Raw genomic sequence first — 72,089 nt, forward strand, 5'->3', positions numbered from 1 at the left:
TATTAGACTATTAGTAGCCAATAGCCATTTATCTCCATTCACTAGTATTCATTGAGGACAAATTTGACGACTCCTGTTCACTTCCAGCCAATTTCAGTACAATGGTGCTAATAAAAAGTACACTCGGTGTAGACAGGCGCCAGTGAAACCAAAACCTGCTCAAGTGTGATTTATCAGCAGAACTCCAACTACAAACAGTACAAGAAGAAATCAAAAAACGTAGGTATCAAAAATCATTGTCATTACATACAGATTCCCCATATTTATAATTGACCACCCAACCAAACAACTCCATTGCTTACCTGTTTCACCTTGGATTGCTTTTATAACTGCAAGCAAACAAAACAAATGTTTAACCTTTGACTTTTAAGGACATTAAATATGTACATAATCAAATGTCTGCTATCTATCTGGAGTAAAAACAAGATAATTTGATAATAACTAGTATTTTATATAGCTTATATATTCTGTGTTATTAGAAATATATATATTGTTGTCAATAAGGAAGTTGGATATATATTAACTGACAACTAATAGAAAAGCAGTGGGATTAAATAAGTGTGCACTTTTCCCATGTTTAATGTATACTTTAGTTTTTTCTCTTTTATTCCTAAACAACTTTCTATATATTGTTTATAAATAAACAATTCTGTGTATTTGTGAATTACAATTATGAAATACATTGAAAAATACAGAATCTATCTATCTATCTATCTATCTATCTATCTATCTATCTATCTATCTATCTATCTATCTATCTATCTATCTATCTATCTATCTATCTATCTATCTATCTATCTATGTCTGGATTTGTGTTATAATTGCAAGTAAACAAAAGAAACACTCAACAGTCATTATAAACCCACCCACAGCTGCCACTGGGACCTCCATTAAGCCCAGTGTTCCTGAGATGCTCTGGTCTTATCTGATTCATCAACAAGACGTTGGCTGGCATGATTTATCTATGCCACTTACTTGTTTTCATTTTGCCCGAGGGCTGCTGCCAGCATCAGGGGCTTCTTTTTACAATGTGACAGCTCCATCTCAAGAGAAAAGACTCCCCATGCAAAAACAGTGCATCAAAACAAATAAGGCCCGAGCCACTTAAGAGAAGTGGCTGCGTTCGGGCCCCATTTTCGCTGCATGTCAACCAAATGATGCAACGGCACGCACAAATCTGCATTACTTCTGTGCTTGTGCCTTTTGTCTGGAAATTACACGTAGGAGCCTAAACACAGAGTTTGAATAGTGTTTCCACTTGAATCTGAAAAGAATTTACCCCAAAATGATTTAAATTGATTTCATTATTGATTATCTGTATTTTTCCACTGTGGGGCTCGATTTACCCACACCCTGTGAATTCTGTACCTCCTAGTTTACATCTCCCTTCCCTTTGCTACTCCCCAAATCTACAGGCAACGGGACGCTCTTGTACATTAAATAAGAACTGTCACCCTGGGCAACTTGCAGCAATGAAGCATTTATTCTGCCTCACATTTCCTGGCACTTGGAATTATTTCCTTCATGCCTGATAACCAAATTACAATATGGCAGGTCTCCCTGGAGCCACAGGATTGTTAGTGCCAGCTCACAACATACTTTCAACTGATGTGGCATTTCATGTACAGCTGCCAATCAAAGCCAGCAGAAGGCTGAGATGTAAATGAGGGCGGGCCCGACGGTGTTCAATTACTGCTCTGAGCTCTGCATAATCCCCCTTCCCACTGACTGACTGACTGACAGCTCCACATTCCTCCTCATCCCCAGCTTTCTCCCCTAATTTCACCACCTTGGTTTTTTCTCACACTGGGACACGGAACCAGACGTTGGAGGGAATTTCTGTCGTTTCCATTTCCATTTAGAATAGCGCCTAAAAATGTATTATCTGACATCTGTAAGGAAAAGGCGTCCGTATTCCGAAAGTAAATTATCGCTAACAACAATTTCCCTAAAATTTGTGACCCAGAGCTCCAAGCTAAGCAAAGTCTCCTATATGTTATGTCAGTGTCTTTCCCTCTGTTGAATATAATTTTCCTTTTCCCATTACAAAACAATGGGAATTTCAACAGCCGAGTGGGCCGAGATACTCTCAGCTGCCTACTCAGCATCAACCTTTGGTAAATACTCAGATTAAAAAGATCCATGAATAGCGGCGGTATCTTTTGCTCTTTCTGTCATAAAGACGCCTTTAGATTCCTCTTAATCCTCGTGTTAAAGGTACGCCAGCCGAATGGCTTAAGCAATGTTCTGCTTGAGACTGAGAAATGATGCCATTAGACCTGCAGGATTCAAAATGCTATGTTTTGTGCAGGAGCGCTTTAATACCGCAATGTATCATCGGACATAATTCCATATAGCTCGCCTGGCTTCATTTAATTTTAAAATATCAAATTGTTTTCCTCCACAGTCACCTGATTTCGCCTGCCATCGTCTTCGTCATTTTCCCCTCTCGTCTGTCTAAAACTGGCACTTTTGTTGCATTCCGAGAGGTTGATAAATCAATCCATCAAAAAATTCTTTGCGGTGAAACTCAATCAAGAAAGGTCATGTCGGCGGGAAAAGAACAGATTAAATTAGCATTGAATTAGACATGGAAAGTGAGCTCTGTCAAAACCATCACTGTGCTCAGCACAATTAGAATATGTTAATTATGCATTTCATTAAGGGGCCTCAGCGCTCTTTGAATGTGAAATGAAATGTCACTGGTGTAGGCAGCCGAAAAATGGAAGATTGCCAGGCACAACTTTCTTTGTGCAATGTGTGACACCTTCATTAACATCAGGGATTGCTAGTCTGATTAGACTTTTTGTATTAGTTTAAGCCTTTAGGCTTTCAAATGCTATGCTGCGTTTTTTTTTTCTCCATTTTGATGTGGCAGCTAAGACCCTTCTCTATTTCCAAGCAGATATTGTCTGTGGTTCAATTCTTTGTTGAAATTCTCCAACATAATGCCGTGACATTGGACGTAACATCTCATTGTCTTTGTGTGGATGACGCCATTTACCGCGTCTTTGTTTCACGTAATCTCGGGTCACTTTCAGCAATGCGAGACTTGAAGAGCCAAATTCCCACACAGCGAGCCCATAATTAGGACATTCAGGGAAGCCTTTGAATTAAAGCACTCACGATGTTGACATTAAATTGCGTAGCTGCAGTCCCAATATAAACACTGTGTACGGTTTTAGTTTATATCATCCTGTATGGTCACGCTTTATTCTTTTGATTAACGTAGGTACATGGACGCGGTATTATTTTTAATAAATAGAAAGAAGAGGTGGGCACTTACAGCCCGATACCAATATGGCTCTTCATCATAGCAAAGAAACTCCAGGACAGACTTATTTCTCCGCACTAGTGATTAACTTCTGAGTGAACTCGGGAATATCCCACACACAGTGTAATGGTTGACAGGTCATCATATTGTATTCTGTGGCAATCACGCGGAGAACAGATGATAGGTAAGTGAGAGTTGGATCGTAGCAGCAGCTTACATTACAGATCAGCCAAGTTTTAAAACTTCATTAAAACAAAATGAAAGCACTTCCCGGCACACTTAAATTAAATCGAAATGCTTTGGGAAGAGATGATGAAAGCCAGAAGTGGGAGCTGTCTGACAATTTCAGCGCTCACATACTTTCATCACATAAGATGATTCTTGTGTGTTGGAAGTGAATCGTAGGAATGATTGTCTCTGGAAGACCCTATCTCGCAGATGTAATATAGATGTCTTGAATGAGTGACTACCTGCTGGTCTATCTTTGTACCCATAACTGAGAATATACAATACCTGTAGAATACAGCTCCCACCTGACTAACTACACCACAAGATTACCTTCCTTTGCCCACCACTGGAGGGTTAAGGAGGGGTGGAGGGGATCCATTTCTTTACGTCTTTATGGGTTGCTGTATAAGAGTCATTAATATAAAATCAATCACTGGTTTGATATTGTAGTTTAATATCAAGATTTCATTTTCCATCAAGGACTTTAACAAGTAGAGCATCTTCTTCAGAGTCCTTTATCTTTGCCTGAAAGGATGTATTACACTGCAAGGCTGTTCATATTTTCTGTGGCTACTTTTCACTTTATCCACCTCGCACGGTCAGCATTACGTTCCAGATGAGAGATGGTTCGGAGAAATCCACAAGGATGAGGGTCCTGTAAACGATGAAGTCCGATCATTCACTGTCTCAGCTCGGTTTCAGGTTTTGGTTTATGGGGATCCTGCGGTTGCACTGAAGGCTCTGACATGTGCGGGACTGACTGCTCAGGTGGGAGAAATTTAGTTTGTTCACAACTTTGCCACAGGTGTGTCATTTGCCTTTCTTGTCTCGCTGTCAACCGTTCGTCACGTTAAAACCTCGGCAGCTCTGACGGTTGCGCTCCTAAGAGAAGTGGAGTAATTAAAATGTATCAATCACTTGTTTTAGCTCGCCGAGCTATTTTTCACGAGTTTGATCCGATATAGGCAGCAATAACAAAACGAACAATGAAAGCGTCATGTTGGAAAATAATCTACTTACGGGTCCAGCACTGGAGGGAAGCACTCAATCAAACGTGAAAAATGGAGGACTGTGTCCAAGGCCTAAATGTATTCCATGGCCGGAGAATGAACTTGCTGCCCATGTGACACATGATTTACACAGGAAAAGGCCTGTGACTCTCTACAATGATAGATCTATGCCTAAGCCTGCCTGGGCTTACTCTATGACATATAATCCTTCTCTTTTAAGTTGTAAGATAGAGATAGATAACAAAATGCTGTATTGATTTCCCTGTCTGCACAGCGGCTGGGTTTTTAAGACTGCACATGTGCATGTCTGAATCTGGACTACAGTGACAGCTGTCTGTCTGCACCTCATTGTATCCCTGCTTCTTACATTTGCATTGTTAGATTTAAGTTAATCTCAGTGCATCTTCCACATAAAAATAAAAAGATCTTTCATAGAACTGTTTATTCACACATGACTCTAGCATATTTGATATGTTGCAGGCTGTTTGAGACATATATCTTGCAGTGTTTTCAACTGATCATCACAGTGCATGCTATTCACGCTTGGTAAGGCGTCTTCTTCATTGATTCAGAAACTGTTATGATATTAGTTAGCAGCGGGATTAGTTTGCATACTTCAAAAATGCAGAGAAAGGAGGATATTCTTAAAACCGCTGACTTGTTTAAATAAATGTAAAGTAAGATTATTTAAATACTTTATTTGATGCACTACTGCTGTGTGTCCACAACCAAATCTAAGGTGGTTTTTATGCCAGTGAAAGCAACAAAGTGTGTTGCACGTTCACAGTTTTTCTTGCAAAAATATTCACTTCACTTGTAAACACTATGAAGTGTCACACAATGTGTGACCTGCCAACCAATGTTCCATTATATACGTGATATTTTTGACAATCTGATTTTCTTACATTAGACAGTAAAAAAAAAAGGTTTACAGCAATGACCAGTGTGAGAATGTTGGTTAGGTCAACAAAAAAAAAAAAGACCAGCAGCTAGGAAATAATAAACCCACATTGGATTTCAGAGATACCTAGAAATACGCTGCACTGTTAGTAATTTGCAGAGTACCGATTTTTTATATAGCGATGGGAAATTTACTCTGAAAGCATAGTTTTGCAACCTACTAATGTCCTGACCTTGATTATTGAGCATGCATCATGACAAGCTACCAATTATTCCTTACTTTGAGGATGAGAATTACAACGAGAGTACTGTGATAGGAACTCTAATTTGATTAACTGACACTACTTGGAAAAGCTGGCTTCTTGCAAAATGAATGAATTGACAATGTGCATATGAAAACACACAAAAATACACACATACACAAAACCAATTAGAATATCATATACCTGCAGACAAAATGAAAAACAGAAAACCAGTCAGATAAGCTTGTTCAAAAAGTGACCAGTTGCTGACAGGTTACATAAAACAAACAGTAATAATGATCAAGTCAAATAAATAATAACTGGGTGTTTGAACCAAATCAATAGCATGCTACTACTTCCTTAGCTTTTCTTAATAAATAGCCAAAATCAATACTGACTAAAGCTAGTCAGGTTTACATTCAGATACATTCACTGGTGGGCTGACATACAATTTACTGAAAGACCCCTAACGCTTAAACCTGTCCCAAACAAAACAACCCCACTCTTTGCAAGAAATGTTACATTATGACTGAAAGAAATCTGGATTTTGTATTATGTGAACCATAAAAGTGTCAGTTATATCAGACAGGCAGCAGTTATCTAAACCAGCTGTCCCCAACCTCTTTTACACCACGGACCGGTTTATGTCCAACAATATTTTCACGGACCAGCCTATAAGGTGTCGCGGATAAATACAACAAAATAAAACCAGTACTGATACCAAAAAAATATTTATTCATAACCAGTGATGGGAATAACGGCGTTACTTTTTTCAGTAACAAGTGTGAATGTGTGTGTGAATGTGTGGATGACTGGATATGTAAAGCGCTTTGGGGTCCTTAGGGACTAGTAAAGCGCTATATAAATACAGGCCATTTACCATTTTAATCTAACTAATTACTATTCCTATCGTTACAACGCCGTTACAGTTACTAACAAGAAAATGCGGTCCGTTACTGTTTTTCAACAAACAGATGGTTGAAGCTGTGTTCAGCTTACAGCATCTTATATCAGTTGCACGGAAGTAGCTAACTACGTAAGTAATCTGAGCGCTACAGCTTTAAGCAGCTGCGCGCGCTCCCGCGGACGGTAATCACGATCACTTTCTAGCACAACACCTGGAGCGAAGGGGCAAAACAATCACATGAGTGCTGAGGAAGAATAAAGTAGGCGTGGTAAGCCAATCACATGGCCACTTAAAGACGAAGCTGGTATTTTGGCCCATTCCTCCATGCAGATCTTCTCGAGAGCAGTGATGTTTTGGGGCTGTCGCCGAGCAACACGGACTTTCAACTCCCGCCACAGATTTTCTATGGGGTTGAGGTCTGGAGACTGGCTAGGCCACTCCAGGACTTCCAAATGCTTCTTACGGAGCCACTCCTTTGTTGCCCGGGCGGTGTGTTTTGGATCATTGTCATGTTGGAAGACCCAGCCTCGTTTCATCTTCAAAGTTCTCACTGATGGAAGGAGGTTTTGGCTCAAAATCTCACGATACATGGCCCCATTCATTCTGTCCTTAACACGGATCAGTCGTCCTGTCCCCTTGGCAGAAAAACAGCCCCATAGCATGATGTTTCCACCCCCATGCTTCACAGTAGGTATGGTGTTCTTGGGATGCAACTCAGTATTCTTCTTCCTCCAAACACGACGAGTTGAGTTTATACCAAAAAGTTCTACTTTGGTTTCATCTGACCACATGACATTCTCCCAATCCTCTGCTGTATCATCCATGTGCTCTCTGGCAAACTTCAGACGGGCCTGGACATGCACTGGCTTCAGCAGTGGAACACGTCTGGCACTGCGGGATGTGATTCCCTGCCGTTGTAGTGTGTTACTGATGGTGACCTTTGTTACTTTGGTCCCAGCTCTCTGCAGGTCATTCACCAGGTCCCCCCGTGTGGTTCTGGGATCTTTGCTCACCGTTCTCATGATCATTTTGACCCCATGGGATGAGATCTTGCGTGGAGCCCCAGATCAAGGGAGATTATCAGTGGTCTTGTATGTCTTCCATTTTCTGATGATTGCTCCCACAGTTGATTTTTTCACACCAAGCTGCTTGCCTATTGTAGATTCACTCTTCCCAGTCTGGTGCAGGTCTACAATACTTTTCCTGGTGTCCTTCGAAAGCTCTTTGGTCTTGGCCATGGCGGAGTTTGGAGTCTGACTGTTTGAGGCTGTGGACAGGTGTCTTTTATACAGATGATGAGTTCAAACAGGTGCCATTCATACAGGTAACGAGTGGGGGACAGAAAAGCTTCTTACAGAAGACGTTACAGGTCTGTGAGAGCCAGAGATTTTCCTTGTTTGAGGTGACCAAATACTTATTTTCCACCCTAATTTACGAATAAATTCTTTACAAATCCTACCATGTGAATTCATGGATTTTTTTTTTCACATTCTGTCTCTCACAGTTGAAGTGTACCTCTGGTGCAAATTACTGACCTCTGTCATCATTTTAAGTGGGGGAACTTGCACAATCGGTGGCTGACTAAATACTTTTTTGCCCCACTGTATACACTCACCACCGCTTAATTAGGTGCATCTGTGTTGGACCGCGCTTTGCCTTCAGAGCTGCCTTATTTCTTCAGGTCATAGATTCAACAAGGTGTCTGTATTGACTAAGAGTGTCACACAGTTGCTGCAAATTGGTTGGCTGCACATCCATGATATGACTCTCCTGTTCCACCACATCCCAAAGGTGTTCGACTGGATTAAAATCTACTGGCTGTGGTTTATTTGACTACACTGATCTCGTTGTCATGTTAAAAAAACAGCTTGAGATGATTTGAGATTTATGGCACGGCACATTATCCTGCCAGAAGAACCCATAAGTCTCTGTGCAGAAGTCTCTTTATTTTCCTCCTCTGACCAGCATTAACAAGGTATTTTTATCCAAAGAACTGCCGGTCACTAGGTAATTTCTGTCTTTCGGACCATTTTCTGGAAACTTCACAAATACTTATTACGAAAAAACTCGTCGTAGACTGTTTATTTGTTTATTATTTTATTCATTTATTGTGTTATTTGTTTACAGGGTCATTTAATTTCATGGCCGTAATCTCCATTGTTTTAAAAAACTAAAATCAGAGAAGCATTAACATGTGCTTTACATCTGACTCAGTATCTCAAAAGAAACTCACTAAAAACATTTCATTTTGAAGAAATCTGCCATACATTATCAAACCGCAGCGTGTCGGGTTGATGGGAGATTTACTGCTACAACAATGTGTTTTCTCAGTCTAAAACTGTGCCCTAATCTGGGCCAGGAAAAGTGAGTTGCAGCAGCACATCACGTCACATTAACACAACCTGATTGTCACATCATATTTAATTCGAGTTATATGACAGAAAAAAAAAAAACATGTCTAACCATATTCTTATGCATGCTCTCTCATGCTCTTATGGGTCATTAGACAACATTCAGTAGTTTTTGGATAGGTGGTGAAGGGTGTTTTATTTATTATTTTCAAACTTTGCTTGAGGCCCATGAACCCAGGCTGTGTTTACAGGCTGAGAGAAATAGCTTAAATCTGCTGGCGTCAATGCTGATTCATGTCAAATTGAGTGGCAGGTGACCCGAGAGCCGGCAGCCAGACAGTGAGACGGATTACAAGTGAGCAAAACGCCAACAACCTCTGGCCTGCTGTGGGGCAACAGATGACAGCAGAGGAGGGCAAGAGGTGGAGAGCTCTGTGTGCAACCCCCCCCCAAGCTCTCCATCTATCCATCAACCCATCCCCCTCTTGGCCACTATCCATTCAAGCTTACTGATAGACAAGGGGAAATGAGAGCATTCACTTGTTAAAATAATACAGCTATGTCAGATGTTGAAGTAACTTGTTACAGATTCGTTGTTTTACTTTTTAAGTGTCACTTCTACCAAGACTATAGTGCATCTGGGTAGAGTTAGACTCCGTAATGTTACAGCACACGTACAAATCACCAGATTTTAAAATTGCTTGTCAATCAAAAAGGTCATTGTAGTTACATTATGCGGTCGTAGCAGCAGAAATTACATTGTAGCCAAATACAAGTGAGGAATAAGTGTTTGTGGCTTCAGGACTAACAAGGCTGCAAGTCAGGAAGCGGTCCATTAATAGAAAGGTGTGAACACTATATGCTCCTAGTGAAAAATGTGGACAAGAAGAGAGAGGGAATGAAAATGCTCCTGCTCGCCTACAAATGTGCAGTGGCAAAACGTAAGCATGCATGTGCCCTTGTTGACGGCTGGTTGCAGCAGAGCCAACAAACCCCGAATTCTCCTGACAGCGTCTGAGGGGCCCGAATCCAATCCCCTCCAATTCCGGTTGTTAGTTTACAGCGAGGACGACCTTGCACGGTGCTGACAGTCAAATTCTTTCCAGGCTGTTTCCTTGGATTTTATAAATGTTATATCTCGCTGTGCCACGATGTTACAAAAAACTGCATTAAATCGTTTGCAGCTGAAAGTCGATAAACTGAAACGATTAAAAGCATCAATATTCTATAATGTCTGATTAAAAAAATCAGCTTTCGAAAAATTTATATTAGTAAAAATAAGTAATAGTAATTTCGCACCCAAAATGTCCCCATCTGGACCAATCAGCAACAAATGTGTCACTTTGTTTTGAAATGTAATTTCCCCTCGGACCAATCAGTGTAATTCTGATTGCCGAAAAGCAGCGGCGATATGAATCATTTTCCACATTTTGTCAAAGTGAGATCAGTCATGTCTGATGTTTTGTGTCTGACACATAAATGAGCAAACAGATGTTGCGCTGTTTCTATTGGGCTCATATGTGTAATTCGGAAAATCTAAAAACACAGCTGTTAGTTTCATCATTTTCAAGATTTAGCTCGATATGAAAAGAAGTGGCTTCACGACTCTTATGTTGCATTAAACTTACCTTTAACATATTTAAAAGAGCATCTTCACCCTGGCCCCATGTTACTGTCAGGCCAGCAGAGCATTTTAGTGTCCATCAGCTCATTGTGCTTTCTGTTTTGGTTTTCTCTGACCGTTTCCATCAAATTTATTTAAAGCTGCAAGCAGTTGCTTATAAACCCAGGCTGTAGCTCTTATCAGCAACAAACTGGTGAACCTTGGCATCTAAAGATCCTGATAACTTATTCCCACAAGCTTATAACCTTGAACAAATGCAGCTGTCGTCTCCTGGATGTGCAAATAGGCAACTGCTTGTTCACAAATGCGCCTTATCAACTTTATAGGGAAATGATAACAAGGTGTGATCCTAAAGTCCTGCACCTCCAACTATAAAATAATAAAAATAAATGAACTACCTGGCCCCTCCAAAGTTATGTCTTTGTGGACGTTTGGACCACCTCCAGCCTAGCTTCTGTTTTTAGAGCTCTCCTTGGAAACGCAGCTCTGACCTCTCGCATGTGCTCGGCTGCAGTTTCGCTACACGCGTCAAATATGAGCAGAGAGCAAACATCGACTTCTGTGTGAAATGGGTTCGACTTTCAGGTTGAGAATCATCCCTGGTGGATGAGCTCCGGCTATCATCCAGAGCCCAAACAGGAGTTTTGGGCTTTAGGTGGAGCATCAGGTCAAGAGTATAACCAGGAGAACGGCTGTGCACTGTGAATTCATCTCCCACAGTCAGACTGTCAGTGCAGAGTGTTGCTGTCATTCAGTAAAAACTCAGTAGAAGCAACTTCATCTGTAAGGCACACGGCGACTTCATCACAGCGCAAGACGTTGTTCAACTATCAGCTGACTGCCTTTTCTCAAAGTTTAGTCTTGTTAAAAGTGAACTCAACACATTTGTTTGGATTTTTAGCAAGATGACATCTGTGTACAAGAACGGTTTTATTGTATCCTTTTATTTCTTAGAAGATAATTAAATCAACAAAACAACAAATGGAGAGAAGAAAAATGTAAATTTGGCCACCCACAGTCAGTCTTTTTAACCAATAAGATAAATAATCTGTATGCTACTTCACTCACACCATTGGTAATGCTGATATTAGATGGTAGTAAGTTCACCAGGCAATAAATGAGACATAATTAACTGATAGATAAGAATAAGTATCATAGATATGTTGTAAATAATTATAACAGGAGGTCCAATAATACTGCTGGCCACTACATGGCTGTCGGTGCAGCACCGTTTATTAACCAAATAAGCTGTCAATCAATTTCTGTGGTTCTGGTTTTGCTTTAGATCAATTTAGACTGAAGTAAAATTGTCATTTCAACCATGTTTGCTTGATGGCCACGCCAACATAACCTTTTCTTATTCTCCACCATGCTCACCTGATTTAAATCCTTGCTGAAAGGCCACCATGACATAGTGGACGTGATACTGCACGCATCAGGGATGCACAAGTCCACAAGACCTCCAAGTGGCAATCTAAAAATAGCAGCTAAAGTGGGGCAGAGCTGCCCAAAGAGCCTTCAAGTGAAGACCAGCCAAATTTATCTCAGGTATGTTTATTGCACCAAGTTTAAGACTTTTTGCATCGTCCCTAAGCAGACAAATCAGTGAAGTCTCGACTTTCCTCTCAGTTTTTCAAGTCCTCACGTGACCACAACAGCTAGCGCAACAAACTAGCCAATTTTCTTCCAAAGGAGCTGCTTTATTTTCTGAATACTTTTACCATATCATTACAAATATGTCACGTATTGATGGGTAAGTTACAGTAAAAGTCAAAGTCTGCCCGGTTGACAGCAGGCTCTGGGCTGTTTACAGGTGTGAGTCGTCATATAAGCTGCTGTTTTTTCACTGTAGCTAACATCAAGCTGGAAATTACTGCAACAATACATCTGTGGGTGCTTAGTGCTACAGGAAGCTGTAGTCATTTGTAATCTTTCTCCTTCTGGCACTGACTGTTTAGTTCAGTTTATCTTTGAAATCCCCTTGTCACACACACTAGCACTCTCTGGTATCAGAGCCTTACAAAAAAAAGAAAAGGTTTCTGTTGGCTGGAATGTGACAAAAAGTGACTGAATTTCTGCTTGCTCCCAGCGAAATCTTCATATCTCCTGCTAGGATATGTTTTGTTCTTAACCCGAGTGTCTGTTATCGGCATTAAAGCTCAGGATGTACTTGGGAAGCTCAGTTTCACATCTCTGGACCCGGTAACCATTTATCTTCATTAACTTGTAGTTTCATGCATTTTTATTTGACAACATTAAGATTTGATCTGAATAAGCTTAAAACTTTGCTTCACAGTTTAAGCACTGCACTTAATGCACATGAATTTAAGAAATGGGTTGGGCAGTTTTAAGTTTTAAGACCACAGCTGATGCAACACAATAGAGATAAACTGTACCAAGCAGTTCATTACTGTTGTTATATAAATGGCTGCCTATATTGCCTACAATTCCTAAGCAGATATGAGGACCTGCTATAAATATCTGATAAGCTGACTTCTTCTGTATCTACACTCAGAGATGTTCTAGCTTGCAGTCCGATTTTAAGCTGATTTAAGTGACAGAATCAATGGGCACAACTCCACCTCTCTCTCAGGTCACACCAAAGACTGTAAATAGAAGATAGAAGCTGCCACCAACTTACTATGTTGATTTAAGAAAATTTAAGCCTCGTGTTTTTAACATTGTAGCCACAGTCATTGTTTTTTATGGATCCAGGTGGGACTATATTTAGACAAGATGGAGAGTTCAGTTATCAGCTAATGCTAGCAAGCTTGGTTAGTAAGGTGCAAAGTTATGGTTCAATAACCTCAGTTAGTTAATGCAACACCTACCAGCGGGCTTGTCAGCACCCGCCTGTCACTTAAAGTGCCCATTCCCCTGGTAATGAATACACTGATCCTTAGTGCAATTTAAATGGGTGAATAAGAAAGAAATTCACTCCCTGTACAGCCTCAGAAATCAAAAAGTTACATTTGTTTCTGCTGCAAAAGTGGACTTTTTAAAATGGGAGCTGACAAGTCTATGTGGACTTGAGCTATGACATTTGTACAGTGAACACTGTTCAATTTGTGTATAGTCTCAGTTGCTAGTTTCATATTGTGTTGATTACTATATGACAGCAGTCCCCAACCCCCGGGCCATGGGTCGGTACTGGTTCATGAGTCGTTTGATACTGGGCCACGACAGTTGAGACTCAGGTGTGAAATTTAAGGTTTTCAGGGTTTTCAATTGGCTTTTATCTTTTTCTTTTTTTAGCGTTAACTCAGTTTCCCTGGGTCTATTCCCGTGTGTTATGAATAAATCTTTTTATTGGTACCAGTACTGGTTTTATTTTGTTGTATTTATCTGCGATACCTTAAAGGCCGGTCCGTGAAAATATTGTCGGACATAAGCCGGCCCGTTGCGCAAAAAAGGTTGGGGACCGCTGCAATATGATATTTATTTTGTAAACTGAGGTCCTTGTTAGAGTGAAAAAGGCCCTGCTTTAGGGCGGGGCCAAAGCAGACAAATGAGCATGTAGTCTTTTCAAAACTCCAAGATGGCGGCATTCAAAATAAATGGTTGTAGCCATCATTTATGTACAGTCTATGCAGTGTTCAAATGAGGAACCTTCAAAGTCCATTCACAAATGTCTTTGCATGGTGTAAATCATTAATGAGGTTACACTGAAGTGAAAAACAAACAAACACAAAAACATTTGGGATTCATAGTCTTAAAAGAGTGCATCAGACCTGTTTCTGTATCATTATTTTCAGAAAGAAACACTTTTTTCATCATCAACATCTGGATTTTTATATTGCTTTCAGTTACACTTTTATGTGGGTTCAGAAAAAGGCACCTGCTGTTAAAATTCCAGACTAGACAATTTTTGCCTCCAAAAATTTTGCTGCATTGACATTAATTTTATTACCAGTGCCCTGGTTTTACTTCCAGTCATCCTTTTTTTTTTTTTTTTTAAATTGTAGTTGCATTCCCTGTAACCTTTTTTTTTTTTTTTTTTACACAACTGAATAATCCACTGAGTCAAATTTGGAAATTCCCTTTTCATTTGTCACAAGAATCAATATGACGTGTTTCCAGATATAATTTCTATTTACAGCTGAACCACAGATTACTCAAAGCACAATCCTGTTAGATGAGTTGCACACATTCCTACCGCCATATTAAAGCCTCCTAATAAGCCTAGGTGTCACCCCTGTCTCTGGTGTCTGGCCACTTTCTTCCTTTACTCTGCGAGTCCAGAGATGCTTGGGAGGCACAAGCAGCCAGTCGGCAAGAATTAGAGCAGCGTCCGTGATTGTGCTGACGTCTGCAAGGGGCTAGGCTGGAGATTAAGCCCAATAAAAATGTGTGATTTGTTGCTTTCATATTTGGAAGATGTCAGCTTCAATTTGAGCTAGCACGCTGCCTTGAGGCAGGCTGGGTGAAAAATATGAAGGATGCGCTGATGAACTGCTGGCAATCAAGTGTTAGTTCTCTCATCCACTATATGATGGCAGTGAAAACCTCCACACATTGTTACACAGCGGCTTGGCAAAATACTGATGGCATCATTTTGTTTATTATAATACATTTCAGTTTAAAATGAAGGGGATTTAATGTATTTAATAATCTTTTGTTCAGTCATCCATTTACACTTTTGCCAAAGGCTTCTCGTGCTCCCACAACTACCCCAATTTGGCAACTTTAAGCCGCCCTGTTCAGCGTTCGCAAGCAACATGCAAACATTTGCTGGTTCGTTTTTGCCATTTTTGTCGTCCACATTTATATTATTATGACTATCCCCGCTCTTATACATTTCTGTAAACATCTATTAAATGTTTACTTCTTATAAATTCTAATTGTGTTTTTAGGTAAAGTACTACTTAAATTTGACATTTATATTGGAATACAAATGTAAAAACTAATGAATTATTTACATGCTAAAGTACAGCCCTAAATATCCTGAATGAAGCCCGTCTCACTGACAATGACTCAAACATAACAACGTTAGTCACCCATCCTTTTTGGAGCACTGGCAGTAGTGGTGTCTAAAAGACAGAGGGGGGGGAGAAATAATTAAAAAGCCAAATGTGCAAAGATTTAAGATCGCTTGAGCATTATCAGGAGCGTGGCTGGACCGACTGTTTAAGATTCTGAAAGTTTCAGAATATCTCATGCATTATAACTGAAGCACCACCCTGAGTTCCCTGAGTTTAATCCTTTTTGCAAGTGCTTCATCAACCTTCAGCTTTTTTGACAAGACAGAAGTTTCAGCATGTATGATTAATAAGATACAAATGTGCAACTGATATTTGATAAATGACTTTGGTTTCATATTCATGATGTACAATGAATATGCAGCACCAGGGGCTTAGGCCTACTTGATTGATCAAATGTATTCCATTCATCACTTATTTTTGCTTAATTAGCATATTTGAAGCAACACCATTAACAGTGGAGGACTATGGGCTATTTGGAAGATATGATGTATGTAAGGGAGCAGACATACGTGCATAACTCTTTGTCTTGCAGTGCTCATATTCTCAGGAGGTAGAATTCATTAGAAGGCAGATTTTAGAGCTTATTATTAACCACAAAAAGGAGGAAATAAAGATGGAAGGCAGGGGTGTAGCATTAGGATACGTTGTTTTTATCCCTCTACTACTTTTATATTTAGAGTATGTTCTTCGCCATATTTAAAACTAATATCATGTCACCGTGTCTTCAATAGTACATTGTAGGGCAATAAAATGTTCTGATATGTAATATGTGATAGGAATAGAGCAATGCGACGCTCTTTGTTGGAGATTTCTCCGAGGGACGTAATAACCTGAGGACTTTGGGGAGAATAAATGGGAGTAAAGGGAGTTAGGATGTGGGTCATTATAGCTATAAGTTCTAAAGCCCTTCATTAAACACATGAGCTCGTCATTACGCTGCTGCTGCTGCTGCTGCTGCTGTGTGATGAACATTTTGAACCCTCCTCCCTCCCCGCCACCTCCGGTTTACAGGCCAGATGATGCAAGTGAATCCATGCTTGTCTGGCACGGGGCGAAGCAAAGTCAAGCACAGTGTAAATGTTTTGTGTGTATCCAAGCAGGCAAATTCTGATGCACATTTGCCCTATTACAGCACATCAGCATCAGAGAGACGCACGCCAGTGCAAGCAAGGAGCGCACACTTATCATTATTTGATAGCATGTTTAATGACAGATTGACAAAGGATTCGTAGATGCGAGCTGGCGTCAATTTTGCTAAGGTCGCTTATCACTGCATCTGCGACGCAAGTATACTTATGTGCATAATTTGATTTTTCAGCCAAGCCATTAGGACTATTTTAGAAAGTATCTTCAAGGAGAGAATAATAGAAGCACTTTTGGTATTTGGACACTGAGACATTTGCAAAGCCTTAAAACATTTCAAAACAATTTCACAGCTGAACTTTTGTAAAAATCAATGTTATTAATAGTGAAAATAACATAATAAATTGGCTTCATTCCATTTAGGGCGAGGTGTGACCGCATCCACTGTTCACTACATGTTTTCTTAATTCTATTTCTTTTTTCATTAAGAGCAACATGAACGGAGTCATGCTTCATCACTGGGCCATCTACCCAGCGCTAATGTGGAACTGCAACAAATAAAAGCTTATATTGTGTTTATATTAGGTCCACGTATGAGCGCGTTAGCGTCACTGATACGTATGACAACCAGGTTTTTTGTTTTTTTTCCACCGTGCATGTGTCTGTGGGTGTGTCTGTGTTCAGTAATTAGCCATGACATGTTGCATGTAGAATGCAATTAACAGCGTTAATGTATGCAAACACTCAAAATGAATATAAAGCACCCAAAGAATAATGGGGTTATTTCACCTAATTATGATGATTATGGTACCTAAAGAATGTAGGTATTTAATAAATCACGCATTAGAAAGAATAATGTGTATTTGAAAACAGCGGATATGTATTTTGATTTGCACCTTTAAATTATTTCACGATAAGAATCTTATTAACCTTAAAAAATGCACATCCATACGAGCTTTTTGTGTACCAACAATAAATCCCACATTGACTTTGACTTATTAGGGCAAATTATAGCCAGAGACAACTAATTTCCTTCTGTGGCTGCACTGATGACAGCATTTTTCTTTAGTTAGCCTTGGGTAAGTCTCTACTAGGTTGTGCTGATTCTTCAAAATGCACTTGTAGACTAAATATGCTCTGAATAACTGCTGTGGATAGAATTACGGCAAATCAACGTGCATTTGAGATAAAAATGGAAAAAGTATGTGCTGCAAAATGCACAGCCTCGCTTTAATGAACAAAAAAAAACCCAATAGTATTCTCATTGTTTCTCTGCAGAGCATTCTGCTGCAGCTTAAGGACAATGCTTGCTTCAAAAAAAAAAAAAAAGAAGTAAGTTGCTCCTTTAAAACATAATGGCCCCACAGACAAATCAGAGATCCATCGGCGAAGAAAGGCACTAAATAATTTATAGCTTTAATCTGCTCACTGAGGTGTGTGGTCTTTGACAGTAATTATAAATGCAGGGAGAAATTATAGCTGAATACTTTAACTGCATTAGGAGTCATCTGATGAACAACGTGATTGCCTGCTCATTTCCAACAATAGGGGGCAAGTTGGTGTCACAGCATTCAAATCACCACAGTGCCCATGTGCTTTTTCCCATTTACCATCAAATGTCAGTTGCCTGTTATAAAATAGAGATTTGATGGGTGGAGGTAATTGAGGACTTGATTGCTTGAAAAAAAAAGATGAATTGCATAAAATGTTTATGAATTTAGGAGGCAATTATTTTTAATAGCCTTGAAATAATAGAGCTGGAGGAAATATGTTTAATTGTTATGATACCATCTTGCGGCAGCATTCACAGGAAAGCAATAAAGTCTGACAACAAGATCTTTGAAGTGTATCTAAAAGTCATAAGGTAACAAATGAGTGTGGCGTGCTCTATAGTGTCGTGATGTTGTTCTTTGTCGTGTATAGGTTCTGTGTGGCCTGCGAAGATTTCAATGAATGTTTCACAGTATTTTACAGGTCCACACATTCAGCTGATACAGTATGAATAACCGGAAAGGCTTTATTGTGTGAATTATATTATTATTGTGAATCATATCAGCTGATTATTATGTGTAAAAGTAGGAAAATAATCAAATTAAGGGAGCCAAAAAATACAAGGCAATCAAATGTTAACTCTTTATTTGAATAAGTAAAAAAAGGTGCAGGTATCACAGGTATCATCTGCCTTTTTGTTATCCTTGTTGCATGAAACACGTTTTTTTTTTTCCTTCTAAAATATATTTACATGTGAAAGAGCCTTATTTTGAAACTGTCTAATTTATTTTTGAGTCATGTACAGGATCCGAGTCTAAACTGGTGATTAAATTTTTATTAAAGTGCTTTTCCCCCCCTCGTCTATCGTTGCAACACGAAACATCTTTACATAGCAATACACTGTACAGGTCTGCATGAGTGTGATCGCGTTATCAGGCTACCTGCTTCAACAACTGCACGTCTGTGCGGCTGCACTGTATCACAGAGGTTGTAAAGTACAGTTAGTCATTATTTTGTCTTTGAAATACAATTGAAACTTGACATATCATACAAATAAATAGTAGTCATAGCCAGGGCTATTGCATGCAAACATCAGCAATAATGTTTCTTCAAGCAGTAATACATTTCATTACTGGTGATGCATTTGAGCAGGGTGCAAAAGTATCTCTTAGTGTTTCCTTACACAAATTCTAACCAGTGTGTCTTTGCTGTAATCCATTAATTTTTTTTTAAGTCGTTACAATGCACACTACACAATGATAATTGAAAAATGGTTGAAATATCTGACCCGTGTATTGAAATAAAAAGGCAAGAAAAAGGAAAAAAAAAGGTGATGGTAATATGAAAAACTACTCCTTGTCCATTTCCACATATTGTGAATGGTTGTCAGGGGATTTGCTGTGAGTTTTACTCAAATGGAGTTTGACTGCATGATTACTTGCAAATGTCCGACAGCAGAGCTTGCATTTGAATTTTGAGTCAATGTCCTCCTCCGCGACTAGAGCCTCTGTGGCTCTGACGCTGAGGGCCTTCGACAGTTCTGGCTCCTCTACCTTCGTCTGATGCTCTACCGGCATTTTGCACATGTCTTTGATTTGGAACCCGAGATGGGATTCCAGATGGGAAATGAATGTGGTGGGTGACCTAAACTGGGAAGCGCAGTCATTGCAGTAGAAGACTGGGTGGCCCGTGTCCATGTTCTTCAGGAATTTGGTCCCTCCCGTTTTCCGCAGCTGGTACTTTACATTTGCTAACCAATGGCTTATGGTAGTCATGGACAGGCCAGTGAATTTGGAGATGTGCATCCGCTCCTGAGGGCCGAGGTCCGAGAGCAAATACTTTCCTTCAGAGGTCTGGAAGAGGCTGGAGGCAAACTGAGCTTGCAGGATGAGAAGATGGCGCGGATTCCAGTTTGACTGTCTACCTTTACGCTTGTGGACGGAGTACACCTCCGCTGAGACATCTTCGAAGCGCCTGACATCCGATTCCAGTTTCATAGATGGAATCCTTGATGGTATTGATGGTTTTGGAGTGGTGGCTTTCGGAAGCACTTTAACCATATCGGCGATATCAGACAGAGCATATTTCTGTGGCATCGGTGCGGAGGGCTGCATTAGCAGGGAGCTCGCCTTGTTGTGTTTAGATTTCGTCAGATCTATTGGCTGGTCATCGTTAACAAAGAGAAAGGGGTTATCAGGCTTATTTCTTACAGGATTTCTGAGCATTAAAGCCGACTTCTCGCTGCTACGATTAATGTCTGCAAACATAGACTGTGTGTGAGCCGATAGTTTATCTACTCTTGAGTTATTGGGCTTATTTGCTTTCCCCAGATGATTGTTCAGAACTGACTGCAGTGCACTAAGAGGGTTTATGCCAAGTATATCCAGAGTGTCACTGAGAGGCTCTGAAGTAGTGCTGCGTCCATTGCTGGCAGTGGGGCTCGGTGTCTTGCCTCTGTCGGAGAAATCTGGGCTCAACTTTCCTTTGATCGCTTCACTCCCTTCATTCACACAGTCTGTATCAAGCTTTGAAGAGGAAGAGGAATCGTCCTGACAATCGCTGTCATCATTCTCCACCAGATCAAACTTAATATTCTGACTTTCTTTACCATCGCTAATGCCAACCTTTTCTTTTTTGATGTCCACAGTTTGATGCTGTCCCTGGGGAGCCTCAACTCCCACAGCACTGTGGTATAACTTCCCCTTTGGGGCAATCGGTCTCAGCTTGTGGTTGAACGTCTGCTTTAGCTGAGTAGGTGGAGATGCTGAGAGAGGGGCGCTTTTGATGATGCCAGAGAGCTGATAGGCAGCATGAATGCTTGGGTAGGCACTCCAGCTCGGTGTCCCTGTTTGAGCTTTATTTATGGCAGAGGCCACTGTGTTGGCTAAAGATTTAAGAATGTCCCCTCCTCCACCAGAGTCCTGTTCAAGATCCTCCTCACGTAGATAAGGGTACTTAAAAGTCCCATTGCTGGCCTTTTGATCCTCACTCTCTTGCTTGTCATCTTTAGTATCACTTTCTTCCATTTTGTCTGAAGTACCTTCCCCCTGGCTATCCTTCTCACAGTTCCCTGGGGAAGGATTTTTTGGAGACGCTTTTTCTCCTTCAGTGTCACTGACAGCAGGCTCAGCCAAACCCTGGATCTTCTCTATGGCCAAGGGGTCAAGGGCTAACTGTTTGCCCTTTTTAGAAGCTGAGTTTGTAACTTTGATGAAGTGTCCAGTAACCATCATATGTGTGGTCAGTTGCTGAAGGGTGTCATGGGAGCTTCCACACTCCATGCATTTCAGAATCTGAGATTTGCACGTCTCAAACTGCCAGGTGTAACTCGCTCCATTCTGATATCCATATCGATTGTTGTTGGCGTTTGCAATGCTGGCAGCTCGTTGTGCCTCAGTGTAGCCAGACACACCAGTCGTGGAGTCAGGGGAGCAGGGCCTCGTTTCGAAAGCCCGTTTCTTTGCTGGTGGCAGTAATTTGGGTGTGATTACTGGGATCGGCTCTTTTAAAGGCACTTTTTGGTAATGCTTAGTTTTAATCATATGGACGCTCAAATCCTGGAGCGAGTCAAAAGAATGGCCACAAAACATGCACTTCAAAACTTTCTGCGCATCCTCCTTCCCTTCCATGTCTTGCAAATTTCGTTTCCTAGATTTGGAGGACGAGGCAGAGGAATTACTCTGTTTGCTGTGGTTGTTGTCTTGGTAGTGCCCGCTCTTGTTCATGTGAACTGTCAGCTCAACCAGAGTGTCATAAGCAGCGCTGCAGTCCTTGCAGCGAAATCGGCTGGCTCCCGTGAACACCGAGCCACAAGGTTTGGTGGTTTGCCTGTAGAGGTGCACAGAGCTAAAGAGGTTGGGTTTGGCTGCAGGCTTTGGGGAGAGTGTCTGCTGCAAGGTCTTAGAGAGCGCGTCCTGGTGCCAGTCGAACTCACTCTTGGTGCTTCCATTGGTGCTGTCACAGTTGGCTTTGCTGGTGTTTTTGCCAATTTTCAAGTCCATTCCTATCCCCGTCCAATAAGAATCCGCGAGAAAGTTTGCATAGGCCGCCCTCATTTTCTCTAAGCTGCTGCCCGTCTCTTCTTTATGCTTGGAGGTGCTGCTTTCTTCGTCTCGCTGGCTCTCAGGTGGCGATGAGGTTTTGAAGTCTGAGAGCCTGTCACTGCTGTCGCTAAGGCGCGATTCCAACTCTGCCTCTTGATTGGAAAGGACACTAATGGGAGAGTTCTGGTTGCTGTAAGTGTTAGTGCTCTTGTTGTCGAGCTCTCTGTCCTCAGACACTTTGGGGCTGGTCTTCTCCGAGCATTCCTCTTCAGTCTGAGTGTCGTTATCTCCGTCTTCTTCAGCGATGGAATCCTGAAGAGCGGCATCTTCATCGGGCACGTACACTAAAAAAGCAAGAGAGATATAACATTAAAAACACACTGTGAAACAACAGTTTCGTTAATTTGTAATTTCTAAACAATCTATACAGTGAAAGCAAAAGTCATTCCAGAAAGCATAATGGCGATTGCCTTGTGCCTTGGGAGGCGGCTGAGTATAGGTGGACATAATGTTTCTGCTAACAGACTGCTGCTGGTGTAACAGCACCATTTGATTCACGACAGGCCATTGACTTAGCGCTGTGTCCAAGCTTTCCCTGGCCTCAAGTTGAGATGTTTACAACAATCATTGGCCACTGAGTGACAAAAGGAAATTGATTCTTCTGGGGCTTGTTGAGTGTTATTGCAAATGACCTATTCCACGGTGATTATAGATGCCTCAAAACTGCAATGAAAATGTAAGCCTGCTGTTCTGGATAACATCTTAGACTCCCTGAAGCCACTTGTGAGGAATGGCTTAACATAAACTGAGATATTATAACATCCCTCAGTGATTTAGAAATAAATTAAAAGCCATAGCTGAGAAAAATGAGACTATTCGGAATATTCTTTCAGCATTCTGTAATTTGACATCGGGCAACTGATTTTGTTGATAGCAAAAATAAAAGTATATTGTAAATACGGACACTGGTCCCGATGCAAATGTTGATCACGCTGGTGGAAAAAGTGATTCAATTATCAGTGCTAAAACCAGACAATTATACAAAATTTCAAAAGATTACTGGCAATCTGTCAAGTCATTATATTTTCCCTGACAGTCTCATAAACAGCAATTACTTCTTTCATTATTCACCTGTTCATTCTCTCAACTCATAGAGCACAAACATTATTGCTTCAATTAACAGATAATTAAACAACAGTATTTCTAATTGACACATTTCCCATCATCCAATTAGTGGAAACTCTGACTCAGCACAGAGCCGTGGCTGCAGGGTCTGCGTGGCATATGAAGACGGCTACAGAAGATTATTACAACCTTTCTGACAATAACTGTTTCTGATTATTTTAAATCTAACTACCCGGCAACCCACGCCAACAATATCGCAAACAAAGTTTGCATATCTGTTGAAGACATCCTGCAGTAAATGCAGTTTGTCAGAGTTGTCACACATCTGAGATATTTTCCGCCTCGTAGTCGTGCTGGAAAATGTGCATTTTGGGAGAGACGCGGCAGATGTGCTCCGAGTTAAATATGAATAGGACATAACAGCCCTGTCCAGGCACTTATGCATTTCATGTGGTTAATATTTCTGTTCTGAATAAAGGGGCACTCCATGAGGGGATGACTGAAGCCGAGCACTCAGAAGTCCCACACTGGGCAGCCCATAGAATGTCTTCGTCTTCTCTGCCTTCTGAAAGTACGACTTTTTTATTATCAATATTTCACAAGTGCCTCAAGAGAAACCCGGGAGATGAACTGCTTGCTAGCTAATGGATGGAGATGGAGATGGGATTCGGACTTTCAAAACAAACATCGAGCACAGGGCCTGGCGAACAAGAGCCTGTACACACACACACACACACAGACTCAAGAGCCCCTATGTGCTGTGACCTTGATCTACCGCAAGAGAAATGTTTTGATTGGCCAGCCGAGGTCTGTGATGGCCTCCGAAACACCCTTGATGCTAAGGGAGAGAGTTGTCAAGAGCACAGAGGTATGTTTTATTTATAGTCTTATATATAGTATTCACAGTGAAGGAGAACACCAATGGCTTTGACAAGCAGCCAGTTGATGTCATCTCTCTTCAAAGTCATCACTAAAGCTGAAAGTATAGCAAGAATGTTCACCAAAGTGGGGAGAACAGTATTTTCCAGTCTGGTGGTGGTTAAAGGAAAATTGTTCACTCCTTGATCAGACCATAATTTACAGTGCAGGCCATTTTCTGCACATCTCCTGTGCCTAGAAATTTACTGCCCTCTTAGTAAAATAATTGTGCATTTGACAAAGAAGGGATAAACACTGGGTTCCTGGAAATACGACAAAGCTATACCGACTTTAATGTGAATGTTTGTCCTCATCTTAGTATTTGAGGATGAAATTGACAGAGATTAACAGCTGCCCTTCCTGCTGTTGTATGCCTTTCTATCAGATGCCCCCAGTAGCAGACATCCTGAGGCACCAATTAACCTTCTAGAGGGGATCATTCCAAGATACCCACATGTCTAACTCCGCTTCTCACACCATTTGTAACTGTGCTTTGCCAGCTCTTGATCTACCACAGAACTGCTGCCATGCCAAGCTGCATTACTCTTTAATCCAAGAGCACACTCAAGGACAATGTGAAAACAACCAAACACCTACAAGAGTGATCATTGTATTGTGACATGTTTGTCAAGTGATACGCTTCATAAAGCAGCACTGTTCAAAGCATAAGCACTAAGTTGTGTATCATCTTGTAAAACAATAGTGAACAGCTATTTCTAGTTCTTGGGCACAGTTCTTGTTTTTTCATAAATCAGAAAGAATAAGAAATGCTGGCTTTGAAAATGTTGTCTCGGAGTCCGAACGAGGCAACTCGTAGCCCAGCTAGCCTTAGAAAACAAGAGGCTGGCATGCCTTGCTTGAGATTTAGCATGTCATAAACTGCTGTAAAGCCTCCAATCTGTGTCACTACAAATTTATATCTTCAGACAGAGATATGCAAAGGTCAAAAAACCTGAGGTGTCCATCATAAATCAGACGGTTGAAGTGTTTATAACCTTTATCCGTTAGAACAGACTCTTGGCATAGCGAGGCTGGGATTTACAGAAGCGGCAGCCTGTTTCTGAGCCAAAAGCTTTTTCCCCATACATCCAGAGAAAAACAGCTAACTGCACAGAAAATAATAGATTATATTTACTGCTACCTTCATGGTGGCATGCTGTCCAACAGGGCCGGTGTTAAAAGCGTACATGAGATTATATTTACAACTCAACTTTTCAGCATTAGTATCTTCATCGAGCGAAATCCCCTCTCCCAGAGGAAGTGAGTCTATTCAAAATGCGTCAGTCATTGTAGAAATGTATGTGACAGCTGTAAAAGGGCATTCTGTTTCCGATATTAACATGCCAGGAGAAACTTTTGTAATGGTGAGAACATCAACATTTATCCCTTGGAAGGTCAACATTTCCTTCATTAATCTGACAAGCCACAGAGAGTTAGCAGCCCGAGGAGCTTAGCTAATGGACAGCTGCAATACCCATCGCAGGACTTTGTGAGTATCCGAGGTAACACTATCTTCAGAGAAGATTGGGTAATTCATAGGTGCCAGTGACAGGTCTGCACGTCTGCGCCACTTTCCCCAGTGCTCCCCGGTTGTCTCAAGCTACAGTTTTTGCTGCTCGCAAATCAATATCTCTTTTTACTTCTCATTGATTGCATAGCGGTGGGACCAACCTAAGCAGGACTGTTATGACATTTCTAGATTTCCCCCTGTCCTTGGAACAATCAATTACACGCGCATGGCAATCAAAACCTCTTTGCAAAATGAACCTGCTCCATGACATTTTCATCTCCCGGATTTATGCCACGTGAAGAGAAAAAAAAAGGGAAGAGAGAGAAGGAGATAGAGAGAGGCCTGCTGGATCGGCAGAGCACACAGTAACAACGCAGGTCAGGACTGAAGCTTCTCTCCGGGTCGTCTGTAAATGTAGTACTATGTATCTGTTTCCACTTTGTGCTTTCACTCACATCTAAGCAATGTACCCAGTTAACTGTAGCTTTACGTGGCGCAGCACTTAGTCACCGTCTGCTCATCTGTTGTTATAAATAGGTGGGAAATGTCACTCAGAAAGTACTTGCTGTACAAAACATAATTGCAAACAAAGTTGTGAAGTTTTTTCCTCTTTGTCAATGTTGGAAACAGCATGATGTGTTTATAAAAGTCACCATGATGCGATTTCTTCAGTGAGCTATCATTAGAATGAGACGCGCACATGCCACAAGGTTTAATATTTGACAGTGATATCTGACAAACTCGGTGAGAAGTGCACGTCAAGATCAAACAGATACATTGTCAGACATCCTGATGATAGTCCTGATGACACATCTGAAGTTAATTCTGAACTGAATCACATGAGAAACGGCGAAGACCTAATTCTGAGCCCCGAAGCCATCTGTAAAGATCTGTAAACACCTCTCTCTTCATTGTTCCCTGTCAGGAAACAGTCTCCCCGAGCCCAAGGACACTGCAGAGTAAAGAGAGAACAATCACACGCAGCCTGCTCCCTTTGACAAAATTTGTCTGGAGGTTAATTGATATCACAGAATGAAACAGTTTTTGAGTTGCTTTTAAATCAGAATGTGTCATTAGATCCTGTCTGACCTATTATTTAGTTTGAGCACTTTTGTGTTAAATGATTCCAACGATGCAGTTAACAGACTTGGAAACTCTGCAGACAGACTGAGTCTTTATCGTGTTGTATTTAGCTGCAAACAGTTATTAAGAATACTGCAAAAAAATATATAAAAGACTAGATAATGTGAAGTGGCTTTAAAAGCAGCCACGAGTCCCTGCAAAGTAGTTTTGCTGGATCTTTCTCAGGCTTTGTCTAGAAATCCATGAGACAGAAACACTGTTGTTAATTTTTGTATGCATGAAGGAGATGTAACTTAAAGCGCATTACGTACTTGACTAAACACAAGCTATTCATGCAGATAAATGCCTTGCTTTCATCCACCCTCAACTTTAATATTTAATAGTCTAATATAATCAAATAAAAACTGGAAGCTCAAAAAAGACACGGACAACTTGAGGACAGATTGTGAACACAACAAATGGCACAATGTGCTCAGATGGACCCGGAGCCAGATTAATATGATAGGATCGCAAATATGACACCATATCCTGCCATCTGGCTGTTCATTTGGGCAAAAATGATCACAATAATTATGGCAATTAATCAAAAATGTTTTCACAACCAACATTCTGTTAACTAAAAACACAGAGAACTTTGGAATGCACAATCGCTAATAAACACACACACACTCACGCGCACAAGTCGCACAGCTTTCGAGCATGTTTAGTTTGAGTTATGGGACATTTTTATGTAATGACACAAATGTGGGAGTTAGTAAAAGTCTGTTCCTGCATGTTGCATGGATGCTAATCATGGTATTTACTGAGCCACATCAGATTGCAATGTCTAACTCCAGGAGCCCCTTCTCAACATGAAGTCACTGCTCCTTTTGATGCCTACTAGAAGCTTCTGCTCTGAGATGCATCAGTCGGCCGGCTGCCTAATTGGAAGTGAGCGGTGGGAGAGCATTGCAATCTGCACTCCAGCACCCAAGTCATCGCTTTGAACGTGCCACAGCCGCCACATTATATGATGCTGCCTGGTGTTGCGTCTCACCAAAGGGTCCCCTGTCAGCACCAGAGGAGACATTTATACATATAATGTTTCCTTCCTGTCTCGTAGGATTTTTTAAACACTGACGGCACAAAGCCAGGTGCTGTATGCGCATATGATAACAACTGGAATTTTGAATGTGTCAGGCAGCCTGAATTTTGGAAATAGTTTTCAGTCTCTTCAATATTACCAGTTCTAATGCACTGCTAATAAGCATTGATCCGAATCTGTTTAACACAGCTTTCCACTGGTCTCTGGTTCAGTATGAGCTGTACTCATACTGTGTATCTAAATGCATTTAAGAATAATCCAAAAACATATAAATCTCTAATGCTGACCTTTCTATTTTTCACATATGTTGTATTTTGTAGCACAGCATCGATACATTTTCTTAAGTAAATTATGTGAACGGTTCTTCCTCCACTAAAACGACTGAATTTCATTAAAACGAGGGGGCAGATTTTTAAAAATCCATAACATTTACTTGGCTAGCTGTAATTAAGAAGAGCTGGAAAAAAAGCGAGTTAATGCTTTAAATTACTGGCTGCTGAATAAACCATAATGAGGTATTTTGTGTAGCTAGCAGCACAACCAGAATCCGCAGTCTCTCGCTAACAGGTATATATAAAAAATTCAAGAACATGTATAAGCTTACAACTGAAGAGGCTTAAAAGCCTCTGCGTATATTTGCCAGATTATGGATGATCTTTTCTGCCCTAACTGATAAAGTTCCAGTTGGTGGAGCAGAAGCGGGGCTGCTTCAGCTCCAGTGTGTTTTCCACTAGCGGGAGGGGAGCAGCCCCGCGCCGCTCTGTCACTTGGTTTCTGAAGAGCCCGTGACACGGCTCTCCAGGAGCAACATGATGAGGTCTGATGGTTCCTTTCTGCAGAATAGCAGTTTACCCCTCATTCACCCTTATCAGAGAGTGAACCCATCATCTTACAGTACGCCACTCAAACCGCTTCGCATATTGGAGCTGACCAGTCGAGCAAACAGGGCGGTACTAATAAAAGACCATCTTGCTTCGGTTCAAATTTCCCTGATTGAATGTCAGTCAGGAATGTTTGCGTGGCAGCGGGGAGGAAAGTGGGCCATCGTTTAAAGGACCACTGCCTTGAACACATAAGGCCTTTGTTCGAGTTTTATGAGATACTGAGTGAAAGGTATGATAGCCTGCAGTCACCTAACGTGCTGTTTGTTTTTCATGCTCACTAGCCTGACTAAATAAAGAGGGTTTCAATTCCAATTCAATCATTTTCTGATGTTTTAGGAGCATTTTGTTATTTTGCATCTGAGTGGCGACATCCCGGATGCAATTATCCTTATTATTGAATTGAACTTTTATTTCCTTGTGATCGTGTTATTTCATAATATAATACTAGAGCATCAAAAACCAGTGGCAAATCTTTTTGGACGCTGTTCCATTTAGTTTTCCCTCGAGAGCAGTAGATGCATATACAGCGCATACAGTCCCCGCATCATAAACTTTGCATGAACCCTAAACACTGGCCCTCCCAAACAGCAACAGCCCTCCATCAAGGTCAGGCCTTGATGAATCTGATAGTGCAGCTGGAAGAGACTGTGTGTATTCTATTAAAACAATCTGCATTTCACTAACTCCTCCCGCCCGCTCTGTCCCTGTATAGATCTTTCATTAGATTCTGGATGGGCTCCAGCCAAAGCTTTTCTTGTACAAGCAGTTTTATGCCATTTTCAGCAAAGGGAGGCATTTTTTTACATTCCAAGTTCATTAATAGTAGATTGCCACTTTTTCCCTTCATTAAATACAATGAGGCTACAGAGTGAATTTGCAGCTGAAGCATGGTACTGTCAGTTTCTAGTGGGACCAAAGGCTGCTTCATGGCAAGCATAAAGGGAGAGAAGCAAGGCAGCCAAACCTGGAGCTCCGTGGGACAAGACAAGCAGCAGTAAGAGAGGCAGAAATGCTTCAAAACAGCCCGCTCCCTCCTATTCAGATTCATTTTAATGGCAAATTTGTTGTCAAGTGTCCTCCACAAAATGATTAGGGCCCGCTGTTTTCTGAAAAGTGCAAACTTCTGGATTTGCCTGGTGCGCATTGTCACTTTGACAGCCCATTCGGAGAACAATGGCTGCCCAAATAGTGAAATGTGTTGGCACCCAATAGTTGAAAGTTTCCCCTCAAAACAGGCTTTCTGCTGTTTGTGGGTATTCTGCTGTGTTGATATCTAGATGTTGATTAGAATGAAAAAAGAAGCCAGTGAATTGGGCTCCCCAGAGCAGGCACATCAACCATTGTAAGAGACTGACAGTCACTCCATTGAGCCAATTATTTCTGTTCATAAGACCTGTTTCTATAAAAACTGGTTAAAGACTACAGTCATTGTGAGAGTGTCTGAATTAAGCTACTGGTAGAATTTACAGAAAACCAACAGCATTTTAATAGCTGGACTAAGGGTGCTTTTACTGCACGAAATAATTACAGACATAATATTGTTTCCATTAACTGTTAGACTTTTCCGAATGAAAGCATAAATGGCAAATTCATCCACAATGAAGGAAACATAATAAAGCCAGGCGCAGCGCCCTATACGTGCGCGAAATACGTTCATTGATAAAACACTCCAAACATATCAAAGCTGTTCAAATATTGCCACTGGAAAAGTCGGTGCAACAAAAATATTTTCTCTGCGCTATATCCTCATTTAGCCTACGAGTCAGCGGCATGACATTTCTAAGGTGTTCGGCTATAATGGAGGAGGAGTAGGTGCCGACTGCAAGACGAGTGCAGAGCCTTTTTATTCATTGCATGGGAGAAAGTGGTTAATTTATTGAAAAGAAGGTAGGCGGACGAAGCAGCGGCACGGAACTGATACCCTGTGTGGCTGTAGGTTGTGCACCGAGGGGGGAGGAGAAAGGAGTGGGAAAAGGGGGAGAAAAAAAAGGAGGTTGAGGGAGGCGGAGACCAGAGCGACAGAGGAACGGTTAATGGAAATGAGTGACAGGCTTTCAGAATGATTTACAACGGGTGGCGCTGCGGCAGAGCCAGCGCTTGATGGATGATCCTGAAAGACGGAGACGAACCATAAATCATGTCTTTGAATCATTGACAGAGATAAAGGAGGGGGAGAAAAAGCAATGGCATTGACGTTCATTCTTCCAATAATGTACATTGACGAGTTACACTACGGAGCCTTAATTAAAAAGTGAACACGGGTCTTCTCCCTCTCTCAGCTCCCCCTCACCCAGCCTCCCCCCGGCTATGCTCCTCTACCCCTCTTTTCTCTATTGCGATATCAATGGTAATTAAAGATGCAGCATCCCCGGCCCCCGTCCCATAGCCACTTCCTCCAGCTTCCCACAGCAGCCAGATTAGATAAGTGCTCTGCTAAAAGATAATGTCACCCCTCAACAAATATCAATATGTGTCTGGCCCATTTGTTTCTACATCTGTAAACACACACTGAGATGAGGGGGATGTGGGGGAGAAAGAGGGTTCTTATCCGGCGCCCCCACCAAACAGCCGTGTTTCTTAAAAGACAAAAATGGACAAAAGCTAACCACCAGTAATTGCATACACTGCTACTGTGTCGGTTTTAGCGTATAAAAGTCTTATTACCCAAAAACACTGAATCCATCTTCCCAGCATCCCACTCTTAAACATTGTGTAGCTCTGTCTTGAGTGCAGATGGCACTTTGATAAGCAGGAGGAGCCCTGTAAGAGCAGAGAGCCTGAATGAGTGGCATTCCACATCAGCTGAGCTCCCTTAAAGTGCACACAATAGAGCAATGAGGTGAAAGTAATCCTAAACATCTGTCTTATGTGTTCTACACGCACTGGCTGTTTGTTCAAGTTCTAGGAAAGACATTAGCGAGGGGGGCAGAGAGAGAGCGAGAGACGGAGAGAGAGGAGGATATATCAATTCATGCACTAGTTCTCCAAAGGGATTAAGCCGGGCCCCTGTTGTCTGTCCTCTCGCTGCTCTGGCAAACAAAATGGAGAAGACTGCCCCACTAATGCAAATACCCTCTTTCGTGACATACTGTAGCGAGCATGTGCCTGCTACAAATTAATACTTACAACTACACCATAACGCCGCGATCGTCGTTAATTATTCAGGCTTATTATAACCCAGTTTAGGTTAGCGCATTGTAAAGCTGCTAATAATCACGAGTGTTTCTGAGGCAGTGTGAGAAGAGACGGCGCGGCTGGCCTAGTCCGCTGTCCCCAGATCAGGGGGCAGCCGGTCAGCCCAGTGCATATAGGGATATTCAGCAGCAAACACTGAAAGACACACAAAGCTGTCACTCTCTCCCTCTCTATCCCCGTCCTGCTGTGAGAAGACATTTTGGCAAGCCAAAATGGAAATGAATACACAATGGTCATCTAACATTGAAAAGCTGTGGCAATAATATTGGTCCAGCAGAAAAGGGTGCCCTGCCCAGTGCGCTCGAGTGCGCGTGTTCATGTATATGCGCACATTTATGAATGATTCATGCAGCGGCTCAACACAAAAGCTCGCGCTCCGGCTTCGCACGATTTGAGAATCATTTTCATTTGAAGGCTTGAGATTGTTCATATCATGTTTGATCGCATCCCTGCATCAAAACACAGTTTGATGGACAAGAGAAATAATTACTTGTCATTCACGTGTCGGGGGTTTCTCTTCTCTCCTCTTTTGTTGCTGTTAAACATGTTCCTCTGTTAAACACTTTTTCCTCCACCAAACTCCAAAACAGTCTGACTCAACTTTCAAGTTGCGCTCCGAAATGGAAATGAAACAATTTCATTACATTTACAAAAGAAGAAAATAAATCTCCACTTTCTGAAAACTGACTGTTCGGCTGAATGAATCAAATGGATTGAGCATAATGAACTTCTTGGAGTCTGTGTCATTAATGGCCGATAGCTCTCTCTGATCTTAAACGGTCTTAAAAGATGATCCATACAGTAATGAAGCCAGCTCTGCTGCTGGCCTGCTGCCTAAAATGGGACATAATCAAAGTCGCAGGGGATAAGCTGGGGCTACTGTTACCACATAACATCCCTCCTCGTCCCCATTGTATGTTTTTTTAAAGACTGAGATCTGTTTGTCATTACACTGTAAATTCTGAATAGTAAATATTCAAATTCATTGCATGTGTTTCAAGGCCGGCAGCTGGGACTAGAGAGCAGCAGGAAGGCTTATAACCTACTGGGTCTTTTGGAAAAGCAGCATGCACTGTCCAAGGCCCAGCCTCCTCCTGACTCTTCTGCCTGGACCACCCTGCTCGCTGCGTTACACTACATGACAGGACGATGCTGCTCAGTCCTTGGACCCATCGCATTGTTTTTCTTGGACCATAGTGAAAGCAAATAGCAGCTAAAGGGCCCCGGCGCTCGCAGTAAAAACCAAAAACCCATGCAGTCATTCATCAAAGCCCAGACAACTCGCTGCTCCCCCACCAACTACCAACCCCCCCAAGGCACGACCATCTCCCCCCACTCTGGGTTTTAACTAGGACTCCAAATAATTCCAGAAATGACAAATGATACTTATATCTCTGGCCTGTGCCGAATCAATAAGCATGCAGAACAACTATCCATCTTGAGAGGTATCGACATACGCGGCTCGACATTGGCTGAGAAGCGCTTGGTGGCTTTATCCGGGATTGGAATGGGAGGGACGGAGGAAAGCGGCACGCTCATTTTTAAATTACAATAAACCACCCACCACTGTTAACAATCAAAAATCTATTAGAGGAAGCGCAGCATCTCTTCGAAAATCACCAAGAAGGAGGATACGTCCTAACGGTGACCGTTTGTGAAAATATGCATGACCTTGTGAACTGGGACGAGGGTTATTCTGACAGGCACACCTGCACATGTTTACATGGCGCTTGTGTGCTGGGTATGAGCTGATGGGTGGCGATACGGCCCCTTTCTGGTCCCCCGGCTGGATCGGAGCAGCTGACAGATAGCACTTCAGAGCAGCTTTAGCTGCAGCTCCCCTTGAGGGGCTGTGATTGATGACTCGCACTGCCACCTAGATCCATTTTCTCCTCCAATCTGACTCCTCACAGGTAAAGTGGAGGCCTGCTTCTCTCTCACTCAGTCTCCCTCTCCTTCTCTCTCGAGATGAGTGGGCTCATTTTCGCAAAGGAGTTTACCAACAGAGCGATTAGAAAACATCTACTTTGAAGAAATTAAAAACAGAATTGTACAGAGGAAATAATTTGAGCTAAATGCCTCGCAAAGTCATTTTGATCCTGCACATTAGAGATCAGAAAAGTTAAGGGGAAAAAAAGAAAAACTATGAGATGTTTGCAGGCATAATGTCATTAGCAGGGGAAATGTTAAGACCCAGGACCCCTGCAGGTCTGAAGGCATTTAAGAACAGTTAGCTTAGCCATCTGGTAGACAATTACACAGGAACAAACACACCGCCTCAGCAAATAAAGCTTGGCTCATCAATCACAAGAATGGCCAGAACTTGGCCTGTTATTCCCTCTGATTTAATAACCCGGTGAACTGCAGTGCTATCCAGCACCAGTCTTCAAGTCAACTGAACAACATTTCAACATGAACCAACAGCAGTAGGTCGTGAAAAAGCTTCAATTGGAAGTGCGAGCAACCTCGCAGAGGTGGCAAATTATTAATTTCATTTTAAATTTGCAATTAAAAATGTAGAAATATTTCAGAGCTTGGAATGTAAGGAAACTAAAAAAAAAATGAAATTGTGTCTCATTTCTAATTTCTGAATATAAACGGGAGTGAAAAAGAAGTGCAAGGTTAAAAGTAAAAACATTTAAAACTGTCGCTGTTTCCAGTTTGAAGTAGTTTACTTAATTAACATTTGCCCCATGCTTTTAATTGCAATCACGCTCCCCCGTGGGACCTGCATGTGGATTGTGTGGTAATTGCAGTTGTTGATATGAGATGGTGACACAATGTCAAGTCTATTTCTGAAAATTACCGAACAAAAAGGAGGATGATGCACAGCCACTAAATAAACCCCTAAATTCACTAACGAGGGGATTTTATCAACTTGAGACACAACGGTGAGGAACTACTGACCCAGAAGAAGGATTCAAAAACAGACGAGCGCTGTGCTGGTCTGTGCTCCACTGTGGTGAATGAAAGAGATCCCCAAGCATAAAAAGGCTAAGAATGCGCCTGAATTTCACCTGGATGCGGGTCAGTCTTTGTCAGTTTCACCAGGGTGTTTTCTGAGCCAAGAACATATTCATCTGTGTTTCTGGGTTGTGGCCTAGACGGCCTGTGTGGGAGAAAAGAAGTAGGCCACCGCTGCGGTCTCCGATTCTCCTCAGTACACGCGTCACCTGCCAGCTCATGTGGCCCAGCTGAGATGTGAACAGGTCTGGCAAGAACCAAATGTTTTCATTTACCTCAGGGGCATCTACACTCTTCTTTAGCAGGCGGTGGCAGGCTAACATGTCAAGATATTGGCCCGGGACTCAGGGCCTCTGGGAGGGGTCATGCACTCAGAGCTTGGGTTCAGAAAACATCAAAATATTACCCTCCGCAAGGCGGAAGGCAGTCCAGACCTCTGCATTGAATAAAGCTGCAGCTTTAAAGGTAAAGATTACAAAATAGCATCGATATCAGAGGTGTTTTTCAATGGAGTTTATCTTTATCTACACAAAGACAGACCAAAGGCAGCTTTGAATCGTTTTGTTTTATAGCAGATACAAACACCTCGAAACCTGAAAATGTACTTCATTACACCTCTACACTCAGATTTGATATGTGTTCACGTTGTTTGATGGATCCACATTCTACTGGGCAGCAGGGGGTGGCGGTGCTTCTCAGGCTAACCTCAACACGTCTATTTCTAGCTGAGGACTTGCTGACAGCACATTTAACTTTGTGATCTGCACATGAGAGACAGCTAACAGTTGCTGACAGCTGAAACACACCAAGAACCATTTCCCTATACAATACCTTATTGACACTTTTCATGTGATGAGGACTTCAACTAACTTTCAGAACAAAAAAAAAAAAAACCCAAGAATGGTGGGTGCAAAAATATCATAAAGGAGAGGTTGATTTCTGGGCAGCTTATGGAAACCAGTAGCTCCTTTGGGGAGGGATGGGGGCAGCGGCTGTCTATAGAAGCCTGATTTATGATCTGCTCAGTTTTGCATGTGTGTTCACAGGTTTCTGGGAGTTACACTCAATTAGAGCAGCAGGGGTTGGGAGTATGTTTTTCAGAGGATAAGTTAAAGCTTGACACGTTTATTTCTGCCAGTGCAGCTGAAGAGCTGGTGACAGCCTTATCAAAAGTCGTTTTCTTTGATCACCCAGCTCAAAATGTGGGAAATAGTAACCGTCCCTGACAAGTGAAGAGAAAAATCCAAAGGAACACAAAATGTTTATAAAGCACAATCTTAAATACCAGTCAACAGAACCTGAAGGAGGAAGAAAATAACTGTATGGTGAAGATGAAAATGTCATCACTTAGCAGGACAACAAGAAGCTGACAAATGCAGTGCTAATCAAATTTGTAAATTCAAATTAGCTTAAATATAATTCTTGCAAAGTGGGAGCACGAAGCTGCATCAAACCAAAGACTGAAGAGTGACTTAATGGATTCAGCAGGACAAAATCCCCAATTACAAGTTAAATGCCATGTCCCTTCACAATTTATATAAAACCAGTAAATCTTATTTTTGAGACTTTTAATGACTGAGCCAGCCAGTGAAACAGGGGAACAAAGTAGCTGTGCAAAGGAGTTACTCATATCCCTGTTGAAAAACTCCTCCGTTTAATGATTCACCGCTAAGGAGAGTCCACACACTTCCAGAAGAATTCAAATCCCTTTTCCCACAGCCTCTTTCAGTCCGTATGATAAATGACACCCGTCATTCCGCTGTTGCCAAACAGCACAGAGGGGAATTGTACTGATATATGATTCACAAGAACAGGAAATAAACTCTGCCTTTCTCTGTAGCTCTCCCTCTTGCCAAGTAGGACGGACCTGGACAGTGTCAAGGATCTCATGGTGGAGGCAGTGGGAAGGCTGACGGCACTGAAACCCAAAAAGGGAATAGACAGTGGGTTTCCAAAATGAACTCTCCCCTCTCTCAAAAACGCTGGAGCTTCTGATGACTGATGAAAGGCACATGAGCCACGGCATTGAAATAACAGCGGCATCTATGGGAACCAGCTTCCATATATGTGTACATATATAGAAATTAAACAGAGGGCACATTAAAGTCTGCAATTACCAAAGAGGGGAAAAATATAGACTGAGCAACCTCCTTCTGCCCCCAATTACAATACAGCAAGTGAGGCTAATTACTGCGCCTTGATTATTTCAGATTTCTGAGTGAGCGAGGATGACAACGGCTTAGAGAGATGGGGTGCAAGTTCAGATAAGGCTGCTGTACATGTATATATAAATATAAGATACATCATATAGATAGATTACTTTAAAACTAAAAACATTAGGCTAATTAAATACTTTCCACTGCCTGTTCCGGTAATAGCGAATGAAGCTGTTACACCAAGTTGGTGTTCTTCTGTCAGAGACAGAAGGAGAGGCACATCCTGCTGCTGTGCGGCTGCTCGCCTTCAGGCTAGTCCCTTCAGGCCAGCGCTCAGCAGTAGGCCTCCCACTTGGGCTCAGAGCGCAGGGATGTGCCCAGGGCCAGGACCAGCAGCACTCAATCACCCAGACAGCGACATCCTTTCGCCATCACCATCAGAGAGGCCCCATTGGGGTGGGTTGAGGGGGGGGGGCTGGGGTTGGGGGAGATATTTATGGGCAGAGCGTTCACACATACACACCCATGCAGCTGCGATTCCGCTGATATACTGTCGGCTGGACTGCGGGACGGAGCCATATAGTTCATCTCCTCCTCATTTTTAGCCCCTAACCAGACCCCTGTAAGTGCTCCTCTGAGCTTTACAGGTTAGGCCTGATGCACGAAGCAGACAACGGCCGCTACACTCTATGTAAATCAAGCCCTCCAATGTGCAACCGGAGTTAGAAGCCAGTTATCGGATCTCATTATAAGGCATTGCTTTGTTTTGAAAATGTGAACCAAATGACCGAAATAAGTTGCAGCAGGGAGGCAAACCTATGCCCAAGCTGCAGGATTTTGGAACTATTTGTTACTGAAGACACTTTTGAGTGAAGCCCTATATGATGAGCAGCATATGTTTACCTAGGAGGTGCATTTTAATGCCTCTTTACCTTTGATTTCAGAGCAGAATAATTACAGAGGAAGCCATGTAAAACCCTGTGGCAGATTAGGGAAGTGAGTTGGAAATGGGTTCAAATTGTCGTTCCGAAGTAAAGAGGCTACTTTGCACCACAAGGGGTTCCTTTCCTCAGGCAGGCCAGGGGATTAAAAGAAGCCATAAAAGGTCTCTGTAATGGCATCAGTAATGTCTTGCTGCCATTAAAAACGGTGAGAAAAACATCTGCTTTGCATTTTTCACTCCCCTGCTACTCATTTGTCTTTCAAACTATCTGAGAGAGTGCCTCGGTTTCACCGTGCTCATATTTCTTCAGAATAAGGTTATTTTACTGACTTCATCTGACGAGTGTTTGCCTTAAATCAGGGCTCTATTTTCAAATGCCAAAACAACGGCAAACTGGCAGAGGTCACATGTTGTGAAAGATTGTGTTTTCTATACCATAAATTTGCAATCTGGCATCCCCAGATTGTGTCAATTTGATCGCAAACAGCAAGATTTTTAGCGCTGTAATGTTTGCTTTGTCTTCAACTTCAACCAAAAGACACATTTCAACACCGTCTTTATTCACACCCACATAATAGAACACATAATAGGAGCCAGATTATAGTAAACACCTTGATTGCTTTACGGCTAGCCCCTAACCATTAGCGATGCACTGTATCCTCCTTCACTGGGCTTCTGGGAAGCCTGGGCCCTGCAGTAATCTTTTCTCTGCTAACCCTTTAATAAACCATAGCCTGCTTCATTAGCTTCCCCTCACAGAGTGATTGATCGGTGCCAGTCACAGAAACCCCATCCCTGCTCTGCCTACCTCTCCCCAACCAACTAAATAAGGCACTTTTTTCAGTCAGCTACCACCCATCACACTATTAAAGGAGAGTATTCAGCGTGAGCCAAAGAGGGAGTGGCATCAGCCGCGGATGGCAATGCAACAGTGTTCCTTTTGTTCAAAGGCTGGGTCAAAATCAATTTATGGGATGCACTATACTGGGCTCAGTATATTAGATTCTTATGGGTTCAGGTTCTGTCTCCACACGTGAAACGAAAAAAGGAAGAAGGAAGAAAAGAGATTCGGTGAATTTTCAACAATGAGCTGTTCACATTACACTGACAAAATACATTAAGAATGCAGCCTGATGGAGGGGGAAAAAATTAAATGGGATTAAAGGTGCAGTTTATAGACAGAATGACTCATTATTTTGTCTATTGCTTAACAAGTCTCACATTATTTAATTACATTCAGTGTGATTCTATTTCACTCACTTCAAGAAGTCATTTTTAGGATAAATATAGAGACGGAACACTGAAAATCACATCTATCAGACAAGTTTGAACAAAATTTGATCACGTCCTTAAATTACACATTAGATCACATATTATATCACTTGAGAAGGAAATCAGTAAAGTGAGCCCTTAATGGCAACATAAGAAACTGCACTTGAATACTAATTCAAAGCAAATTGTCCATCTGATAAAATGCACCACACACCACATGCTTATCCAGATAGCCACTGAGCAAGATCCATTTGCAAGAAGACAAACAATGCAACATTTATTGAGTTAGGATACAACTAAAGTAAATGTAAAACCCAACCAGAGGGAAGAAAAAACATGTAAGTGTATGATAAGAGCGGATAATAGAGCATTACTGTTATAATGACATATTATTTCCCTGCCCCCCCATTAGGAGCTGGACTCTGTTTTTTTCTTTTTGCTTTAGTAATACAGACAATGTATGTGCTTTGTGATCCCTCACCGCTCTACAGTGGAGGGATAGAGAGATACCGAGGTGCTAGATGCTGCTCAGCTGCAGTGATAAAGTCAGTAATATCACTATCTCGCCCTCCTCTCTCAAGAATTGCTATAAACCTATTTCGAAAATTGCACCCATATATTCAGCGAAGACAGTGAGCTCATCCCGGTGACAGTGCAAACTTTTAGGCTGAATTATGCCCGTGTCATTCAGAGGGGTTTATCAACGAGGGTCAATAACTCAGAGACCCAAATCTGAGATAGGCCAGCCCAGTGCCTCTTCCCCTAAACTACAGGCAGCTGGTGTGCTGCCACGGAACAGCCTGCTGCTATTGCTCAGGACACAAGATGGTGCCCAGTCGCACTACTACAGCACTTGAAGCTCTACAACTGCAGCACAAACAGACACGGGAACACAATGTGAAATACGGGGAGTCATTACAGCTGAGACAAAAAAAACTGTAACAGACTAAGGCTGCACGACGGTGAATCTATTTGTTAAACTGCTTTGGTTAAGTGATCAATTATTCAAAATTCAAATAGCATTAGAGTAACAGCTGAAAATCACAGCAGGGGGATTTTTTTTAAATGTTTTGCTTAACGAATCTATTAATATAATTATAGTTTATTTCTGATCATCAAATAATCAACTAATTGCAAAAAAAAAACGTTTTTTTTCCAACTAATTCCAAGTAGAGTTAATAAGGTCTGTAATTTATTTAAATAAACCACAAACATATTGACTTTTTACTTCCAATTTTCACATCTATATATAATTATTCACTAAGCGTAGCCTACACTCAGATAATGTTTAACTGGATTAACCAATTAAAGTATTTTGGTGAAGTTTTGGAAGATGTGACACATACTTACATATATATGAGTTAATGAGCTGCTATTGTAGCTGGCAGCAGCAAAATAAAAAAAGCACCGAACAGACTCGTGTGCAGACAATCAACGATCACACCAGGCTCACATGAAGTGTATGGATGTGTAATGTCACTTGACAGTTGACACATAAAAAAAATTTAACTAACTCTGTTGCCTTTAGGCAAGAGAAAAAGAAATCAAGATCTTGGTAAATAAAATTTAAAAATTTTAACAGGTTCTGAGGCCTTTTTAAGGGAAATGAATAAATTGTTTCATAACCTGCAGACACCCTAATTCATAATGCACCAAATGTGTAAGGAAAATAAATCCAGGACTTGTTTTCTTGTTACAAACAGTCTGTGCAGTATGTGCCTTTCTTTTTATTTTCACAAGAAATGCAGATGTCGGTCATGAGACATGAGAAGCGTTTAACTTTGCTCTTTCTTAAATGACCTTAACAACCACAATGACTCAACACTGACAAACACTGAAGATGCAGACAAACGTTTCTGCTTTTCTAAAGGAAATCTCGTGGCACATTTGCTCCAAACCTCGGCTTTATCACTACTATACTAAAACAGAAATACACAACGCCATTTTGCACCATCCTAGGCTCAAAACACATTTCACCCTGACACTTATCTGCAATTAGCCATGTTAGATGTTTGTCATGTGCAAACACTTAGCAGAATTTGACATTCATTTGATTCTAATGGGCTTTTCAGTAGGGGTTTCTGCCTGTAGGATGTTGCAGTGCAAAAGCCTGAATGTTTGCAAAAAAAACATTTGTCACTTGAGGACAGAGTAAATTGGTAACATTTATTGTTAAAACAGACACTTTATATTTTCCTCAGTAGGATAGACTGGATTGCAGTGTTCTTTTAAATTGAGAGCTTTTCAGTAGGACTTTTTACCCCTGCTTTGTCTGTAGTCTGAAGGGTGATATCACCTGCAGCTGTTTACAATTAGCTGAATTGTGTCCCTTTGCAGCGCTTAAGTTTTACTCACCCTCTTTAAAAGCTGTATTTTCCAGATGGCCTAACATTAAGTTCCTTTATAGATATATATATATGTGTGTGTAATCCTGGAGCAACTTGACCTGCACAGCCTAGAGTAAGAATTTTATTAATGTAAAGAAATGTGGAAAAAGTTAACCCATTTAAAACAGTTTAATTGGCTCTGACCGCTCAAACACTCTAACAAAAGCGCAGCCTCCGCAGCCACACAAAGTGTATTAACTTTCTGAAAAGGCATTATATAAATGCACAGGTGACACCACGTCCACCAAAATATAACCTGCACTCATGGTGAAAGAGGCACCGGCTGCAATACACAAACTACTTTGCTGCACCAGTCAGCATTAAAAGTGTGTTTGGGTCAGAGTGATACATGCCCACACTCTCTCTGCGTAGAGTTGAAGCTGCACCATAAAAGAAACCGAGGTCTATCAGACACCCACAGCCACAAGCTATTTTGCATCTTGCAGACCTCAGATGACAGACCGTTGCATGAGTTTCCACACGCTTACTGTAGAGAGGGATAATTCTGTTATCATATGTGGCCCAGATTTGAAGCCAAACAATACGGATGAAGTTCTGAGCGCTCTAAATTCACTAGTGAAAACCATCAAGTGCCATCTTTGAGAGTGAGCTGTCGCGGTGACGACACGAGACAAAACGGCAAGTCTTCAGATTCAATTTTGTAATAATAATTCTTTTTTTTCTTTTTTTTAAATGTCTGAAAACAGCTTTTCGTGATTAATAATTTATTACGGTCGACTTCCTGTGTTTGGTACAAATCTCAGATTTGTTATTAGGAGCTAGAATCTCACCTCGTATTTCAAGGAAACCCCGTGCTGTTTTTCTAATACCTGTTAATGTGCTTTGCTGTTAAATACAGGGAAACACAAACACAGCATTCTGGGTGTAAGTATAAACTCCATGAATGGTGTGTGGGATGCTTGCGAACTGCATATACACACTGCTGCATACGCCTGTAGGGCAGGAGTGCATTCCAGTGTGTGGAGCGCTCTTTATCCAGCCAGAGGTGGAGATGATCCTCTCTCACAGTGGGACCTTTCCTTTGTGTACATGTGTGTTTAGGGTTGTCTCGGCAACTGAAAGCCCGCTCCTTCATTGGGCAAGGCCTCCCCACCCTGAGCACTGTTGTGCATAGCGGAGGGCAGGATCCTGCTAGTGGAGCTAATAGTCTACCTGAGGTTTAGTTAAGTAGGCGCATGTGTGTGTTGAGTATATATGGCATCATCAAAGCATGCCAATAATTACAGAGTTGGGTTATTACTGTACGCGACTGTTATTTTCATTAACATTCATTTCCTGTCTCCGGTAAGAGTAAATACCCACCCACCAGCTTAATCACAGGTTTATTTCAAACCAGTGCAGTTATCTCCATGATATCATCCAGCACTCATAACTTAGGAGTGAATGAAATGTTCATTTTATGAGAAACAGACCTATGGAAAAGACAGGTAAATACAGCTTACAGTGAAATTGGAGTAATTGAGCCTAACTACGAGCTAGATTTATAACAAAATGGATTATCGTACTGATGCACACTAAAGTTTTAAGGAATCGTATTACAATAACATTAACAACCCTGGGACTTCCTTTTTTTTTGATATGGCATGATACTAATAACATGGAACTGGCCATGTCCAAATGGGAGCATGTTTGCAGGTCTTTGCAGATTTACGTCGCATTAAAATGCAGGCAACCTTGGCAGGAAATAAGAGATGGGAAAAAAGCCAGCCTTTCATCATTTTCCCCAAATCAGAGGAGGAAATGAATATGGATGCCCTCAGGCGTGAGGGGAAGGAAATTCAGGGGCTGATGAGGTCCCTAAAGGATGCGTCTGGACAGTACCGGAACTTTTCAGCTGGGTCGCTGCCAGGGTGTGAGGGCTGCCATGAAGCATGTAAGAAACACATGCAAACACAACTGTAACACATGCAAAAACCCAGGAACAACTCAAAGAAAGAAAGCATACATACAAAAAGGTTGCGCGCTCAGAGGCTGATGAGTTAAAGACCCTTGCAACATCTCTCTCTTAGCGAGCTAAATTTCAATGAGTAGAAATCCGACTGATACAAAGAGTGTTTTTTAAAGACACAAAGATGTCAATAAGCTCCAACTAAAACAGTCCCGTGTGGCACCTCAGGTTAATTCTCATATTTCAGCGGGACAATCTGAAAGTAGCTGTGTAAACACTACAAAGTCACCCTCAGTCACAAGTCTCAGAATGAAGAGATACATTTCGTTATCACACTCTGTAAATAGTCATATAGCACCAACGAGTGCTATTCGCCTCGCTGTGCCATGTGAGGATGTGGCAGGCGAGGCTTTAGAAAAATAGAAGTGTTTAGACACACTGAGGCAGCAGCCGAAGATCAGTCTCAGCCTCAGTGAGGCTGGAGAGTCAGGACGCCCCCTGGAAGTTGGGTAAAACTGATCCGCCACATCAACAGCTAATTCACTGAGGGAGACGGGAATTCCTGGTTAGGGATTAGAACAGATTTCAAGGCGGTAAAGTACATGCAGCATGTAAAAGGACTGAGCTAAACTACATTTCATAAGATGAAATTACAAAATAAGATATGGATGAAGTGTAATGTAACAACTTTTCATAATGATGAGGTTACTTATGGGATGTTTAATGCCATTTAAGCATGCAAGGTCATTTGCGCCATCTTCCTGTTGCTAACAGCTAGAAGTACTTACTTAACTACTTTCCAGTTTTCTTTTATTGTTATATCCATTTTCCGTCGCTGTTTGTTTAGGTTTAGGAAATATTCATGGCGTGAGATAAAATGGGCCCTGTCTGCACTCTGTGTGGTCACAATGGCAGTTAGGCAAGAACGAGATTACGGTGCGCTGACGTAAGAGCCAAACGTACATGAAAGAAGACGAGTGATTAACAAACTTCGAAAGGACTTGCGTAGGTTTTTGGCTCACATGGACAGATGGTGTCACATCCAGGAGGCGAGGGAATATGTGGACGGAGTTTGCAGAAAGCAAGGGAGTATGAGAGGCGAGGCTATGCAGAAAGGAGGTGCAGAAGGCTCAAAACAACTTCTTCAAAGAAGTTTTGAAGCAGATGTCTCTTTTCACTGCTTTCGCCTCCACTACAGCACCATCTACACACACACACTGATTAGACAGCAACAAGGGCAGGGTGATGTTGACCCCACTCAAACCGCAAGCCAGTGCTGTACCAAAGATTATAGATTACTCGAAGATCTCGCACATATGGAAAATACCGGCTGGCTTTCTTCGGTGACTGTTACGGGCATGTCGAAATTAAAGTGGGAGGAAAAGTTATGTGAAATTAAAAAATGCTTGAAACATATATTTCTGTCACTTCAATAGACCGAGGAAGACTGCATCAGGTCTGAAAAACCCAAACCTATGAAAACAAGCAGAAGTCACAATACTACTGCTTTTCTGAAAAGTTTGGAGAATTTCCCAAGATTTTAACCACGTAAGCATCAGCCGGACGGACCACCTTAAACAATTAACCTGCGTATTTGGGTTTTTTTAATCAATGTTTAAAATTAATCAGTCCCGTCTCAATATTTCACAGAGAGTGCATCATTTTCATGTTTGAGAAGACTACAAAAAAATCTCATGGGAGCTTACTGTGTATTTTTAGTATTTAAACAACAGTCGATGACATTCTTAAATAGATATAAACCTAAAAATGTAATTTTTTAATCTGGATCTCCACACATGTAATGCTGAGCCTTCGTTTAACATCTCAATCTGTGCAGTTACAACGTTAACTAATGTTAGCTCTTTAGCTATAGTGCAGATGGGGAGCTGTCAAAAGGATCACTTAGATGACAACTGATATCTTCAGCTTTAATTAGTTAATTAATCAGACATGGCTTACTTAGTGTGCCATTAGTACCATGAGCAACTGCAACTACAAAGCGGTCACCTTTAAATACTTTTGGACAGAATCAGGGTAATATAACTATTTTAAGTCAACGTGGTTTGTACTATACAGAAGATTTTTTGTAGTTACTCATAGTTTAAGCAAATAAATATTCACTAGTAGGTGACCAAATCTTGTCTTATTTATTTTTTAATATTTCTTTGATATCAAAATAATATTATATTAATGTTAGTATTTCATCTATTGGATTGCTTTTCACTCTCATCCAGGTCAGGTTTCCACACAATCAAACTCTCTATAATACTGATGATGGAGCAGGTTTCCAGATTCATCACTGACCAGCTGCTGTACCGCTGTGTCCTGTGCAGGTCACTCTGTATTAAAGTCAGGGCCTTTGGCTAAAGCAATGATCTGTGTGTGACCTCTGTTACATTTTAGGGATGAGTGAGTGGGCCCCAGGCAACAGTTACCAGGGATACAGTACGCAGCACAGAGAGGACATGTCAGTCACCAACACAGGGAGCTGCAAGGACAGGTAGGTATTCAGATTGAATAGGAGCTGGGTATAACAAGAAGTAGTTTTGACACAAGGACAAATGACCACACAGACGGAGTAAAGCCGTGCAAATGGAAATATTCGACAAGATTCATATGTGCCAGTTTAATAAGCAGGTTTAAAATTGACAGCTGGGTAGTCTTAGGTGTCAAGAATAAAAGTTTGGAGCTCTGGAAGCAATCCAACAAATGCTTCGAGCTCTTTTAGACTTTCTACGAGCACAAGGAGTACAAAGCGACAGGCGTGAAGACACACAGTGAGAGGCGACTACACCGGACAAAATGTCTTTAAGGTTCCCAACAGACTCTGTTTCACCAGACCGAATAGCTTTGCTGACTGCCACAGCACTGACCTCCCACTGACACAGAGAAAATGACCACTTTCTACAACTTTAAAATGGCCTGGGGGTGGGTGGGGAGGGGGGGGGAGGGGGGGTGGCATGAGAGTACTGAAAATACAACAGACAATTGCTGACTCAATGTTTGTCAGGATATGGGAGGGAGGAAAACGTGTCCTTGACACCTTAAGCGGTTTTGGATTGAACACAACTTATTTTGACAGTTAGTTCTATATCATTGACTTTTTTGACGTCACACGTGATGTCCACTTGTGACGATGACCAGGTGCGGCCAGGTTTCCTGCGCTGTGCACGTGTTATCATTATCAACCTAATGATAAACAGCAGTAACACAGCACCATTATTTTCTTTACTCCCCGAGGTGCAATGCAGGCCTATTAGATCCTTAAGCTGATCTGTCTGCACACACGCACATGCACGACCTCACACACTAAAAGCCATAAAATATGACTGTAACATATCATACTATTATAGTTTGCTTTTAGAGGCCTCCCTGTCACTCTGTTAATCTAAAGAATGCTGTTCTGGTTTACAAGTAACAGCTGAAAATCAGGCAGAGAAACACGGTGCCGTCCTGATGGACAGGAAGACTTATGGCTGGCCTGGCTAGCAACCTCTTGAATGTCTGGGCTGAGATATATGATGAACAGGCAAACGTGGGAGGACATGGAGTCCCTGGAATTCTTGCAGAGGGGGCGAGCGTGATGAATCTGCATCTGCTCCTAACAGTACGGCGAATGTAGACATACTGTAGTTATCATCAGTGAGGTCATAAGTGGTGAGGTTATGTGTTTGGTGGAAATGCGTAACCTTGAAAACATGAAAAAGAAGGAAATGCACGTCACCGGCGGCCGTGGGTTTTATTGAAGCTAAACCCATATGCCCACAGAGTTTCTAGGAGGCAGTCGCCAGCTGGACGTAGTATACTGAAAGCCAGACTTCTGCCGTTGCTCAATCAGTTGTGGGCTTAGCATCATGAAATCTGGGTGACGATGACATCACCCCGCACCCGCATGAACCGTTTGTGTGACGTGTCAGTGCAGTTCCTCTTTGTTTGCTCTCAGTCAAGACACAGTTGGACCATAATTAGACATGCTGCTTCCTGTACAAAGACTTCCCTGTGTAATATTAATCATGTGAGGATAAAGTTGTAAATCCATCCTCTGCGGAAATTCCCCCTCTTTCATCTACTCTCAAAATGGAGAAAAGGCTTCTTTTCTCTTATGGGAACAGAACGTCGGTTTAATCAGATGTCAGCAATTTGAGAAGCTGTGCAGGCCTCGAAATCTGAAAATGATAAGGATTTTAATGTAGCTTTTTTTTTTTATTCATCCAAGGCTGTCAAAGAAAGCAAACAAACAAAACCCTAGAAGGGTACTTAGAGAGCACAGACCGATACCAAAGCCAGTGCCTAGTCTCCCAGTTTAAAAGAAAGTGATGCGGATCCAACCCAAAATGTAATAGGCTGTTTCTTCTCCCATAATCCACCTCTCCCCCAGGTTTCATCGAATTCGGGCGGGTAGTTTTTGCGTAAAGCAGCTGACAGAAAGACAAACAGACAGCGCTAAAAATCAAATCACACTAACTTGAGAATCTGCCTCAATCTGAATCTGCCCCGGTGACCTGATCCTCACTGTTTTATGATACTGTAGAAAAATATTATGAGTAGATTTTATGTGGTATTTAGTGAAATTAGTTCATCTTCATGGAATATCACAGCATATAAAATGCTGCAGAATAATATTTTTGGTTCCCTAGCATTCATTTTCTTCTCTAAATTATACCATTCGTCATGCACTCATTACAAAGACAGTCAATTTTGAACCAATTCCAATTGCCTTTAATTTCTAACAGAAATAATACAAGATGCACATTTTTCATCTGCCTGACATCCATTGACTTTATTATTGTATGAAAATGCCAGACTGTGGCTGAATAAACACAAAGAAAAGTCAACATTATTCACATTTATAGATGAAGTATATTGGTTGGTGTTGCACTCTCTGCAAAATCTATCACAATCAAAGTCAAATGAAGTAAAAACTATTTTTAATCCTCGTGCGAAATTCTAATACTTGTTTATGTAGTGCTTGAAAACTTGTTTATTTCAGGCACACACACACAAACGCTTGAGATTAACTTAAAGGCAGACTGCAGGTAGCAATAAGAAATCATTGCTGGTAAGTGCACACAGACCAAGCCATAGGCTACAACACTGACATGTTGTGTGCTTCTCCTTAATCAAGTTGTAAGTACAACAGAATTATTCAACATTCATCATGGATACCTAAGCTGTCACTGCTGTTTAATGAGTATCAATTAAGCTGTTTCAACAGACTAGCTCAGCACATACTGTAGACACAAACAGGCAGGCACAGCCCTAAGGAGAAGGTTCTTAACACGATGCCGTGCAAGTCTCAGGCACCGTTTAGGTACAGCAGTAAAGCTAAAACAAAGAAAATGTTTGGTATTTTTACCAAGCAATGTCTCTTAGTTTTATGGCAAACAGGTAAACAGTATCTGCTTCCAAGGTTTTTTTTTAAACACTTGTGTTTTTCTGATTTTTTCCACTTTTGGAGTCTCCCATGATGATGACGGTGATGCTTTCAAGAAGGAAATTCTTTCTTAGCGCTCTGTAAAGATCTACAGGATGCTTAGGTTGTGGCTAATATTACTCAGTCGACAAAAATAGACAAATTTTATGTATGTGGAGAAAAATGAAGCACTTTACTGATTGATTTTTATTTGACAATATTTTTGGGGACCGTTTTAATAACGCAAAATAGAAATATCACCATAATAATTTAAAAAAAACACACGAAATATTAGTTACACAGTAAAGTGGAAACTTTACTGTCATTCTTTATTCACGACCACGTTTAGGTTTCAGCCAATCTGCACCTCAAAGTGTCACGGGGCCGAATGGTAATGTGTTTAATAGAGTGCATGATCCACTGGACCCCCCGCCACGAAGAAAAAACAAACTCTTTATTCCTGTCACTTTACATTCAGTTTGACATTAAAACGTGTCTACTGCTAACAAAAATTGTCAAATGAGCCATTCAGCATTTGAAAGCTGTGCTAATTAGCAAGCTGAAGTTTCTACTCCCCTAAATCAGTGTTTCTAGTGCGAGAAGAGTTTGTTAGATAACGTCACTGAAAGCACTAAGAACACAGAATCATGAGAGTGCTGTCTGGTTTCTAATTCAGTGGGACTAATATGAGTTATTATTTCACCACTTTACATTATGTGTTTAATTTATAATTTAAGCTTTCTGTATCTGTAACAAGTAATACGTAAGATGACTATTAAAATCATTTGATTAAATCTTGTTAAACCGTCTGATAGTCTAACCAGTGTGTGGTTACTCAAATATAAAACAGTTTGACTGCAGCAGATTTTTTGGGATGTTTTGATAGTTTATAAAATCCACAAAAATTCAAATTATATTATTCCATCTTAACTGTGGCCAGGTCTTTTATTGCTTTTTGGGCATTCGATCCCTGCGGTCATGCCACTGAAACACATCGGTATAAATTAGACAATTTAAAGTGTTTAAATGCAGTTAATTATAGAATGAAGATTACAAAATACCTCCAAATGACATTTCAGCTTGTTTTCCACAACCGAGTCTATATAATGTGTATTAAAACGAAAAAGATCAGAAACACAGGAATCATTTTGCATTCCAATACGATGGAATACAAAATAGGCTAATTAACTGATTCATTTGAAAGTTTACCAAAGACATTTAAAACAAGGCAAGAAAATTTCTCATTACAAATCTTGATTGGCAATAATAAGAAGTGTGAGTTAATTCTATTTTTCTTTGTCTGCCTAACTGTAACCGAATAGTACAAAATGCGAAAGCCTCTGCATGACCCCCGAAGAGAGACGGACGATCACAGGCCACCAAGGTCAACAGAGCCGGCAGAACATTGACTTGATTCATCAAATTAGCTCCTATGTAATTGTGCTGCATGACGACTCATAAAACACGTAGGCTATAAAGCTGTCAGGAAGCCATCAGCCTCGTGGTAAATGAAGTTACACAAGGTGCAAGGTTCACAACTTCATGCAGTGCTAGAGTAAAGTGTCCAGCAGCAATTCCTCTGGTCATAACCTCAAAGGCTGTGGCACAGGTGTGGATTTCAGTCGGGGGGAGGCACAAAAGATGCATCCTCCTTAATATTTAGAAGAAATGCGTTTGCACAGACTTTTACTTTGAAAACAAAACAAAGATATATATGTGCCACATGTTTTCATCGTGCAGAGATTTTTAACATGAGCAGAAATTTTGCTCATGAATAGATAATCATGAAATATGAATAGGTGCCACATGCACGTTAAAACTATTTGATTCCCCCAACAAAATACACCAAAAAGGCAAGAAGAGTGAATCAGGCCTGTATTTGGAGTGTCTTAGGATTCAGGATTATTTAAACGATGACAAATATTTGCAATTTATTTGGTATAGTTGTTAAAATATGTATTTTGTTTATATAAATAAAGAAAAATTCCCTTTACATGAATGCAGAAAATGGAAAATTTTGTACATAAAGATTTGCTGGAATGCATGAAACGGACTGTTTGAAATTTCCTGTGGCAGGACCACCAGGACCTTGACTAATGTGTCCCATCCAGAGTTCAAATGAAACCCATGCCCACTGAGCCTGGCTGTGTGCCAGCATTTTGAATTTTGCTTGTAATGTGTAGCTCAGTAAAGGTGAAGGTAAACCCAGCCACTCAAAGTAATTAAATAAAAATGAAATGAAAACAAACAAACAAAAAACCCAACTAACATAAATATGTAGAGTTTCTTGTGACATTTTCTTCTTTTTTGAGTTAATGAGGTAATTACCACTTAGAAGTGTACATCACTGTGCTTATTTGGTGCGTGTTTGTGGGTGGTATGCTCTATACTGTGGATAATACTGCAGGGTCCAGAGCGGGCCTCTTGATAAGGTTCTGGGTTTGCAGAGCAGATTATGGACATTAACGATGTTCTGTCATTCCGAGCTCTTTGTTTTTCTCCCCACGGGATATTTAGTGTCTAGCTTACGATTTGATTATCTTTGAGTCAGAACAGCTAACTTGTAAAAGCACGAGTGAAGTTGCTGAGTTGATGACCAGCACGTGTACATTTTGACATTCGTTTCAATGTGAAAAGAAAGCTCCTAACGCAAGAGCAAAAAGTAATGAATATTAATTCCACTAATTAACTTGATGAGATAATTAGACACATTACCTGTCCAGGCCTTAAGTGTTGGAATAACAATGCCGCACGTTTATTTTTGTGTTTAAGAGGCGGAGAGAGAGAAATATTCACTGAAATAGTCTCAGTTAATGAGCATTTGATTTTAGCTGGAATCAAACAGCTGAATATTTTTTTTATTTTGAAAATATTTCATTTTTAATAAATACAGCTGGCTGCCTATTTTTTAAGCTCTGTCAACTTATTTTGGTTTACAGTCTCAGATTTCCTTTACCCTTTGCCTTCCTTTGTTTAAGTTTAGCTAAATAAATACATATACTGGCAAACACTTTATAAAAAAACAAGCAGCTATAAGCAGCAGCAATGCTTGTGAACACATCGCATATCAGGGAAACAATCACATCTCTATCTACTGCTATCTAAAAGACTAATTCATAAAGACTTGATAAACAATTTTCCAAACCTCCAGAACACCTGAACGCATATTTAGTGGTCTGACCTCGCAGAGGCTCATGGAGCATGCACTGTGAAGGCAGCTTACCTTTGTAATTGTTACAGATCACACCATTAGCACAATATTGTCATAGCTCCTGCTCCTGCAGTCAGTAGCAGCCGAGGGTTAATTTGCATAATAAATCTTAATTGAAGCTCATTAAGGATTTGATAAGAAGCAAATCAGGTACACCGCGGATAGCTTAAGATTAATGCTTTCTCTTTTTTTTGGTGCTTGCATATTGAAGCGAAATGTCATATTCATTCATTACTGGGCATCTTACATCACTGTAAGATATATGATATAAGTTAAAGTAAACTTTTAACACAGGAACCGGTGAAAAACATCTAAATGGGGATCTTTCTCTACTTGAAACTATCAGCCACGTTGCTGCTGAGCTAAAGCAGCGCAGGAACCCCAGATGGTCCCCACCCCTGAAACCTGAGCAGATGTGATTTTTAAATCTGGAGAGGACCTCTTTTTAAGAAACATAATATGTTAAGAGCTTTGAAAAGCCTCTCAGGTTAGGTTAACCTGATCCGGCTGTGATTGTATATAAAAACCTCCTAACCATATGGCCGACACGTATGCTCTCTGACTGACTACACATGTAGGTCAACAACTACAAGATGGATTTCTTCACTTACATCTTCTCGACTCTGCGTGGACACAGATGATGTCCTGACAAAGCGGCATAAACTATGGTAGGAATGTATATCATTACAATAATACGAAGCATATGAGCTGCAGTCCGCTTTACCATAAACCATATAAGACACACCATACCTCCTCTGTGTAATCAATACCAGGTCCTCAGTGCTACTGTATTAACTGCAAACTCGCCTTGCATTCTTATCCTCTAAATCCACATAAATGAACAACCAAAGCTATAAAGTCTCCTCCCTATTTTCCTCTGTAAATCATTACATCTTTAGGGACCTGGACAAAATACCATAACATAATTTCTTTTGTACTTGGAATGTCTAGCAGAAATAATGAGTTTTAGCCTCCTTGCAATAAACTCTCCCAATATTCCAGTTATTGTCAGACTTAATGAGGAAAAAAAAAAAACATAACAAGAAATAGTCTCTTTTCTGCAGTGATGATCACGTGGAAACATTATCCACATGAATCACCCCAACGGCATATCAAATTGTGTCATTTGCCTGGAAACTAGTGCAGGTCTCTGAGGGAAGGCAAGGTGAATGAGCAGTTGCTGTAGAGAGGTGCAACACTGCACAGGCACTTGCCTTGAGACCAATCATAACAGGCAGTTTTTTCCACACAGGAGAGCGCAGCGCGGAGGAGAGAGATCACTGTGCTGGAGGGCACAGGAGTCTTGGTTCTTATCACCTAGACAGTGCACCACACTGTCTGCCTCTCACGCAAACAAAAACCTTCCCAAACTATTAGCCATCTACACCTGTCAACTAACTAGCACGCAGGAGAAAATGCAACGAGATCACGCTGGAACCACCTGACTTGATCCCACCCCCCCTCCCTTTTTTCCCCCCACCGTGGCGAGAATATACAGCAAGAAAACTAGCTGATGAGGAGAAAGTTATTAAAGGATATCTCTATGGGGAGCGGCTGCAAGTTAGAGAATTGCAAGCTTTGCAACAAAGTGTGCACATAGAGTTGGGTTTGCTCATAAGAAAACAAAATTTCAAGGCTGGATTTGATCAAAACAAAATATTTGCCCTGCTGAAATAAATTCACAGAGATATGGTGCATAAAAATACACTGATTTAATTAGTGCTAATGATAATATCCTTTGGTAACTATTCAAACAAGAGTTTTGCACTCAGAATGAGCACTGTTACAAAATGACTACTACATATTTTTTATTGTAAGGGGAGGTTTTTCATCTTATTCTGCAAAAACTTTCATTATCTCCTGTATCAAAATGGCAAAAAAGGCACATGGAGGCTTTTTTTTTAGCAGTAACAATCACATGCTTTCCAAGGCCAAGAAGATGGTTTGCCTCATTGTTGTCATGCACTGTGTCTTTTCTCTGGAAAACCATGTAAGATTATGGGGTGTACTCTGTAAAAGGGTCGGGCAGTCACCATATGTTGTGCCATGCATTGATTCCTAACTTGTAGCCTGATGATGCAACCGTATCAAGTATGGGGAGAAGCTCAGTATGTCAAAAAGCTGTACTCTAGAGTCAGAGTCACAGGATAAATATAAAAAAACAGACATACACGAGATCAGTTAAATTATCGAAAAAAGTTCAATCTAGCAAGACCATCATTCCTTTTAAATCTTAATTAGTCAAATAAATGTAAGAAAAATCACAGAAAAAAGTCGGTACAAAGGCTTTAGACAAAAGCGAGTGAATACAGAGGAATGAGAGCAGTAATGGGATTTTAAAAAAATACAATAAGACTCTCTTGTACTTGCTGCCATTTTCCTCGCAGTTTTTGTCATACAAAATGGACTTCCTTTTTCTACCTAAACTGGATAAACAACATCTGCCTTGATCGTAGGATGTTTTCTGAACAAACCACTTAGGAGGAATTTCTGCTAGCCAATTCCCACAAGCTGCTGTCAGTCACTAGCTGGCACTGCAACACTTAATGCCTTTGTCTGTTCTCCAATTTATCTTGTTAACAGCAAATTGGGCTAACAGTTTGAGGCAGAGAGCTATTGTAAAAAACAGAAAGAGGAATACTCCCACGGCCGCAAAATAACATATGGCTCCCTTCACTCAAAAATGCATCCCGTGCACTTATAGGGCTTTACGTTTACACCATATATAAAGCCGATACACAAATTTCATCCTGGAATCTGCAGCCTGATAGCCTCGGCCTTAGTGATGTTTTCTCAGTAATAAAGTAAAGGTTTAGTGCATCCTATCCCGGACTGGTGAGTAATTGGCGTTTTAAATTACCACACAAACCCTGTATGTAAAGGAAGTAAATCAGATACAACTGTGGTCTCACATTTACAAATACGCCTATTAATAATACAATCCCCAGTAGAGAATGCAAGAGCCCTGAGTGCGGCATGTCCTTTGAATAAATGCTCGAGCTGGAAATTGCGATTTTTTTTACCCCCTCACAACACCTTGCAAAACACTATTTCCTACCAAGGGGGGGATACTGCATCTTTAAGAGCCCTACAAAAATGAAACCTATTCCTTTGCATCTTCCATGCTCTTATTTCAATACTCCTCTCTCCTTGTTCCCCCTCCACACATCATTAAACATATTATTATAACATGACTGTCAGCCTGCGCCTCTCTTCGCTCCATTCTTGCTCTGCCAGGTAATCAATTTGTCGTCACTCTCTGTAACCCCAGTAAAGTCATCAAGTGAAATGAGTTACAGCTGCAAAGAGCCTTCAAGAATACAGGAGGAAAAAAAAAAAGAATGCGAGAAAAATGACAACACAGCCCAGGAATATTCCACCGCTTGATAGCACATCCCAGGTCTTGAAGATGAAATATTAATGCACAATTTGTTTATCTGCAGGCCCACATCTCTCCAGTGCCGAGCTGTTAATTTTCTATCGGCACAGACAACGGATCAGTCAGTCATGAACTCTTCACAGCCATTACCGGGAGACATTTTGATTAAGTATTCCTAATGTAGTGGATAGGAAAGAATGAAAACACTCTGCCTGCCAACTTTTGATTGACCATTAAGCCACTGATGAATGTGCCTGTCAAAGAGGAGACAATTACCTCAACAATGAAGAAACTCTTCTGGAAGGCTTATTTCTCTATAGGGCTGACACATTTACCAGAGTACAGGCGAGGCAGCTGAGAGCGTGTAAAGGGATCACTTAGGCATCTACTCAAAAGTTCTCTGAATAAAACTGGGGGCATTGTTTTTAAGAAAAGAGGGCTTTTGGCGACTGAAATGTGGGAAAAATATTTAGTGTGTGACTGTATGGCACCGAGTGTCTATGTGTGTGTGTGTGTGTAAACTGAGAGTGTGCCGGGCAGATAAGGGTCTCAGTATCTTAAGCGGGTATAAAGAGACGCTATTATTGGCAGCGAACAATCACCATCTGGTTGCTACATCCGCAACCATAATAAAGACTGATAACTTCTCAGCACACCACAACCAAGTAATTGCATCCTCAAACGCTGAAATACCCTTGATCAATCTAGTTTTAATGCACCGGCTCGATCGTAATGAGGCAGCCTTTTTGGGAACATTATAATTTACATTAAATAGCACAATTGCTAACGCTGCTTAAAAAGTGGTCAAAGGTAATTTGTGACCTTTTTGTGTAGTTTAGATATTTTTTTTTTAAATATTATAAGCAAAAATTAAGTTTAGTGGTATTTTTTGAGGGGGTCCTTTGGGATAGAAACGCTGAGATTCAGCTTCCCTACAGTGCTGCATTAAAAAAGAGAAGCTGTAAACACAAACATTTACAAAACCGTTTTACAACTAACATGCTGGCCTCCAGCACACACTGCACGGGCCTCCATATAGCGTCGTTTGTGTGCTTTAACAAAACAGCAGAATGTACATAAGCATTTGACTAGATTACCCCGCTTCACAAAAAGTAAAAATGTGTGTGTTGTGGAAGTGTGCACATCCTGTTTTGCCTGCCAGCAGCAAGGATGGAGTGTATATGGGTGCCTCTGTGTGTGTGTGTGTGTGTGTGTGTGTGTGTGTGTGTGTGTGTGTGTGTGTGTGTGTGTGTGTGTGTGTGTGTGTAAGAGAGAGAGAGAGAGAGTGTGTGTGAGTGAGTGTAACCCATTCTCCATTTGTCCATAAGATTATGAAGAGTTCATACAGAGTTCATCTGCTACGGATCCAGCAGCCCCACATCTTTCAGCCCCTCTCCACACTTCATGCGGGTCAAATCAAATGCAGTGAGAGAGGGTTAAAAAAAAAGTATGGGCAAAGAAAGTTTCTGATCAATGAATGAATAAAGGCCCCTTGACATGGTATGAGTATTTTTTTTTTCTTTTTTGGAGGGGTGGGGGGCACCTAGAAGGCTTTATTGTCCTTCCTTTCCCCCTTTCTAGTGTTTTCCATTATTAATCTAATTAATCATCCCAGAAGTGCTCTTAAAGCTGCAAGTCTTCCTCTACTGTTTTATAACATTTGACTTTTTACAGTAATTGATACCAAAAACTGGTGTCTGAGGTCCCTGATGAATCCCCCTCACTGGGCTTCTAGAAGGTCCCGAGTGAAATGAGAATTAGTTTCATTTCCGTATTATTAAATTCACTTTATCTGCGTTCACGTTCTTCTCTACGGGACATAGTAACCCATAGCCACATGTACATTTATAGAAAACCTGCTCTGATGGGCTCCTCGGGACAATCTCTTACTAAACGGAAGGATCTGATTCGTATCTCTTCGGGGGTCCCACATGATAAAAGTTTGAAAGGGAAACCCTGTGTTGTAGACACGCTATTCGCAGAATCGTAAAACAAATATCGACAAATCTCACACACAGGTTCTTTTTTGACAAAAAAAAAATCTCTTACCCGCAGCCCGTTTGGGTGCCTGCTGTTTCCTCCGTGGCATTTTTTTCTGGAGTCGCAGTTCACTACTGTGCCCAGGTGAAAACTGAATGCGGTCTACGATAGTCCATGCATAGACAGAGAGTGTGTGTGAGTCTTTATTGTGGCTCTCCGACTACTTCAGTCTCTCTCACTATATAAAGAAAAATCCAGTTAGGAATCGTTTTTAGAGAGAGCGGTGGGGGGGAAACAGATGTTAAATCGGGATCGTTCTTTCACCTTCTTCTTCCTCCTACGGGCTGCGAATCTTCTTCTTTCACGATCCGTTTGTGTCCATCAGTGCCACATATGTTGATCGACGCGTGTCAGTCAGTTCCGCAGGCTGTTTTCGGTGGCTAAAATGTGTTAGGAATGCGCGTAAAAAGCGTTTGGTAATGGTACAGTATATTACGCACGGTGCAGGCGAGGGGAGAGGCGATGCCAGCAGACATCGATCCATAGAACAAACTGAACATTAAAAACTCCTCCCTCCTCGCCTGGACTTGATGATGGCAGCGAGACATTTGTTACACTAGATAACCATGAGTTTATTAAAGGAACAGAGGCCAGAGAAAAGAGACGGGAGCACAGGCTGTGTGCTGCTGGGCTGCTGCTTTCTATCACTCTGTGCTCGGCGCCTTTTCATGCAGCTTTTCTTGTTTTTAGAGCCTTTCCTGCAGCTTCCGCTTTGCTCGCTGGATGAAAGACAAGTTTGTAAGATCTCCAGCAGATATGAATGAACTGCCGCAGACACACGGTTATTGTGTGGGTTTGACCGAGTAACTCGCTGAATGTTGGAATAAACCTACTTATGTGAACAGGCTGATTCCAAAAAACAGCCCGCTCTTTGCAGGAGTATCAAAATGCACAAAATTGTTTTGTTTTTTTTTTGTTTCGGTTAATACTTTCCAAGCTGAATGCAGTTCTGGAGGCCTGATGTAAAAATGCTTTATATGCGTTGTAAATGCTTCATAAAGTCCCTATGAACGTGTAATTGGTCTGAGATTATGTATGGCCATGTCGATGGCATTGTGGATACTCAAATTACAAAAGGGTCCTGAATCGATAATTACAAAACACACAGTAAAAACTGACATTTCAGGACACTGTTTACATAAAGATCACATTAGACTTAGTTCCTTCCTCTTAGTTCTCTAGTCCTTCCTGTATCTCTGATTAATCTTCTCATTATGGCTACAAATAAGAGGCATCAATCCAAGTGAAAACATGACCAACTATTTAATTTAGAATTACAACCTAAGAATATTTTCACTATAAATTAATCTGCCCATTATTTTCTTGATAAAGTGTACGATGAAAGTAAAAGCAGCAAAGCTACAGTGACACTGACTTTTTTGTTAGAGTGTAGTCTGCAAACTGTGAGGGAAAAGAGTAAAGAAAAAAATGCTCACACTGATGTAATCACATTGCTTTTTTCCCCTGACCAACACTCCAAAATACTACAAACTTTACTTTCTGAATAAAACAAAGAAAATCATCACCACTGCTAACATGACATTTTATTCTACTTCTAATTTGATCCCATTTTCTAAAAGTGACAAAGTGGTAGGAAAAAAATATTAGTAGCTCTGCTCTACTTCCAGGAAGGGGGTTTGTATGTTGCCAGATTTTTCTGAAACAATCTCAGAAGGCATTTTTAACTTTATTCACTTTAAACCGAACATTTCTTTGCCTTAATCCTCTATGACTAAGGAGCATAATAGTAAAGACTCTCTTTCTCTTTAAAAGCAACTCGTGACCTAATCAAATATGAAGTTGAGTTGATGGATGACTTCATTTCAGAGAGACAACACCCCTCTGAGATCCAGGCTCTCCCCGCATTACAAATGGCTTCCTGATAATATTCCATCACCCTATTTTGTGTCTGTCACTCATTTCGCCAATGATACCAGAGACCTCCCGTGAACTCCACCTGAACCTGTGCGATCAATCACGTCTCAGATCAAGCCTGAGCCATACCTGTCTGACAGCTCTTAACACCCTGTGTGTACACAAAGCATGCATGTGCGGTGACAGCCGTTACACCAGCGCCCACCACAAACTCACCTTATCTCTCCCAGAATGGCCTCGCTCCGCTGCCGCCTGCACCTACTGAATCCCGTATCTCCACACCTTCATTCACCGAGCTGTAAAAACAAAAAAGTTTCTGATCAGCGCTTGTATTTACAGCTTTTTACACACCGTCCATGCATGTGGATGTGGTGCTGGAGCATGACTGGCGGGTTAAAAAAAAGTTTCTGATCAGCGCTTGTGTTTACAACTTTTTACCTACCGTTCATGCGTCAGTAGCGCACACATGCAGATGGTTGAATCTGCCATCCTTTAAGTCTTGATGGGCTTTTTTCTTCTTCTCGTGTTTGCAGTTTTTATGCCTGGATACTCGAGGATTTTCCGGGATACAACTTCAACAGATTTCACTTAAGTGTGATCCGCCACTGTAACCGCATCTGACAAACATATATCTTGTTAGTGCTTTTTCACAGCCACCTGTGGCTCTCATTACAGTGAAGTTAATATAGAGCACACATGCTGAGAAACTAGACATCAAAAAACAGGAAAAAAAAAACTTGACTAGTTTTTGACGACAGGCTTATAAACCGTAAGTGGAATTAAAATCATATATCAAATTTACTGCTGAAAAAAAAAAAAATCTACAAAACTAATTGAAATTCTTCCCAGTTACACAAGCAGATGTTTCCCAAGCTGGAAATCGGATCTTAATTCAGTAAATCTTTTGCCTCATATATCTCATCACGAAGCGAGGCTGCGTCTCCGACAAAGAACAAAAAACAGAGTTTTTGCATTCTTGAAATTTTTGTTTGAGCTTTGACACCCATGTAATCCCGATCAGTCAGCTCTGAAACCAAAAATGTGCCCACATTCCTTGGAAGTCACCCATAGCACTGTTTTTTGGAGTGTCAACAAAATCAGTCTTTTATTTATTGTCAACAAAGAGGCTCAACAAAGTGTCTTTTGACTGCAGCCAAAGTTCTGACCTCTCATAGTTTTTACTTTGAGAGGGTTTGAAGCATCTTCGCAGTCTATTTTGGACCATTCAGAGCTTGTCAAACACCGCTTTTGGAGTGAAGTTTGAGGTTAACCTTGAACGGTGTGCCTCACATACAGTCGGTGTTGTAAACTGAAATAAAACTGCATAACAGACAGCTGTTAGGAGTTTCACATGTTTGATATCGGTGTCTGAAAAACCAGTTCTCATTTTTTTCAAAAAGAACATTATACGATAACCGTGACTCCCGATATGGATCTAAACAGCTAAAATAGATTAAAGTCAGTAATACTTCACAAGATACTAATTTAAGCAAAATATATAGCTTGAAGTGCATTTTCAGTTTCTCCTAGCCAACTGGAACACTTTCGCATCTTTCAGCGTGTTATTTTGGTCTCACCTCATCATATGCATCTCAATAAACAAACTGTACAAAGGAAGCAAATAGCAGAGACAAAGTAACTGCTTGGACAGCACAGTAAAGCCCTGAAAGCTAAAAAGGCACATATTTCCCACAGGAGATGATATAGGCCAGACAAGGGCTTAAAGGATAGCGAATACACAACGTTAATGCTACATCGTTTATCCTGATCGCGTAAAGACGCAACTGTTTCCTAAATCTTATAATATACATATGTTGATTGTGTTTTTACAGCTTGTTTTGCTGACCCAAAGTGACCCTATTTGTTATGTTTAATATACCCAGAAAATGAATGGATGTCTTTCAAATTCCCTGATTTGTTTCTTTGTGAAACTAATGGCCTTTAAAGAAAATGAATCGCAACTCTTTGGTTTGAGCCAGTGCAGCGAGATAGAGGACAATACTGCAATTAAGACATTTTATTTCTTTTTTTCCCCATCTTTGACATTTGTGTCCGTCTTCTCCCACTCTCTAGCATTTCAGATTTATCTAATTGGCTGCATATGAGCTCACACAGTTCACCAGCACTTAAAAGTGCAGTTTAAAAAATCTGAGTGTGAAATGTGTCAAGATTTTCCAGTGTTTTTATACAGGAATTATAGCATTTTTTCCTGTTTGATCATCATAGACATTATAAACTCTCCAAGAAGATTTATGGACACTTTTTCCCAGGTCAGAACAGGAAATGTGAAAACAATTTCGACACAGTTCCTCTAAAGCTCTGCCATGCAAACACAATCCAGGGGAATCTTTCAAATTATTTCATAATTGTTAAGACAATGCAACAGACTCAGAAAATATCTGACAGACAGCGATGCACAAGAACAGAGCGAGTTCAAAGTGAACCCAAACAAGCAACGTCGTCGAGACTTCACAGATCCGCTCACGTTACGAGATTGACAAGCTACCGCCTGCGAACGTGGAACATTTAAAAACACACGAGCTTTTTGTGGAGCCGCACTGGTCAATTATCCATTCGAGTGAAATCTGGGCTCAACCTAAGAATGTTTCCAATATCATGAGACTGAGTGCATTCATATTTTGTGGCTGAACTATTTAGTTACAGTCTTTCCACAATAGGAAATCTAATTATAATGTTCTAGTCATGATAAAAGGAGGATGGTCTGAAAATCCAAACCTGTCTTTAATCAAAAGATGAAATTTCATGTACAATGGACAGCCTCTGATTGAAGTCTGGTTTCACTATTTTCAAAGCAGTGCAACAACATATGCATACAGTCAAAAGCAGCTGCTTGATTTTAAGATGTAATTCTTGTAATGCTTGTGAAAACTTACCAAAGCCTTAAAAAAACAAAGAGCTATTACATTTTCTGTGGAAATAACTGAAGTTTCCAGTTGCGTGATTGACAAGTGGTTAAAAATAAAAATTTCTGAGAGCAGGACTACATTTCAGCAATTTAATGATGCACGCTTAATATGAACTTATGTCAAGACTGAGGGATAAAAAAAATAACACACGCACACACATGAAACAGGAGTAATCTGTGATCATATAAACAGATACAAACATCATCTAACATTTTTCAAATGACGCCGCGGTTGTGGATTTTTGATGATGACATTAAGACGTCTCGATGAATAGCGTGAGTTATAAATAATGTTTGCAATGAAAGAGTTAATCTAAACACAGAGAGAGGAAAAGGCTACCCGTGGTTATATACACACGCGACAGTATGTGGGCCCGTCCTGTGTGAGAAGAAAACCGTTTTGTTAAAAGTAGGTGAACAAGCTGATGTGTGTGTTGTTGTTGAAAGCACATTTAAAGGAGCTTTGCGGGACTCGGCGTGTTTGTCCTCGGGGCTCGGTGTAACAGATGACAGAGATCGTTGGAGCTTTTTTTCACATTAGTCAGAACTTACTCCTTTTCACAATTTTACAGTACTCCATAGAGACTCAGACACCATTCTGATATTGTTGAACTAAGGTTGGTACTTGACAAGTGGGTACTTGTTGTTCTTTTCTTGACAGGTGTTAATGCCTCACACTCCTTCTCCTGTTATTTTGGTGACTACTTTTTGATTCTGTATTGTCTAAGGCTTTTTGCACATCGGAAATTGTATGTGCAGAAGAATATACTGCCATTGCTGTGCATTTATTTAGCTAATATTAACCTCTGGCTCTCTTCCACAGTGTGTTTTTGTCCCGACTTCCTCCCCTCCTTAAACAGTGAAGGCAGATGTATGCCCCTCTCTGAGCTGGAGGTTTTTTCCTCACCACTGTCACCAAGCAGGGTCATGGGGGTTTTGAAACCTTGTTCCAACTATTCTGGGGCAAGAGACACCCTGGACAGAGACAGCCAGCCGACCACTGATGCTCACATTCACACCTACAGGCAGTTACTAGTCACTAGTTAGCCTAACAAGCAAGTCTTTGGACTGTAGGGGAAAGCCAGCGTACCAGGAGAGAACCTACAAAGGCACAGAGAGAACATGTAAGCTCTACGCAGAAAGGCCAAAGCTGGCCGGTGGATTCAAACCCAGGAGTTTGTTGCTGCCGGCCACAGTGCTAACACTGCATCACCATGCCACCTCATCTTATTTATGTAGTGCTGATTTACAGGATAAACTCTAACAAAGATTTTACAAGCCGTCAGATTTCATTTTGGAACATGATTACAAAAACATCTGAGAACTGTAGCGCCATAATGTAAACCGAGCAGTGGACACAAAAACAGGGACATGTCGTAAACTCTTGTCAAAACAGAGAAAACTAAAGGATTTAGAGACATTTTGTTCTGGCCACTGAAAAACAAATGTTGTGGGTTATGACACAGTGTCAAAGATCAGACTCCTTAAAGCCTTTTTTAAATGTAGGTAAAGTGGATCTGATGTGTAAACGAGTCGTGTTTGGTGATAAACGGACTGAAAAAAAAATCTGGCTCTGCAGTTTGCATTTGCTCTACAGATCATTTTATGATCTTCCAGCTCTTCCTTTCACTTGAACTTAATTTTAAAAGCAAGCAGACGTTTAGGGTTAGAAAATAAAATACACCCATATGACAGACCCAGCCCTTTACAACAGGCAGACCAAGCTAGCAACTAGTTGTAAAATCAACACATTCTCATCCCATGGTTCTGTTAAATGCTGCTGGTGTCACTAATTAAGCACAAGGAGTATTTTGGTGTCAGTTCTCCAGTCGTGGCAATGCTCTGGACCACAAGTTGCTCTTTTTAAGAGCAGCAAAGACTGCATTGTGAGGCTGGGTAGGTGGCAATCACCATAATTTACAAACTCTTTGGGAGTTTTTGTGTTTGATTCGTTTTCCAGGATGTACCCCGCCTCTCACACTATGGAAGGTTAAAGGAAATAACCTACAATCATATAGTTATGAGTCCAGACTTCCTGGGGGAATTTAGGGCCTCTTTATGACGGGGCTTCACTATAATACACAACAGGAAACCTTTAAGTAAATACAATACCTTGGATAGTCTCTTAGATGTTGTCATAATTGGATTATTCCGGTCTTTATTATCCATGCCACGCCCAGAAGATATTTCTTTACAATGTGTATAATTTTAAAAAATGCTTTATGATAAAAGACTCATTCTTTATAAAAATAGAGTCTGTTAAAAACAACAGCAAAACATTCAGATAGACATCTTAAAAAGTAAAATTATTAAGGTTAGTTAAGGTTAAAGTTGACCTGTTATCTCAGGTGGAATGGCACCGTGACCTAAATCTAACCCTAACAAACGAATGACTCGTCATTAAAGGTTTACATATGTGTAGGAAAATGAGTCTGAATCTGGGGCTGTCAGTCATCCTGCAGAGTAAGTACAGCACGCGGGCCGAGAAGGGAGGGGAGCATTGTACACCGTCTTTTTAACCCAATAAAACCCATACAACATACAAACAATCTTTCTTACACTGCTGCTTGACCTATTTCTTCTCATGTAATATATCGTTAAAGCAGCCTTGTGAAATAGCTTAATTATTCATGCTTGATTTCAAAATGAAGAGCTTTGAGAACATGGCTCCACAGGAGGATTGACACACGCAACAGTGCTCTTACAAGCACACACACTGAGGCACACTGGGGCCCGGCTTACTCGAACAAAAAAAAAAAAAGAACACCCTTGACTGACTTCATCCAGTGTGTTGTGCACAGAGCATTAAAGCAAGAGTGAAGATAAATGCCCTGTCAGTGCCTTTAATGATTTATTTCAAACATTTCACTCGATCCAATAAGGTTACAATCTATGGCAGGTAATTGTTTATAGAGAAAGAGAGGGCATTTTGTTTGTTTTATTGAGCATTGAGCAAAGTGAACATACTAACCTCAGAAATGGATGCACTGTCAGAAATATTAATTTGCTGTTTTCGACTGCATTCTGCGCTTGTAACTCTTATCACACATATTAACACACAGTGCCAACTTCAGCATTCGGACTTTTTTGAATTGAGCCACGCGCTGTAGTTCATTAAATATCCTTTTCTAGGGTGTGAGGCCCATCTGTCCATAAAGACTAGAGTGGATGTGGGTGTCCGATCAGCCACACACTATTTTTGCCTCCCAGCATGCGTGTGCTGCAGTTAGGTAAGGCATCAGAACAGCCTGTCACTTGTCCCTTGGTATTGCTTTAGTCTGCGTCGACAGTGTGTCCACTCTGGGTTTGTCAGTGTCTATTCAGACCTGACCTGTCTTGTTCAGCTCATGGCAGAGGACGCTGATGGACATTTCCAGTTCTCCTTCTCGGTGTCCATCACTCGGTGCAGGATGCATCCCTGACGCATCTTAGTTTGAGCTCCTGAAATTTGTTGACAGTTGCAGAGGGTGGTCTGCAGTTCTGCCACCCTCAATTATGGGAGATGTGATCTGATTCTGACTTGAGGGATGTAGGTTGCCTGCTGTGCATAAATGCTCAATTGTGGTCGATCGATATCTTGCTAATAGGTTTTGAAAATTGAAAACAATGCAAATAGAAAAGATGCGCAAACCCTGCTGAGGGATTTTGAAATACAAACCCAAAAGGCTAAGCGAAGGTGGGGTAAGTGACATCATTTATTTATTTATTTGCAGCCCTTGTGGATTCGATTCATTCATCCTCTTTTATGTTTGTTGCTTTGCTGCCAGTCAATCTTGTGTTTGTTCTCTTAATTTCCTTCGAGTCGCTGATGAAAAAGAAGGAGTATTTAATTAGCGCTCCCTCTGTTCTGTTGAAACAGTAAGTGTATTTTTATAGGACCAGAAATAGAGCTCAAGTCTGTTTCTAATGGAGATGGAGGCAATCAGATAACCAACACTGCCACCCATGCTCTCTTTTCCTCTTCTTGAAGAGGACAACTTCAGCTTTTAATAAACATGTAATAAGAAGGAAAACAGCTGGTAGCTGCATCACAGATGGTGCCGTTCTTGGCATCTCCAAGGAAGGGACCACACATACAGATGGCTCATTATTCCAGCATTTGGTTATGCATATTGCACAAAATTTTATTCCAATGCTTAACAACCAGTATAAGCAATACAGGTGTTACTATTTTTCACGAGGCTCTCCCTGCAAAGTAAGCAGTTGGGATCGTGTTTTGGTCATATCTTTGCGGATCACTCGCACAAGCCCCAGAAACGACTTCCCCCTATCAATATTTCAGTGCTGTCTCTGTTTGCGAGAAGCGCCACGTTAATCTGCACTCAGGTGTGATTCATGGCTAAACCAGCTGTCAGTCTTGCCTCGACTGCAGCTCTGTTTTCAAAGCGCACCTTTGTGTCATTAAGGTAACAGCCCGCAAATACCTCAGCAGGTCGCTGATTAAGACAGAGGGAGGGATATTGATCACAAAGCAACGGCGAAACAATTCAGCACAGCCAGCCGAGAGCGAGGCCAAACACCTCGGCAAGCAACCTTGACCTCTGCGAAGTCCCTCAGACCGGGCATTTTTTAAAATCTAAACTTGTAAACTCATATCGCAGTCTGCCTATCTGCATATTTCTGAACTCCAGTGTCCTCTGAGTATTATTTATTTTTACTCAAATAGAAAATGTCACTGGTAAAAAATAATTTGAATGAAAACAAGGCAAAGGATTCAGTCCCATGAGAGAAATGTGTTCTTCGTTGAGTCTTTTTTTAGGCTGACTGTTTTAAATTACAGATGCTCTCTAATTGGCTACGGTCAAATAAAACCCGCCTAATGAGGCATTGCATTCATTTGCTTATTTCCTTTCAAGTCATTTCCCTTTGTATCTCAGAGCAAAAGTCTGCTCTTGTGCTCACTGTCGTTTCAAGCAGGGTATTCTTAGTCAAAAGACTATCATGCCTCAAATGAATATGTAAATGCACTTTTTTTCCTGCCGCAGAATAGTCGAGACCCTGAATTTACTCATTAAGTATAAACAGTAACAATAATAAACTCCAACTTTAGCTGTTATCCCACCTTTATCTGTTATTTTAATGACCACCACCAGGTTTGGAAGTAAAGGCAGCAAAAACCTACGAGTGCGTCTCCATTATGTGATGAACTTAGCTCGGACTTCTCTTTTAATGCGATGATTAAGTGTGCTAATCACAAGTGAGAGCGAGACGTAGACACTTTTATCCGTCTGTCCGCCTGCGTGTGTGTCCTGAAACATCCGAGAGATTTTCTTTCAGACCTCCTCACACTTGACACTCCATGTATGCTGGAGCTGTCCTCTCCAATTTATAACAGAAGTCAATGTGACCTTTATCCTGGCAATGACTATAATGTACTTTAGCACATGTCAGTCTCAGGTCAGGATTATCCCCCGTGTCATATGTTTTGTCTTGCATGTTTTACAGTCACCAGGGACGCACCGCTGTGCTGCTGCGCTGCAGCCTATTCAACTTTAAAGTGAACTTAGACAGGTGATAGCTTCAAAAAACATGTAACATATTATTACCATAGAGACAGTATTCAGAGGCCCAGTGCAGCATACTATTATGGGCCTATTCCTTCAGCGTTATTATACGTTCAGAGATATTTATAGCCTGCAAAATGCAATTAGACATTATAATTACACAGTAATGACTATTTTGAACCCCAGTTTAATAATAATAGCTTTGCTTTCTACTCTATTCTAGACTGCAGGAAACAAAAGAAGCCAAACGACTTAAAGTGCTTAAAAGCATTGGTAGGCTGCACGAAATAACTGTCACATGTTTTTGGCTCTAATTTCCCCCCTCATACTCATCTTATTGCTCATCAGCTAAGTTGTCAGGTCTGCTACATCCCTTTGATGGCATCACTGACAATTAGCAAGACGATGCCACACAAAACCATCTGGACAGGCACATCTCTCGTTGCTGAGGGAGACAGTTTCTGGTGTGACAAAAATAAATCTCAAGGTCAGTTGCTGTCACTTTTTAAAAGTATCAGATTCCTTCAGAGGTAGATTTATGGGATTGGATTTATTTTGAGAAGGTTTACTGGCTAATGACAAGGTGTCTGAGACTGTTAAGTGGAGAGGAGGAATTAAATCAGTAGAGTACACAAGCCAGTACCCCGCTTAATTTTAGCTATTGCTTTTTTCATCACCTTTCACTGTCATTGCCTGAATTTATTGACAGATTGATGTGTTCAAAAATATGTTAAATATATAGACGGACAGCTGCCTGACTACCATTCAAAAAATAATAGACCTGCTATGACATTTTTCCAGTACACTCTGAAAAAAAAATTATCAAGAGGGGTGGGAAATTGATTTTCCCCTTCCCCATACGCAGCAAATGTTCCACATAAATATATGATGCTTTGACAAACCTCCTCACATTAAACGTGAAGGATCCTGGCAATGAAAGTCAGACTAAATATAACTCTGTTAGGGCCCAGCCACAGCAGCATACTTTTGCATCATTATAATCTGTATAAACATTTACACAAAGGAAGGAGTGAAACCAACTGACCAGGAAACACCATCCTCACTTTAAGGTAGAAAGAGTTACAGATTTCAAAATAAAGGAATCCAGCTTTAAACAGGTGTGGCTGAATCTACTTTAGCTTGAAATGCTCAAATAAAGACTGTCTAGGGATAAAGTGCCAAACATAGTGTGTGTGGTCATAAAACAAGACGGTGTAATTGTATAAACTGCGTGCCTGGTTAGCAACAAAGCTAACGAGCCTATTAACTGACAGATAAGTTGGGTTTGCTAGCTCTGATCTTTTCCCCCTTTTGGTAGCTCTTCAATAAATACAGTACTTACACTTCCATCATTCTAGGCATGTTTGACCACCTTTAATCTTTTTTTAACAATACAAAAGGAATCATGTCTAGTATTTTGTCTAATATGTGAATACAAAATATCCCGGAGAGCTTGCTAAATTTCAAAAACAATTTTATAATATTTAGCCTAATCTATTATATCAAACGAGTTCTCGTTATGTTACTAAATTTGTTTTCTTCACTCTAGTTCAATGTAAAAATAATATAAATAATTTACAGTTTAAATTAAAAACTGGTGGTGGATTAGCTGTTAGCCCAGCAACACAAAATCTTTGCCTACAATTTCTTAAGGTTCTCATAGAATGAAGAAACAGCCACAACAGACAAACTTCAAACATTAACTAAAAGTAACATTTGCCCAAAACTCCGCCCCCAACACACGTGTCAGGTCAGGAATTTAGTGACCTTTCTCCAGGTTGTCCTGTACTACCAGAAAGGTTTTTCTTTTGAAAAGTAAGTCATTTAAAAATAACTTTTAAAAAAATGTAAAGAAATAAAAAAGAGATAAATCATTGGATTTGCAGTTATTTTGTTTGATGGATTGATTCTTCCTGTGCAGCCCTCAATCATATGCCGGTTTCATAAATTGGCACTCAGTCAGAGCTTTGAGAAGCCCTGCCAGAGTAAAAGATGAATTAATGGCTACCATTACGTCAACCATGGATTTGTCAGTTCTGTTTTAAAGCTCTGAGTTTTGGAACCTCACTATTTTGGTGTTTTGAAACTGGGCCTTGCGAGCAAAGAGCAGATTCTGCTGAGAATTTGAACACAACGCACACAAAGAGTAACAACCAGAAAGCAGACCCGCTCTGGACCATAGGCTACCTGCCATTCTTTATTATATCACCTATCATTCTATAACTATAACTTTAAAAAGCATAAAAATGTAAAACATGTCAAAATACACTTGTATGATCACTTTCCTATACTTTGAAACAACCTGATTTATTTTGTGACCTTATGAGTCACACCCTTCTGGCCATTAGAAAGAAAGCAGGCTTAAAGCGATTATGCATAAAACTGAAAAGCCCATCTTTTGTATGTATATATTCTGTGTAGCTGGATCTGAAGTCACTAGCCTAAAAATGTGTCTTAAGTTTTTGTTCAGAGTTAATCGATTCTTCGAAGGACACAAGTTTTAACACCGCCCGTAATCATTCGATCTTCATTTTTAACTGCGTTCTTTTTGCCTGTCGGTTTGGATCAAGGATTCAGGGGCAAATGGATCATTAAACAGAAACTAGAACATACTGTCATTGTTTTGAAGAGCATATTCTGTGCAAGCCCAGCTCTTGCTACAGTATCTCATCTGCAGCTCTTCCATTGTGTGGTCCCATGATGCTTCTCTGCTTGTGTTTCCATACATCGTGTTTGTGCGGGCTGTACTAAAGCAGATCCCCTACAGAATAGGATCCAGAGTGTCATCCAGGCAGAGTTATCCCTCACCACTGGCTGACCGTGGCATTATTCCGATGGGGACTGTTTGACTAATAAGCATTTTCGTTTCACAAGTGCTGGCTCTAGTCAATGCTGCTGCTACGGATATACATACGGTATAGAGGACACCTTGAATTGGAAAAAAAAGAAAGAAAGGTGGCCAACACTATTAAAAGCACCCACTGGTCCGGAAAACACACTGTGATTTCATTACAAAAATCATATAATGGTCGTAAACACAATAAAAAAGTTGCAATTTTACTCGGGGAATTTGCAGCGTATGTAGAACAGATACAGCGCTTTCTTTCTGTGACAAGTTGCACTTGAATGCACAAGATGCTTCCCTTTGTTTGATTTCAGCAGAATGGTTATAGTGGTAAACCGATATCTTACTGAGCAAACAGAAGGCGGTGCATTAAAGATAAAATAGGGTGGCACTTGATTTTGAATGCATTGTGTGAAAAAGAAAAGGACACTGTCCACACATTAATGGGTCAGCTTAGAGCGGATGCTGTGATTCCTCTCTCTTTAACTGGGGCATTGTATGTTAGGAATGCTCGTTTACAGAGTGCATCTTTATGATGTGCTGCAGATGTTTCATAAATGTAGGTGAGTAAAAATAATACATTTGCTGAGGGATATCCCCAAGTTATGTATTTGAGAGCACGAGTGGCCCCGCATATCTGAGGTTTATATTGTTAAAAGATGTGACACATATTAACAGTCTCTCACCAATGGGTAAGAATCTCACAAACGCCTGTAATAAAATTCATGCGCAGCTTGCTGTTGGCTCGTCCTTTACGGCCCTTTACTCTAAAACCGAGAAAGAAAGTAGAACAAGAAGACCTCATTGACCTTCTTTGTGCTGGCAGACACTTCATATTTCAACAACCAACCACTAAAAAGTATTTTAGCTCTACGATGCTACCTGAGTGTTTTCCTCCCACACAGAGTTAAAAATGCACACCACTAAATGACCTCTTTCTTTTTGCTCAGTTGGTGGAACTGAGCGGTTGCAGATTTACTTGCAAATGTGTTTTTCTATCTATATAAATATGCATGTCTTTGCTGTAAATAATATTTGTTGCAGCCACCAAAACAAATTCGCAGCACTCTGAAAATTCAACTCTAATGAGCGACTCCGCTCTGCACTCTGGGTTCCTGGGCTGTATATTTGCTCCCGTCGGGTCCGGGTCCGAGCATGTTACTTAGCAAATTGCTGCAATCACCTCAGCAGACCACCCAGACAACCTCTTCCTCTGTGTTCGACTTCCCCGAAGAAAAGCCTCCGAGCGCAGGGAGCGAGTCCGCAGAGGTTTCCATCAGATGGTGTATAGCATCCCGCAGTCTCTCACGGTTGGGCTTTGGTAGAAGTTC

At 40.9% G+C, this 72,089-nt stretch overlaps 1 protein-coding gene across 1 annotated transcript; it reads right to left on the reverse strand.

Moving 5' to 3' along the window:
• Positions 1-18,720: 18,720 nt before the first annotated feature.
• Positions 18,721-58,271, reverse strand: tshz2 (teashirt zinc finger homeobox 2). The gene is made up of 3 exons (XM_080899906.1): positions 57,873-58,271; positions 57,618-57,786; positions 18,721-22,479 (listed from the first exon to the last, which is right to left on the reverse strand). Exons 2-3 carry the CDS (start codon positions 57,655-57,657, stop codon positions 19,442-19,444), a joined length of 3,078 nt encoding a protein of 1,025 aa, XP_080756032.1. The 5' UTR covers positions 57,658-57,786; positions 57,873-58,271; the 3' UTR covers positions 18,721-19,441.
• Positions 58,272-72,089: the final 13,818 nt, after the last annotated feature.

This window comes from Rhamphochromis sp. 'chilingali', assembly GCF_963969265.1.
Source record: "Rhamphochromis sp. 'chilingali' genome assembly, chromosome: 12".
Lineage (NCBI taxonomy): Eukaryota > Metazoa > Chordata > Actinopteri > Cichliformes > Cichlidae > Rhamphochromis > Rhamphochromis sp. 'chilingali'.

Bases quoted from the DNA above. Each gene is read 5' to 3' on its own strand.
- tshz2 (XM_080899906.1), bottom strand. From the start codon at position 57,657: ATGCCACGGAGGAAACAGCAGGCACCCAAACGGGCTGCGG. The intron at 22,480-57,617 runs GTAAGAGATTTT...TTGCTTTTTTAG, and splicing joins GGCACCCAAACGGGCTGCGG to TGTACGTGCCCGATGAAGAT.